The sequence below is a fragment of the Silene latifolia genome, chromosome 3 (genome assembly GCF_048544455.1).
Source record: "Silene latifolia isolate original U9 population chromosome 3, ASM4854445v1, whole genome shotgun sequence".
NCBI classification, from domain to species: domain Eukaryota; kingdom Viridiplantae; phylum Streptophyta; class Magnoliopsida; order Caryophyllales; family Caryophyllaceae; genus Silene; species Silene latifolia.
The window spans coordinates 74,212,812-74,284,900 of record NC_133528.1 but is presented as its reverse complement, the minus strand read 5'-3'; the positions used below and the strand labels follow the sequence as shown (position 1 = coordinate 74,284,900).

At 35.8% G+C, this 72,089-nt stretch overlaps 2 non-coding genes across 2 annotated transcripts; one reads left to right on the top strand and one right to left on the bottom strand.

Annotated features, from left to right (window-relative positions):
* The first annotated feature begins 15,832 nt into the window (after positions 1-15,832).
* On the top strand, positions 15,833-15,939 carry LOC141650340 (small nucleolar RNA R71). The gene has a single exon (XR_012546380.1). It is a non-coding gene; the product is annotated as a small nucleolar RNA R71 (small nucleolar RNA).
* A 27,001-nt stretch (positions 15,940-42,940) lies between these two features.
* On the bottom strand, positions 42,941-43,047 carry LOC141650715 (small nucleolar RNA R71). The gene has a single exon (XR_012546733.1). It is a non-coding gene; the product is annotated as a small nucleolar RNA R71 (small nucleolar RNA).
* Between the last annotated feature and the right edge of the window lie 29,042 nt (positions 43,048-72,089).

Sequence of the window (72,089 nt, the reverse complement as noted above, 5' to 3'; positions counted from 1 at the left end):
TAACAAGAATTGATATGGACAACTTACAAGATCAAACGGTTCATAAGTGAAAGAATTCAATATTTAAAGTAACAGTTGTTGTGACTGTAACACTTGCAGACTTTGAAAGCTTTTGCAAAATATTAAAAATCATTTTAAACTTGAAACCAATTTTTTAAACTTAAGAAAATTCTCAGGAAAGTCTTACTTTCAAAGTGAGGAGTGGTGCTCCTTTTATAGATAAGGAACGAGAGGATGTTAGCTAGGGTTTGTGGTCAAGTTATTTGGTTACAAGACAAGAGAAGTTGACCTTCCCAAACTAGCACCAAAAGGGCTTACTTCTAAGGAGCAAAAGAGAGAAAATAGAGTTTGTATTTAGCCTCAAAATAACCGTGGGTTTTCAGAAACAAGGAAGAAATGCCATTAGCAAGAGGACAATCCATTGATAAACAAGGAAAGAGCCAAACAAGGTTCATGGAAAGATAAAAAAAGGTTGTTTCATGAAAAGGGAAATCTTTTGAACTAGTCTTTACAAACTCTTTTTACCACACCACTTTTTCAAATATTTTAAGATGTCCAAACTGATTTGAGAGAGCCTATTTGTAAAATATTTGAGATGAAAAGTTTGCTTCAAGTGTGACGGGTCAAACTAGATAGTCAAGAATACCATTACTCGTTACAGGTAACGGTATGTCAGACTGTCACTGTTATAAGTATTATACTCTTCCAACTTGTACATAATATGACCGGTACAAAACCAAATGACTCTATGTCTTGGGTAGCAACTACTTGACGATCCTTGAATGATTAGAATAAGCAAATTGATCGATTAAGCCTGAAATAATAAACTAAGAAAACACAAGTTAAAATGGGTATGTCATCATCAATTAAGAGAACTCAACAATAACAATTATTGAGGTACAATTCTAAATACAAAACTAAAATGAGTACAATACAACATTCATATGTTCATGGATGAAATGGTAACTACCCTAGTTCCATTCATAACAATTTCATTCATGCTAGTCATCATACGATTATTCAATGTTAGGATTCTAAGGATTTACAAAACACTCGGATTGTGTTATGAACACATCCTCCTCTAAATACCCATTTAGAAAGGTGGTTTTGACATCCTTTTGCCATATTTGATAATCATGAAATGTGGCAATTTCTAACATGATTCACAAATTTTTATCAAATACTCATGATGTGGTAATTGGCTAGAATGCAATGTCAATGTCATAGATATTCAGTAAGGAATATGTTGGAGTCACACGACCAACTTCTTAGATCTTTACTTATTTGGGGTTTGTATCTATTTAAGTGTCTAACACCTTCTCTTTCGAACCTAGTTCTATCCTTAACGATTACGATAGGTACTTACTTCTTATTGCTTCCACTCACTTTAAGAATTTCTACTTGATGAAGACTTATCTTCATATAAATTTCTAGTTAATCCTTCACAAGGATGAACTCTATTGTGGTATTTGGTCAATCAAAATTTCTGACAAATCAATTTACCAATTTAACATTGTCATGTTCTTAACAACTTAAGTGCTTAATGACAAGTGTTTAGGTTGAGCAATAAGACTTTTTGAACCGTGGATGCTTAGCAGATATTATCAAAATATATTTTGACTAATCATTACCTCTAGTCATATTTCTTCACAAGAAATCATACATAGGCATGTTAGGAATTTTAAGATGCTAATCTTATATGACATAGAACAACTCCTATCGAGTTCTATGGAATGGAACTAGTCCATACCCTATTTAAACGGTTCATTTGAGGATTTAGAAAGAGATTATACTTGTTATTAGTAATAGTGGTTTAGCGGGGACTCGTGTTATAATCGAATGATATCGTATATGAGCAGGAGTGATGATAAAGAACAAAATAAAACAACGAAATAATAGGAAAAGAAACATTCATCGTTAAAATATGAAAACATTTTAGCATGTTTTTTCATTTATATAATGACCTCCACTCAATTATATAAATGATTCCGAGATCCAAATCCATATTAACTCGGGCACGGGGAAACCGATACATCCCTCATTAATATAACTCAGTGGGTTAACTCTTTAACCGATTCTACAATTAGAACTCTCGGTCAATGAAATTACGTTAAGTTCATCTTCTAGCCCCGGAACATAAGACTAGTCTTCATGTCAAGTTGAGTCCATCCAAATTTTGTGTGTAATAACTTGTTATTACCCCACTTACCCAATGAAAAATAAAAGTACCCCGGGAAACCGAATCTACCCCAAATGTCAAAGGGATTCATGGGTCCTACTATTTGGAAAGGCTAATCTCAATTTTAAATATGTGAGAGGTCTTGTCGATTTATTATCTATCACTTTTATGTGAACTATATTAGTGAACTAACGATAATTATAATCGACACGGTCGAAAAGACGATATATAAATAAAAATGCATGTGACGTTAATGGCGATTTGGCAATGCATGTAACATATAAAGGAAAAATGCAAAGCAATAAATAAATTTCCTAGTATGGCCTTTCCTAAAATAGAAAATCTAATAATCTATTAAAAATTCGGAAACCAACTCTTTTGGTCCCTAGAATCTTCATATGGCACATCATCAAAGAGAACTCCGTCTTGTCGAAACACCTTCTGAATGGCACCATCTTGAAGGAACTTCGGAATAACAAATATAATAAAATACATAGCTATTCCTATTATACATTCGTAATATGAAAAACTAATAAAAATAAAAGTGATAAAAGATCACATTAAATTACAACCGAATCGGTAATCTCTTACATTACGGGTAATACCGATTAAAACTAAGGCCATACTAATATAAAATTACATAATTCAAAATTACATAAATAAAATATGACATTCATCAATGAAATATGCAGCATTATTATATGATCTAACATGCCAAATTAAGTGCCAAATCGCCTTATTTAAACCTTATATCGTATATAATCCGGTTTTATGGAAATGCGTGATAATAACTTATTAAAATCACAAGTCAATACTTAAATCAAATTTAAGCCTAAGTTAATTATCCTAATCTTCTTAGGACTCAAAAATTAGTCTTTACTCAATTTTTGATAATAATTCAACTTGGTTTTCTATTATTGCTTATTAAACTTCTCTTAATCATAACAATTATGAAATAATTCCTAATAAATCATAAAAATTTGGAAAAATCGAAATCATATTTTTGTAAATACTGGAATATTATCAAGATTCTAAAACCTCAATAAAATTTGTCCACAAAATATATATAATTTATTTCATCAATAAATCATATAAATCATAACTTTTACCATTTAATTCAAAATTAAACATAAAAATTATGGAAAAATCAAAATTAAAATTTTGAATGTTCTTAAATCATTTCCAGAACCTGTAAATGGCAAAATTTCAATCAAAAATTTCGAATTAATTTTTATGACTAATAAAGTTGCCTTTTTATCGATTTTATCACATAAAAATCAATAAACATACCAAATCAATCAAAATTAATCATGCAACTTTATATCTGATGTTCATATCCTATATACAATATTAGGGAAAAATTTCGTGCCATAAAATTCATTTTAGCTATTTTTGCTAAAAATAGTCACTATATTTATATCATTTTAACCATTAAAATTATAAATCATGCATGATAAATCACATATATCTCAAATTTTATATACAATCTGTAAAATATTCATGTGACAACATATTAAAATTTGATGGCCTATTTCGAAGTTTAACTAGTTTTAGTCATTTAACCTCCATTTATAGCATTTTTATCACATAAAAATCATAAATCATGCAATATTAATCACATTAATACAAAATTTTACATACAATAAGTAACATATGCATGTGAGGCCATACTAAAATTTCAAGGTTAGAATCAATGTTTAACTATTTTTAGTAAAACAAAATGCCATTTTATGCATTAAAATGCAATTATTTCACTAAAAATCATTAAAATAAGCAATAATCATCCATAAATCATCAATATGACCTAAATATATTTTAGGACCATAATACATAATATGCAAAATAATTTCGTGGCATTATCACATAAATCACAAAATTTCTAATTTTAATTAAGTTACATTTAACTCGGAAAAACCAAACCAATTATGCATGCACGACCAACTGCTCTGATACCACTTAAAAGATTTCAAAAACCCCTATTAAACTTATTTAATAGATTTTATAAATTACTCTTAATTTATACTCATATGAATCTAGTGCATGCATAACAAAAATAACAAGATTAGGAGAAAACGGTTTTCTTACATTGATGAGATGGATTGATGGGCACTAGATTTGGACTCCTTCCTAATCTAGATCTTGAGCTAACTAACATAGGATGATCCTCCAAAACTCCATAGGTTCAATGATGTGAACACCTCCTCTTAGTTGCACCAAGACTACACCCAAATATACTACTAATAATGACTAGCTATTATGTAGTATTATTCCCTAAATTTTACTAATATTATTAATATTACTACTCTTAGTAATAGATGATTAATATTAGTATTTTGTGTGAGTTTTTGAGGTTTGCATGTAGAGAATAATCATGGAAAAAGAGTAGAAAAAACAAGCACAATGATGCTCTTATAAGAGCATTTTCACGGCACACACACCACACAAGTGGAGTATTTTTGTCTCTTAAATTATTCACATGCAAATGAGTAGAGTGTAGTAGTGAATGAAATGATTATGGTGACATAATAAGATGTCATCACATGACAATATCACATGATCTTATCTAAAAATTTGGACAAACCAAAAGAGTATAATATACTCCATATGGTCGGCCATCATGTGCTACTTTAGTCCATTTTTATTTTTGACATTTGTCCCACCGATGCTTATAAGTCATGTGATCAATTATCTTACATAATTAATTATTAATATAATCATTTAACAATTAAATATTATAATTAATCTTATAATATACTCCCAACACTTAAGTAGTATACTACCATTATATCAATATATAACAGGTCCCATAATTACTAGTTAGTTAAATTTACAACTCCTTGTAAAATAAATAACTTATTACCTCTACCTCAAAATATTTATAAAACCTCAACTAATTTAGTAACTTAACATTTAATTATTAAATTAAATCTTATTTAATCATATTACAATAATATCTACAATTCAACTCACATAAAGAGGGATTAATTAATCTGTATCAAATACAATTAATTAATTATCTATTTGGGTTTCATCCTTTAGGTGTGACCTTAAGGGATCAACTGACCACCACCGTCAAACGACATTAATGTCAAACTCTAGTCAGCCAATCATTATCGATTAATGTTGATCAGTTGATTTATATAAATGAATCATCCCTTTATGTATTCTTATCATGAGTTTCAATAATGTGATCGATCATGAAGCATGGCTCATGTAATCGGGGAGCTCTCATTGTTTTGTCAAGATTGAAAGTAATTGTCTCATCCCCTACTTCAAGTGTAAGCTCTCCATGTTTCACATCGATTACCGCTCCGGCGGTATGCAAGAAAGGTCTTCCTAAGATGAAAGGAATAGTGGAATCCTCCTCCATGTCTACAATCACAAAGTCTACAGGGATGAAGAATTCACCAATTCTTACGGGCACATCCTCCCATACCCCCTAAAGGTATATTTGTTTATCGATCCGCCATTTGAAGAGTGATGTTGGTGCATTTGAGCTCTCCCATTCCTAGCCTCTTACATACCGAGTATGGCATGACACTTACACTTGCTCCAAGATCACACAATGCTTTGTTGATCGTAGTGTCGCCAATGGTACATGGGATAGAAAAACTTCCTGGATCTTTGAGCTTTGGAGAGGAACTCCCTTGAAGAATAGCACTACTCACTTTGGTAAAGGCAATAGTCTCCAACTTTCGGATGGATTTCTTCTTGGTAAGAATATCTTTCTTGTACTTTGCATAAGCCGGAACATGATTGATCAATTCCGTGAATGGGATTGAGACTTCTAAGTTCTTCACAATTTCCATGAACTTTCCAAGTTGTTCATCAAGCTTAGGCTTAGCTTGACGACTTGGGAATGGAAGTCTAATCACAATAGGCTCCTTATCAACATTCTTAGCCTTTTCTTCATTCTTCTTTTTTGAAATTTCGTTGGTAGTGGGTTCTTCTTCCTTAGAGTTCTCCACAACTCCTTGCTTGCTACTAGCATCCACAATATCTTCATTAATTGGCCTCTTCGATCCCTCATATCTTGTACCGCTCCTCAAATGGATGGCACTAACCGTCTCATGTCTTGTGGGCGGGTTACCTTGAGGAGGTAATTGCCCCTTTTGTCTTTGGGAGCTAGAAGATGCTAATTGGGTCACTTGAGTCTCTAACATTTTGGTGTGGGCAAGTATGTTGTTGATGGTGATTTCTGTAGCTTGGCTATCTTTTTGCATTTGGGTGAAGAATTATTGTTGGTTCTTTTGCATTGGAGAACCGCTTTTTGAACATCAAAGCTTTGGTCATTGGATTGGTTGTAGGAAGATTGATTTTGATATCCTTGGCTTTGCTTGAAAAAGGGTCTTTAAGCTTGGTTTCTCTGTTGGGAAATGTGTCCTCAACAATAGTGCGATCACATGATTTAAATATCATTATTAAATCTCATTTTGAAGAATACAATTGGGAAGTAATTTTGTTACTGTCAACTGGTCAACATATATCGGTAATGATTGGCTGACTAGAGTTTGACATTACTCTCGTGCGACGGTGGTGATCAGTTGATCCCCTTAGGTCATACCTATAGGGAAATACTCTTAATTGATTATTTAATTAATCGTATACCGATACGAGTTAATTAAATTGCTTAAAATTGACGGATGATTTTGTGAGTATAATTTACGTATCAAACTGAAATGTAATTAAATGAGATACGGTCTGAGTAATCGAATTGTATCATTACTCGGATGAAATTATTGTTTAAAGAAACAATTAAATTTGAATGAATTATTATAAATACGATTTATAAATTGGTGAAATATTTTGGTACAAGTAATTACGAATTACTAGTCGATTTTGTAAATGACATATTTTATGAGTATGTTGATTTTTAATATGATAAAAATACATTGCATCGTAACATGTCATGTAACATGTTACATGTGACAAATTTGACAAATGACAAAATAAAATGGATTCTCCATTTTATACTTAAAACCGAAATATGGGTGAGTGTTTAGTAAATATTGTGTTATTTATTTTTAAATAAAAACACAATCATGACACTAGGTAGTAGGCTTGCATGCCTAGTCTCTTGTGAAGAGCAAAAACAAAAGGCATTGGGCATACTACCCAATGCCCCTTTTTCGGCCACCAACAAGAAAAGAGAGGAAAGCTCTTCTCTTGTACATCATTCATTCCTCCCATCTTTTTTTTCCTAGTGTAAGAAAATCCTTGAAAACTCTCTACAATTTATGATAATTCTAGAGAAATAAACTCACAAATATTACCACCTCTTGACCGAAATTTCAAGAGTGAAAATACAATTTATATTGTATTAATTTTATTGTAAAACCATTATTATTACTAGATCTAAATAGTATTGGTTTATTAAGATGTATTCCTTGGGTATATGCTTTTGGGAGGGATTCTACACTTGAATCCTTGTTCTTCCATTTGGAAAGCTCAAGAACAAAAAAAAAGGAGATTTCTTTTGTGCCCATTTGAACCGAAATTTCAATGTAAGGATATGATTTCTTCTCTTTTATTATATTGTTTGCATGCATAAAATCCATGTTTAATTTTATGACAAATTAATTTTGACATATAAGAGTATGTTAGTATGTATATGAATCTACATTTCCTTCAATCGGTATCATGAGCCACGGTTGTTTGCATGCAAATCGGTTAAAAGTTTTTCCGAGTTATAAGAATAACAAATAAAACTTGTAAAATTTGTGTTATTATGATATATCCCGAAATTAATCCATGCATGTTAATATTTCTGGTCCTAAAATGTTTTAGGATATTTTGGTTAATTTTTCGGATTTTTATTGTTCATAATTTACAATAATGGCATTTAAATGTGATTTTATGAGTAAAAATGTCATTTTTGGTCTAAAATTAGCTATACTTCGATTTTTTCATTGATTTTTGGATATGTTGTCACATATATTATTTTGAGATAACCTGTAAATTTTCATAATTTTTGGACTTGTTATGCTCGAAAAATGAATTTTTCATTATTAAATTCGGATTTAAGTGAAAAATAGGTTAATATGAGTTAAATTTCGAATCTGGTCATAGAAAATTAATATGTTGTCACATGCAATTTTACAAGATGTGTTTAAAATAATTGGCTATAAAGAAGTCTTTTTGCATGATTTATGAATTTTTGAAGAAAAATAGCATAAATAGTGACATTATTAGTGGAAAATTAATAAAACATAATCTATGACTTAGGAAAAACGTCTAATGTTGCATTTTATTATATTTTTCAGATCTAAAATTGAAAAGTTAATGAAAATATTTTTTCCATGTTTTTATGATTATTTTATTAACTTTTCAAAAAAAACCGCATCATTGTTTTTCCGGAAAAATTTCGAAATTTTTAACCTAAGATTTTGAACATTATGAGTGTCATGGAATTTTTCCAGAATGTTCATGAATTTAAATTTTGAATTTTGAATTTATTTAAAATTTTGTGATTTATTTGAAGTTTATGGCTTATTTTTGTAATTTTTAGTCCATTTATGAACAATTTTATAAAATATGGGTTAATTATTGTCAAATTATTAGTGAAGACTATATTTTGAGTCCTAAGAGGTTAGGGTAATTAACTTATGCATAAATATGAGTTTATGTATTTTTGTGATTATAAAATGTTGAAATCACGCAAATCCGCAAAAACCGAGTAATATACGATATTGGCTATTTAAAGGCGATTTAGCATAAAAATTGAGCATGTTCATACATATTATAATGCTGCATTTTCTTTATGATTGTCATAATTTTAATTTATGTAATTTTTGAATTATGTAATTTTACTTAGTATGGCCTTAGATTTTAATTGGTATTTCCCGAAATGTATGGGAATATCGATTCGGTTGTAATTTTTATTGTGATCTCGTATCACCGTTTTGTAATTTAATAGATTTATTTTACTTTATTTACAAATGTATAATAGGAAATTATGTAATTTGTTATGTAATTTTATTCCTTCCGGAGTTCCAAAAGACGGATTTCTTCAAGAATGGCGATACATAAAGACGGTGTTACCTCGAGATGTGTGCCACAACCGAAGTTCAAGGGACCAATGGAGTTGGTTTCCGAATATGTAATAGTTAAATAGTTTTTCTATTTTAGGAAGGCCATACTAGGATTTATTTATCTTTTTGCTTGCATTTTATTTTATGTCACATGCATCGCTAAATCGCCATAACTAAACATGCATTGTTTTATCGAGTTTATCGACCGTGTCAATTAGAATTATCGTAGTTCACCGCTTTAGTTCACTTAAAACGTGATAGATAATAAATTGACATGACCTCTCGCTAAAACAATCAATTGAGACATAGCCTTACCAAATAGTAGAAACCATGAAAACCTATTTCGCGAGGGAGTGCGCTCGGCCCCACCGGGGTACAAACCTTGTTACGTAGGGGAAGTGGGTGATGAATGTTAATCCACCGAATTCATGTTGATAAGGGATGTATCGGCCACACGGTGCCCAAGTTAACGTGGGTTTGGATCATGGACACATTTATTCGAAATTTGGATTGAACTCAACAAAAGTATTTGATAAGGGATGTATCGGCCCCACCGTGCCCTTGTCGATGTGTTTTGGGCTAAAGATTATTGTTAATGTAATATTATCGACCAAGAGTTCTAAAAGTAGAATCGATTAAAGAGTTAATCCACCGAGTTATATTGATAAGGGATGTATCGGCCCCACCGTGCCCAAGTTAATATGAATTTGGATCTTGGAATCATTTATCATAGTTGGGTAGAGGTCACTATGTAAATGCTATACTTGTTTTTCCAAGTATTAATAAAACGATAAATGTTAAGTTTTCCTCTATTCCGTTATTATTGTTCTATTTCTTTACCACAATTTATATACGATATCATTTTGATTTTTGATTCAAATCTCCTTAAAACATCGTAACTAAAGACAAATATGAAGTTGCTTCTAAAACCTCAAATGAACCATTGATAAGGATCTCTTGTAAAGAGTATAGATTAAAGTTATTCATTATCAAACAGGTTTTTGATTCATGACTAACACTTCTACTTACAATGGATTATTTTTCATGTACTTAAATGAATTAAGTACCTTGAAGCGATAAATTGTTTTGGTAATTAGTTTTGTCAAGAATTCGTAATTGACCAAAATAACGCAACCACTTCAATGAAAGTTTTAAGACTAAAACGAACAAATGAAGAGTGAATCTTCATGAATTCAATTTTGCTTCTCAAAGCAAAGACTCACTGAATTAAGTGGGAGCATTCTCTTAAACCGTTAAGATGAGGACGAGGTTCAAGAAGTAAGGATTATAATGGAATTGATACAAGGTAATGTTAAAAGTAAAGTTGTTGAGAATAGCGATACTAAACCTTTCAATCCCGACTGATAAAGTTTCCATTGTCTTAAATGTTGGACACGAGAAAGGAAACTACCCCAAATTGTTGAAGTATCAACAAGTTAGTTGTGGGACATCTAATGAAACCTTCTTCTTTAAATGTTTATTTGATTAAACATAAATTTTGCTAGTACTACTTCGTCAATATTAGAAACCGGTGGTGGTTTACATCGTTGTACTTGATACATAAGATGATTAGAATATGACGACTAGCAACAATAATGTCGAGAGATAGAATAATTGTGTACTCAATCTAGTTTTGGATTTAAAGTTATACTTAATTATGACTATTAAGTGCATAAACTCTAAATAAGAATATAAACTTGTTAAGATACAAAAGAGGTTTCACTTTTGTGACCCTATACACCACGATTTGATGTATGGCTAGCCCATTATCAAGGTGATTATATTCTAAACCAAACTAGAATAATAAATCATGAAGATGATGCAAGACTCAAAATTGGTAACACAAGATTAAACCTTAAAATTTTGGAATGATGAACGCAAAGAGTTATCGAGTACTCTTGAAACCATTAGATTGTTAATGGTATGTGCGTATCTTGTATTCAAAGCAAGATGTCTCGTGCCTTTTGGTTGAAAAGGAGATTGAGATTGTAAATCATTGATCCAAAATAGGTTGATCATTTTATTTTACCAACGATTTAAGTTGACACTAATATGTTCACTTAATAAGGTAAATAGAGAAATCTTTGAAGAGGTTCAAGAGTTCAAGAAATCACGATTTAGTCGTGATGGGATTATCAAAGTGAAGACTTTGATATAAGCCAATGGAAATGTGATCTAATATCACAAGTTAATCTCTCTTAGCACGCATTATGAAATAATGTGTGATTGGATAAGAAATCAAACGCTATTCGATATGGTTTGAACTTCAATCAAGTTACTTTGAGTTACTTGATCCTTTTGGGGATTTTATCATTTTGTCTAAAATTATTTTTCCACTAAATCGAATCATATGGGATATGAAATGGTAAGGGTACCATGGTTGTAAGTTTTTCACAAGAAACAAATGCTCATTTTTCCCTTGCAATTATCACGAGCACGACGGGTTTGCGGCTCATGAAGCTATCTTTCTAAAATACAAGTTTATTTTAGAAGACAGAGTGGGAGAAATTATTCAAGAGCCACAAAGAATGCCACAGAGAATGTTATGTCGCAAGAAACTGGTCTTTCTTGGCTACATGAGACGTTTTGTGTAAGACATTGTTTCTTCAAAACCTAGGAGGTTAAATTCGTCACTTGTTAAAGATGATGAATTCATGCTACTTTTAAGAAAGTAAAGAGCTTATAACTTACAAAAGAAATTGGTTGATTCAAGTGAAAGTTATGAACAAATGACTTACATAAGAGTGTTTAAATCACAACTCAATACAAGGCTTAGACCCATGAAAATCCGAAACAAAAGGGCTTGATTAGTGACAAAGGGTTTTGCACTAATAAAGAGATATTTCAAAGCAAGATTAGTTGCAAAGGGTTTTGCACTAATTGAAATGATTAAGTCTATTTGGATCTTCTTAGGGATTGTGTTTCATCATGAGGTTATGAAATACATAGCGAGTGAATCTAAAACCCACTTCTTCAATAGAAGGAATGTATTCAATACATGTCTTGAATTTAGTAGATTCTTGCAATCCTAAGATAATGTGAAACTTAAGAGAGGGTCTTAAGTAGGACATCAATGAGTTAGAATCAACATTTTGATCATGTGGTAAAACATTTCTCGATAAGTCGAGAAGTTGTGTTTATACATGGAGTTTAGTGGGAGTTACGGAAGTTTTAATTAGTCCGATATGTGGATGACATATTGATCATTGCGAATGATTTAAGACTTTTGGAGTATTATAATACATCTTGAATATCCGGATTTATGAAGATAAATCCACATGATATTAGCGTCAGTAAGAAGTCTTATGTTGATAAGATTCATGACTAGTTCAATTAAATTGAACATATTTGATTGATTTTATTTGCTTCCGCTGCCGAATCAATTAGAAAGAAATGATGTATAACACTTCATATGCTTTGAGTATGATGAATTGTTTTCAAAAATCGAATTTAAGTAATCTTTACCAAGTAAGCTATAAAGATTACCCTTAAGTGTTTGCAGAAGCATTAAGGAAGTAAAGCAAAGTGTTTATGATGCAATATTGTGTAAGGGTGTTACACAAGTGACAATTGACAATTGAGATTGCGCATGGTTTCCGACAAAACCATAATCAAAACACATTAGGATGGTTAAGATACCATTGTGGCAATGTTAATTAAGAAGTAGATTTTCTAGAATCGTTCTAGGCAATAAAGAACAATGAGAGATATTTATAACGGAAATTGAGTACACTTGCGATCATGAGATGTGCAAGAAGGATGAGTCCCGCACACTGTGAAAACAGTGGGAGCTATTCTTAGGCTAGAGGGCCTATGTCTTGATTGGATCTCGACACGTACTCAGAAAGTTTTGTAATGCAAATGTATACATTACAAAAGGAAAACGAGTATGTAGTGAGGTTAAGTAAGGTACAAGAAATTGATAAAACCTACTAACCAAAGCCTTCTCAAAGGCTAAACATGATGAGTCATGTCATTTCAATTGAATTGAAATGAACAACTACGTACAAGATCAAATTAGATTATAGAACATGAAATAGCAATCAGGCATTGACTATTCATATGTGATAATCGCATTTGTCGTTCGAGTTTTTCTTTAAAAACTCCTTTTATACTTTGTTACATCCAAACGGGTTGTAGTGACAATTGAACCCCGTTAAAGTGAACTCGGATTAACATTGTATTCGCCCATAGTCACTTGTATGAGGTGACGTCTCGAAGTGACTAGAGTGTGATGCGATTGATGGCAAGTTCAAGTGCCATAGAGTCATGTGAGATGACTAGTCGATCACATAGGCAGACTGTTAGGAACATTTTGTCGGGCCTTATGACCACTTATAGAGTTCTGGCAAATTTATATAGCCTGGTCGTGGCGAGAGCTACTATAGTATTCGAATGAGTCGATTCTTTTGACTAAAGACTATTCTCCTAAGATGGCACGATTTGATTAACTTTGATTTGTGTTACTACGACCTTCGTAAATGGGGTCAAATGGGCATATTTTGGGTTATGATGGCTGTGGCTAGTCGAAGGGAATGAGTGCAATAGGAATTGTCCACCCCTAGTCAGGGTTATAACAATATCTCAGGGCCACTCGAGGAGTAATGAACTGGAAATGCGTGGCCACGCTCGGAAGGTATCCAGAGTGGATAAATCCGGTCAATCAGTTATTCTCCAGATCGAGGAAACCACTCTCGATATGATCACTTGCAAGTACGACCTGAAAGACACCTTGCATTGAGTGGGAGATAGTAATAGGACAAGAGAATTGGTGACGCACACTTGTCGAGGACAAGTGGGAGATTGTTGGGAAATGTGTCCTCAACAATAGTGCGATCACATGATTTAAATATCATTATTAAATCTCATTTTGAAGAATACAATTGGGAAGTAATTTTGTTACTGTCAACTGGTCAACATATATCGGTAATGATTGGCTGACTAGAGTTTGACATTACTGTCGTGCGACGGTGGTGATCAGTTGATCCCCTTAGGTCATACCTATAGGGAAATACTCTTAATTGATTATTTAATTAATCGTATACCGATACGAGTTAATTAAATTGCTTAAAATTGACGGATGATTTTGTGAGTATAATTTACGTATCAAACTGAAATGTAATTAAATGAGATACGGTCTGAGTAATCGAATTGTATCATTACTCGGATGAAATTATTGTTTAAAGAAACAATTAAATTTGAATGAATTATTATAAATACGATTTATAAATTGGTGAAATATTTTGGTACAAGTAATTACGAATTACTAGTCGATTTTGTAAATGACATATTTTATGAGTATGTTGATTTTTAATATGATAAAAATACATTGCATCGTAACATGTCATGTAACATGTTACATGTGACAAATTTGACAAATGACAAAATAAAATGGATTCTCCATTTTATACTTAAAACCGAAATATGGGTGAGTGTTTAGTAAATATTGTGTTATTTATTTTTAAATAAAAACACAATCATGACACTAGGTAGTAGGCTTGCATGCCTAGTCTCTTGTGAAGAGCAAAAACAAAAGGCATTGGGCATACTACCCAATGCCCCTTTTTCGGCCACCAACAAGAAAAGAGAGGAAAGCTCTTCTCTTGTACATCATTCATTCCTCCCATCTTTTTTTTCCTAGTGTAAGAAAATCCTGGAAAACTCTCTACAATTTATGATAATTCTAGAGAAATAAACTCACAAATATTACCACCTCTTGACCGAAATTTCAAGAGTGAAAATACAATTTATATTGTATCAATTTTATTGTAAAACCATTATTATTACTAGATCTAAATAGTATTGGTTTATTAAGATGTATTCCTTGGGTATATGCTTTTGGGAGGGATTCTACACTTGAATCCTTGTTCTTCCATTTGGAAAGCTCAAGAACAAAAGAAAAGGAGATTTCTTTTGTGCCCATTTGAACCGAAATTTCAATGTAAGGATATGATTTCTTCTCTTTTATTATATTGTTTGCATGCATAAAATCCATGTTTAATTTTATGACAAATTAATTTTGACATATAAGAGTATGTTAGTATGTATATGAATCTACATTTCCTTCATTCTCATTGAAGGTGGAGTGTATATTGGATGAGGATTTTGAACATTTTGGCTCTTGTATGAGAGATTTGGATGGAATTTTGTGTTCTCATTATAGTAGTTGGAATAAGGGGTACGACTCTTGTATGCTTGGAAAGAATTTACTTATTCATTTGTTCCCCTACATTCGTTTTGATCATGTCCCAAGGTTCCACAACTTTCATATACTCCATTTGGGATTGAGGATGATGCCATCATAGCATTAACATGTTGTTTGGGTGATTTGGAAGCTTCATCAAGCTAAGCCATGGCCTTCTCAAACTTCAAGTTGATGGTGTCGATATGAGCACTTAGTTGAGCACCCAATTGTGTGAAGGAATCTACCCCATGCTTTCCTCCTCTACTGGCCTTTCGAGGCCTACTATATTGGGAATTATGAACTGCCATCTCTTCAATTTTGGCCCATGTTTGGTTGTCATCAACTTCGGTAAACCTCTCAATGGATCCCATATTAAGCACATTGCGTGAATCTTCATATAAGCCGTTCCAAAATTGTTGCACAAAGAACCACTCACTAAGTCCATGGTGTGAACTAGAACGACAAGTGTCCTTAAATCTCTCCCACGCTTCATATAAGGATTCCTCATCCCTTTGCTTGAACCCGGTTATTTGGGCTCTCAACATGTTAGTCTTCTTCGGAGGATAGAATTTCTTGTAGAAGGCAAGTGCTAACTTCTTCCATGAATAAATACCAAGGGTAGCCTTGTCTAGGCTCTTCAACCAGTGCTTTGCGGTACCGATCAAGGAAAAAGGAAACAATACTCATCGGATTTGGTCTTGAGTAACTCCGGTTTGAGAAATTGCATCACAATAATCACAAAAAATCTCCATATGTAAATGAGGATCTTCACTAGGCATCCCTCCAAATTGACTTCTCTCAACTAATTTTATGAATGCGGATTTGGCAATGAAATTACCGGTTAAATATGGTGATGTAGGGGTACTGTTTGGTAGGTTCTCCTCGGTTGGTATGGAATGTGATGAAAATTTAGGCATTGTAGGATGATTTTGTGGTTGGTTTGAAATTGGGTTATCCTCTCCTTCTCTTTTAAAAGGATTGACAAACTCAATGTTATTTGGTTGAATGTCCACAATTTCTTCAATACCTACAACCCTTGAAGTACCTCTAGCAACTCTTCTATTGTTGGTTAAGGCCCTTTCAATTTCGAAATCAATAAGTAATAAATTACCTTGTGATCTCCTAGTCATGCAAAATATCAAACAACTAAAAAAACAATTAGAACAACCTTGAGGAGATTGACTTCCCCAAAGTAAAGAAAGACACAACTAAAAACAATTAACGTAAATCAAATCAATTGAACACCGTCCCCGGCAACGGCGCCATTTTTGGTCGTGGTAAATCTCGTCATCAAAGTTACCAACCAAAACAATATTTCTAACTCTACAAACTACTCTTTAGTGGAGTGTTAAGTAAAGGTCTGATCCCAAGAGATGGGTATTGATTTAGGATTTCAATTGCAAGTAGTTTATGTATTAGGGTGTCACAAATTATTGATTAAGATGAGATGTAATCTAAACTAATAAACAAGATGAATGTAAAGCAATGAACACAAAGTAAAGCAATTAAAGGGGTTGTAAACAAATGATTAAAGGCACTAGGGTGTCATGGGTTCATAAGGGAATCATGGAAATAGATCATACAAACATGTTCTCAAATAGATGCAAGCAACTTATTGTTGTGATGGAATCGAGTTAGTGTATATCTTATAATTCCTATGAAGATTTAGGTTCCGGAGCCGAGTCGATCAAGACTTTACAACACCTAAAAGTCTACTTAGTCTCTTCCTATTCAACTCTATGCGTGGTCTAACAAGGCTCGACTTGGCTTATATCTTACAAGCCTCATTGAAAAGATAAGAGATGGGTAAAATATACAAGGATTCATAGTCTCGCATTTCATCAAACATAACATGTGCATAGGTTGAAATCACAACAAGCAAGGAAGTGATTATGAAAGCATATTAGATTAAGCATAGATTAATTCCCATGATTGTTTCCCTTAATTCCCCATTAACCCTAGCTAAAAGACTACTCGCTCATGATTAGGTTTAACATGTTAATAAGGTTGTCAATCATACTAACAAAACAAAACATGATGAATAAATTATGTGATTAACAATAATTAAGCAAAGGTAAAAAGGGATTATACCTACTTGAGATGATCCAAATAATAATGCAAAGAATAATAGAAGTAAACTTGATGATTGATGGAAGGTTGTCAATCCTCCAATAAACCCTAAATAATCTTCTAATTACCCAACTAAACTAAGAACAATTGAGAGAATTAAGGAAAGATTAAGATGTGATTAATATTGAAATGTGTATTACAACTTTGATTAGGACTAAATTAAGGGAATGATTATGATAAGATAATTCTAAGCTAGTACAATAGGGTATTTATACTAAAATTAAGTCCAAGGATAGGTTACAAAGGGCTTAAATGACGATTAAGACCCTAAGAGAAGCTTGATAATTTGCAACTCCCGGGGGACATGCGGGGATTGAGTAGCAACTCCACAAGGACATGCGCGGATTGAGATGAAGCATGCTTAGTCCTGTGAGGTGATCCGCTCGGCCTGACTGTCGAGACGCTCGGATCCTAGCTCTGGGACGCTCGTCCTGAGCTCATGAAGCTCAGATCCTGGGACAGGGTTCTTCTCTTGTTCTTGGCTCCCTTACAATCCGTGGGGACTGTCTTAGGAACGCACGGATCATTCATCATTGCCCATTTAACTTAATTTATTTGCTTAGGCTTCTAGTGTCGGTCTCCTCTTAGATGCTTGGTTATTAGATGCGATCCATTTAGCTCCATTTTACTCCATAAATGCAAGGCTAGCAATCCTCTCCTACCAAGGACACAAAACCTCAAAGAATATGAAAAATAGGAAACTAAAGATAAGAAATGACCCTAATAGGTTCTAGAAAGCATGGGAACGAGGCTAATTCGAGACTAAATGTGCTCAAATATGAGTCACACCAGACTTGTAAGATATAAACCAACTCAAGGCTTGTTAGACCATACATATAGTTGATTAGGAAGGACTAAGTCGATTCTAGGTATTGTACAGTCTTGACCGACTCGGCTCCGGGACCTAAACCTTCTTAGTACTCATATATGTTATCTCACTATAGGGAAAACCAATTCGACTTATAGCTGTTGTAAAGTCTTGACCGACTCGGCTCCGAGACCTAAGTTTACCTTAGAAATTGTAAGAGATACACTAAATTGATTACAACAATAATAATTGCTTGCATCTATATGATTCATTTATGCTATTTCACCATGAATCCCCTATGATTCCATGATTCCCTAGTATTGTTTATCATTTGTTTACACTCTTGCTTCCATTTACTTATCTTGTTTATGTTTCCTTGTTGTAGCTTAGAGCACAACTTCAATCCAATCCAATTGTGACACTAGCATAAATTGAGATAGATAGACTTAAAACCCAAAGTACACCGTCCCGTGGATCGACCTCGACTTAACCACTAACTAGTTGTTTGTTGAGATTATAAATGTGTTTGATTGAGTGAACAACGACTCTCTTACCATCAAAATGGCGCTGTTGCTGGGGACGGTGTTTTGTAATTAAGTTCTTGTTTGTTTGTCTATTTTAATTTTGCTTTAACCTTGAGGAACTTGTTCCTCAAGGTCGTTCTTACCGTTTTATTTTAGTTTCCGTGCTTGTAGTTGTTTCCTTGTCTTAGCTATGATCATGGCTCAAGGCTTGACATATGGAGTGTATAGTGGATCTTTTGAGTATGACTATGGGTATGGGGAGTTTCAGGAGCAAGTCAACACAAACGTACCTTACAACTCATACAATGAAAATCCTAACTACTACCCCAAATTTTCCCACCAAAATCCCCCCATCCAATATCCACAACAACCACCCACCCAAGACTCACTTTAAAACCGATTCCAAATGCCACAATATGACCACTTTCACACCCACACACAACAAGAAGATGAGCCAAACTTTGACATTCAAAATATGGTTCTCCAAATGATAGGAGACCAACAAAATTTCTTCACACAAATGCTAGAAGAGAGCCAAAATAGAAACAATGTTCTTCAAAGCATTGTTACCCAAGGTGAGGAGTTGGCAATTCAAATTTCCCAATTGAAGGCAACCCTACCAACCACTCCTCACGAATTCTTAAGCATTGACCATGAATGTGAATTTGAGGTAATGACCTTGGATGAAGAAGATATGAAGTGGGAAGAGACAATCTCCTTGAGCTCTTGTGAGTATGAAAGTGTGGTATTTGATGAAGAAGATATGAGGTTGAGTAAGCCAAATACTCTTAGCCTTTGCGAGTATGAAGGTGTGACTTTTGTTGTGAACATTGAGATGGTGGAGGAAGAGTTATTGAGGAGAAGTAAAGCCCCTATTTATGATTCATATGGAGAAAGAAATGATGACGCATCTATGGAAGAAGATGATGAGGGAGAGATGGACTCAAATGATGAATGGAGTTATGGGATTAGCTTGCTTAAGGAACCCATACTTGAGAAGTTTGAAGATTATTTCAATGAAGAGGAAGAATGCCTCTTCCTTATTGAACATGAGGACCTACTCACACCCACTATGGAGCCCATGATAGTTGGAGATGACATTACAGACCTTCTCATGAAAGTCAAATCGTCATACAAGAATCACTTTGTGGAGAAGCTCAAAGACAAAGCTAAGAAAGAGCTTACTTGTGGGAACTTATCACCCATAATCCCATCTTCCGAGCTACCCCATCATCAATGCCATGAAATTTCACCCTTTATCCTTGAAGGGTCGATTAATCCAAGTACTTTTGTCATCAACTTTGGAAGAAATAGAAGTAACCAAAAAACCCCCTATGACAAAAATCTCAAAATTGCTAGTTGTAAGAACCGGGAAAGCCATCATGACAAAGCAAAGGAGAAGGGGAAGAAGTTCAAAGGGAAATCACTCGTGGATTGGCCCTACTCTATTTTGCAATGGTTCAAGACTTATTCATGCTTACTTGAGGACCATTCACCAACTTTTGACCAACTTTTGAGAGCATTAAGCTCCATGGATAGTAGAATTTGCTACTTCAACTTAGTTTGGTGGAGTTCTATCTCAAACTACCATTTGTAATATATTCTTTTCATACTTTGTATTGTATCATAATAGTTGCATTTTATATGTATCTTTTAGGCCTTTACATGAGAGATGTGAGGGAGAGTTCTTATCTACTCTTTAAGCCATTTTCAGGAATGACACGATGATAGGAAGGGATCACAAAGGGTGCAAGGGAAACGGCTTAGCTTAAAGCCTTAGAATTCGACAAAGACCAGAGCAGGACGCCCGTCCCTTTTAGAGGACGCTCGGCCCGAGCTCGGTTCTAAAGCAAGAAATTTAACTGGCTGGTAATCCGCGTGATTCTTCCCCAGGACGCCCGACCCATACCTTGAGATGCTCGAGCCGACATCGAGACGCCCGGATCACAGGAAGAAAAATGCAAGGCTCTATTACTGGACGCCCGAACCCGACTCCAGCCCGCTCGTCTCAGCTTATTTTGTGGATAAATCCCCCCCCCCCCCCAACCATCCCTATTCCCTTATCTTATCAACATTACAACCAAATCTCATCATCCTCCTTACAATCTCCATCATAAAAACCCCATCACAAAATCATCAATCCAAGGTTTTTGATCAAAGTCCCTACCAACCACGTCAAGCAAGAATGTTTCTAAGGAGCAAAAGCAAGAAGACCGCCGAGGCCGTACCCAAGTGCCAAAAAGGTGCCACTTCAACCGCCTCACAAGAGGCAAGGGGCCAAGAAAATGAGATGATTCCGGATGTTGCACAACTTGAGCATTTTTCGGAAGTATATTTCGTCAAAGATGAACACCGTTAACGATTTGAGCAATTGCTAAGTAAGGCTTATGAACCTACTCAATTCATCGATCTTGATGTGTTAGAAATACTTGGTATAAGGCATCAAACGGAGTTTTTCTTCAATGGTTTGGGTCTTGAGAAGATGTTATATGCCCATGAGGACACTTACTTGAGCCTCGCACTAGAGCTTTTGTGTAGCCTCCGTGTTGTCACTAATCGACGAAAGGATGTCGGTATGAAATTCTGTCTTCGCAATAGGGACCATAGGATAACCCTAGACCATTTTGCGAGCATCTTTGGTCTTGAGGTACCAAAGAGTGACACTGACAAGCCCTCCGACCTTATTGTCAACCACCTTTGGAGGGCTATTTCCGGGAGAGAATTTAGTTCTTATAAACAATGCTATACTTTTTCTATCCAACATCCGGTGATTAGGATTAGCGAGCGATTCGTGGCCGGAACTATACTCGGAAGACTAGAACAAGACAAGTGCACCCTTCCCGACTTGACTTTTCTAGAGTCTTACTTGAATGTGCAAGGGACAAGACCCTACAACTTCAACACACCCCTTGAGATGATCATAAGACTTAACGACTTTGCAAAGGGGAATTCTCCAATCAAAACCTTTGTGATGGGAGGCCTAATAACAAATTTAGCCAACGAACTTTGCCCCGGGTTTAACTTTGATGGGAGATATACTAAGCTCAAAGGGAGCACTTTGATTGATGAACATGCTATATTTTACCACCACCGGTAGTATAACTACAATGATGCCGGGAGTGTAGAATGGCTCACTAGGGGATGCACATCACTTGTACTCATGGGGTGGAACATACCACCCACCGAGCCTCGCTTGAGCCGGTACTCACCAAGGCCAAGCTACCTCCTTCCCATTGATATCCTTGACCACCTACCACCGCGTGAAGAAGTGCCCCACCGACCCTGTGAGTTGCCGGAATGGGGTGATGCACCACCATATTTTGTACCCATTCCACCCTACCCCACACCATATGTACCATTCGCTCCTCAAGATTCGGAAGCCCCATCCATGAGTGAATTGATGACACTCATGCAAAATGTTGATCTTAGAGTGCACGATGGGAGGGTTGACAACTACTTGGCCCAATACCCCTCCTACTACAACATGGCCCAAAAAGGATACATCAATCCTAGAGGCCCTCATCAGTCTTGGGCTCAACCACATCTCTTGTTCCATAACTATGGCAACCAAGAGGGGAACTTTGGCGCCTAAAAGGGGATTCTATAGCCAAGGAGGAGGTTATGACCATGGAGGATAGAGCGGACATGGAGGCCACAATGATGATAATGATGATGAGTGAGATGGCTAGATGCGCTTAGCCACACCACCTCCATTTGTATGATTCCTCTTCTCTCTCTATCTCTCTCTCTCTCTCTCTCTCTCTCTCTCTCTCTCTCTCTTATGTATAGTTGCATTTCATTACATTTTATATTAGCTTGCATTTAGTTTACATCTCTCTTGCATTTGTAAAATATTTCATATTGCATTTACATTAGTTAATTAATATAGTATAGTTTGCATTGTAATATATCTCACATGATTCATGTAGTTAGTTGCATATAGCCTTGAGTTCATGTATAGTCACTAATGACCTAACCTCATTTCTCCTACACTAGAAATAGTGCTTAAATCTGTTAGGGGAGGTTTGATCATAGGTGACCATAGTTTACTAGAAAACATGCGTCATATAGTGTAGTGTAGATTGCCTTCATTTATTATATATGTCATATATAATTGCATTTAATTAGAGCATGCATGCATTCATTCATATCATTTCATTTCATTTGTACTTGAATTTCCATAAAACTCGAAAAATCCAAAAACATGTATTTTCTTTTATTCCTACTCCTACATATACATTGAGGACAATGTCCAAAATAAAGTGGGGGATGGGAATTTATATTCCAAAAATACATAAAAAAATTGAAAAATTTCGAAAAAATCTCAAAAATATGTTCTTTAATTTCATAAAAACAAAATCCATAAAAATTTGAAAATTTCAAAAACCAAAAACATTTTATTTAATTTATTAGTGTAAAATTGTATATACTTGTGTTTTTGTTCTCTTCTCACATAGATACGACACTTCATTTGAGGCATTGGCAAGGGAATGTGAAGACCGCTTGGTATGATCGTTCTAATCCCTACTTCCCTTCCATTTCTTTTCATTATCCATATGAGGAGGATGGGCTTACATGTCAAGGAGGATGTAGTGTATTTTGTTGTTGCGGTTTGTGTATCTATGTGTTGTTAGGAGTTGCATCTAGATTATATGGCATTTTAGTTGATAGAAGCATATGCATTGGGTTGTATATATGATAGTTGCATCATGGCATGTAGTTGCATGGTTAGAAAATTTTGTGAAAATGCCTATTTGGAAAGCTTGACAAGTGTATATAAGGCCCTTGTAGATAATTTTTATCCTTGAAACTTTGTTTGCTAGAACACCCTCAAGACACCCAAGGATGTGTCATACTAGTATCTTTTGACCCATGGACTAAGGCCTAGTCAAGAGTACCTTGTGGTGTGATAACTCCTTGGCTACCGTTTATTCCAAGGTGACCTTTGAAGCCATGCAACCGTTCTTACACTTCTATCATCATATTTTGTCAAGAAAAAGGGAATGGGCACAAAAATGTCAAATTGAGTTCAAGTTATCAATGTCAAAAGTTTGCAATTGCATCAAATGAAATGAGGAGCAAAAATAGACTCCTATGCTTTAATAGAAGTACCCTTGCTACAAATGGGGTTACTTTGAAAAATGTTCAAAAATGCAAAATTGAAATTGCCAAGTATCAAAATGTCAAACATAAAAAATGGCAAGAAATGTCCTTCGATGTCAACATGTTACAAAAATCAGGGGAAAAATAAACCCAAATGCAAACTACCATAATGAAACTCATACACTTTTAATCTCTTTTATCCATTGATGATCCTAATTTTGTTGCTTGGTGGAGAGGGGACGACCCTTCTTCTTGTCTAGGCAAGAGGGGGAATTCCGCGATCCTACAGTGTTTTCTAACACCATAGGGGCTTGGCTCTTGACAAAAGCATTTAGCAATTGGGTCAAAGGTAACCTAGTTTAACACAACTTGGAGGTGACTTGTTTGTATCTTCTTGGACTTAGTAACTAGGAGAACCAATATCTATGATGGAGTTTGTGCCCTTAAATTTCTTCCCTTGTAGATGATTTCCGCCACTTAGATGAGGAAAGTGGCTATTCTTTTGTAGATACATCCTTTTACTTGTTTTGTATGCTTAATGCTTGGATGCATCGCCATTTTGGCAAGCCCCACCTTACCTTGCAAGAAGGCATCTTACCTCATAGATGTCTTGTTGTGAGTTGAAGGGACGGAGTGAGACCCGCTAATTGTCTCACATCGGCTATATTATTAACATAGTTTAAATAAGGGTCTATTTCTAGTCACCTCTTTAATCGGGACGATAAAAGGTTCGGTTTGTGGATATTTGATGTGACTCCTATTTACGTACATTTAGTCCCCTAACTAGCCTAGTTCCTATGCTTTTTAGTATGTATTAGGGTCTTTTCTTGTCTTTAGCCTCCTTCTATGCATATTCTATGAGGTTTGGTGTTCTTTGAAGGAGAAGAGCACTAATCATGCCCTAATAGAGTGAAGCCGAGCTAAATTGATAACATATAATGATCAAGCACCGAAGAGGGAGCTAATACCTAAGGCCCAAGTCAATAAAGCAAAGAAATGGGCAATGACAGGCGACTCCCACGACCCCTCAATGATCCCCATGGATCTTGAGGCAGTTACGAGAAGAGAAGGCTAAGCTGGCCCATGATCCGGGCGTCCCGAGCTCAAGTCGGGCGTGCAAAGACCAGGACGAGCAGATTCCCTTACAGCACGAGCATGCCTCAAGAGCAGGTCGTGGGATTCCTCCTGGGACCTGCAAGGCTCTAATCTTCTTTTAAAGGGTCTAATCGTCATTTAAGCCCTTAGTTAACCTAACCCTTCTACTACTATATATACCCCTCTTGTATTTAGAGGGAGGATAAGCCCTCTTAGGGGAGGAAAAGCCTCTTTAGATTAGATTAAGCTCTCATTAGGAGTAGATTAGAATAGATTAATCTTAATCATTCCACAAATTTCACTTTAACCCTTCCTTAATTATTGTTCAAGATTTCTTATTGGGTAATTGAAGATTATTCGGTCATTATATGGAGAATTTACAACTCTTCATCCATCAACCAAGTTCTCTTCTATTATTCTTTCCTTTCCATTTGTTCATCTTAAGATTGGTATAATTCCTTTACTCTTTACTTTATTGCTTATTGCTTTGCTCTTCTATCATGTTTATACTTGTTAAGATGATTGACACCATTGTTAGCATGTTTTCCATGATAATGAGTGAGTAGTTTCCTAACTAGGGATTAGTGGGGGATTAGGGGAGTTAATCATGGGGAAGATTTACGCTTAATGAGTTCATATGAATGCTTGCTTATTGTTTTCCAACTTATGCACATGTCATGTTTGATGAAATGCTTGATTGACAACCTAACATGTTTCTCTTATCCTTTCAACAAGACTTGTAAGACATAAACCAACTCAAGGCGTGTTAGACCATGCATATAGTTGATTATGAAGGACTAAATCGATTGTAGGTGTTGTACAGTCTTGACCGACTAGGCTCCGGGACCCAAACCTTCTTAGGACTCATTTATGTTATCTCACTATAAGGATAACCAAGTCGACTTGTAGGTGTTGTAAAGTCTTGACCGACTCGGCTCCGAGACCTAAGTTTACCCTAGAAATTGTAAGAGATATACTAAATTGATTCCAACAATAATAATTGCTTGCATCTACATGATTCATTTATGCTATTTCACCATGAATCCCTTATGATCCCATGATTCCCTAATATTGTTTATCATTTGTTTACACCCATGTTTCCATTTACTTGTCTTGTTTATGTTTCCTCGTTGTAGCTTAGAACACAACTTCAACCCAGACCAATTTTGACACCAGCATAAATTGAGATAGATAGACTTAGAACCCAAAGCACACCGTCCCGTGGATCGACCACAACTTAACCACTAACTAGTTGTTTGTTGAGATTATAAATGTGTTTGATTGAGTGAACAACAACTCGCTCACCATCAACTACTCACTCATGATCATGGTAAACGTGCTAATAAGGGTGTCAATCATATTAACAAGGCTAAACATGGTGAATGAGTAAAGTAATAAACAATAATTAAGCAAAGGATAAAAGAGATTGTACCAACTTAGGATGATCCAAATAATAAGCAAAGAATAATAGAAGAAAACTTGATGAATGATGAAGAGTTGTCCATTCTTCAATAAACCCAAATAGTCTTCAAATTACCCAACTAGATCTAAGAACACTTTAATGATTAAAGAAAGATTAAGATTTGATTAAGATTGAATTGTGTAATACAATATAATTAACCCTACTAATACTCTACAATGGGGTATTTATACTAAGTACAAGTATTACGGTAACTAAGGGCTTAAATAACGATTAAGTCCCTAAGATGAAGATTAACGCCTTAAAAGTCCCTAAGGAGCCCCACGACCTGTCCATGTTGGACGCTCATGCTGCATAGGGAAATGCCCGTCCTGCGTGGGGACGCTCTGGCTGAGCTCGGGACGCCCGGTCTGCTCGGGCTGAGCTCGGGATGCCCGGATCATGGGTCAGCTTGGCTTCCTCTTCTCTTGACTGCCTCAAGATCCGTGGGGATCATTGAGGAGCCTTGGGGGTCCTTCATAATTGCCCAAATACTTGTTCTATCAACATAGGCCTTTAGTATCGGTTTCCTCATTGTTGCTTGGTCGTTAGATACAATCTATTTAGCTCCAAATTGCTTCATATATGCAAGGTTAGCATTCCTCTCCTACCAAGGACAAAAAAACTGTTGGAGTAGTGTCCTCCACAATGAGTGCATTTACATAATAAATCTCGTAAAAGGAATATCAGGGATTTATTTATTTATTGTCAGCTGGTCATCGTTAATCGGTAATGATTGGCTGACTAGAGTTTGACATTACTGTCGTGTGACGGCGGTGATCAGCTGATCCCTTTAGGTCACACCTATAGGATGACGCCCAAATAGTATAAATTAATTGTTTGTATGAGATACGAGATAATTAATTCCTTGTATTATTTGACTCTTAGTTAGTCACATAAATGTATTATTTGATGACGGGTTACGAACTCGGGACAAAGAGATTTATTATTTAATTATGAGATATTTAAATAATAAATGATTAGAATTTATTAATTAATTTTTAATTAATTAATTTTATACGATATGTGTATATGTTTTGAGGTAAAATCAATTAGCTATTAAATTTTACAAGAGGTTGTAAAATTAGCTAAATGAGTTAATATTGACACATTGTATGTTGATAAAATGGTCTTATGATTACTTAATGGTTAAGTAGTTATTGGTAGTTAATTTATATTATTTAAGTGTTAAATAATTAAATTAATATTTAATTATGTAAGATAATTAAATATAAGACTTATAAGCATTTGTGGGGCAAATGTCGAAAACCGAAATGGACCAAATACAGTCCAATTGTTCCGGTTTTTTAGAGGACTACATGTGTCCATTAAGTGGCACATTCCACTTCCTTTTGTTCCCCATAATTGGCTATAAATACCCAACTATTCACCTCATTTTATTAGTTGGAAAAATTAGAAGAAAACTTGGTCACTTGAAGGTGCCAAAACCGGTTCCTCTACATCACTTGGAGACCATTTTTTTCTTCTTATTTTGCTCATCATTTTCATCTTAAAACACATATAAAAACTAACTAATAATATTGTCAAAGTAATAATATTAATTAGTACATCAAATATACAATTACAAGGTTACTACTATTATTAACTAGTTATTAATTTTAGTAGTATTTTTGGGTTAATCTTGGGTGCCACCAAAGGAGATTACCTATATTGGTAATTGGTGTTCTTGGAGGATCATCTAAAGTTGAATAGCTCAAGAACTATAAAGGTAGGAGACCTTTGTAGTGCCCATATTTGCCTTATAGCAATGTAAGGAACTTTTGTCTTAAGATGGTTTAATACCATCTTTTATACTTTTTTTTTTTTGCATGCATGTAGATTTAGACCATTTTAAATTAATTTGTAATTTTAATATCATAAGATGAGTATTAATATGGTCTAAATAACTAACAAGTGGTATCAGAGCATTGTTAAATACATGCATGTTATCTTAAGACGATTTTAGTAATTTATGAGATAAATTAATAAAATTGATATTATGTTACTAAAACTCGTTTTAACACATAATATAGTCTTGCATGTAAATAATCTGGTCTTAGAATGATATCGGACGAAAATTTGATTTTTGTTAAATTTTTCCACTTTTTATAACTTAAATTGGCATAAAATTGAGTAAAAATGCATTAAAATTAATTAAGAGTTAATTAAAATTAATTGCATGTTAATTTTATGCATATTTATTTATAAATAACCACATGCATGTTCTATTTATGAGAAAAATAGAAACTTTAAATTAATGTAATTAATTTAGGTTGTTTATTAATTTTTATTTGATAAAAATGGGTAAATAATGGTTATTTTGTAAATAATTATTGATTTAATTTTGGAGCTCGAAATTTTTGATTTTTTAGCTCCTGGAAATTGTTCCAAAATGTATAAAATTTTATTTTAAGTCATTTCAATTTTTATGGTTTGATTTAGAATTAAATCGTAAAAATTATCGCTTTACCGATTAAATTGTGAAATCTTTTTAAATAAATTTTAAAAACAAAAATTTTCACTTGCATGGCATTTTTGGTGTAAGACCAGAATGTTCATGGTTTTGAAATTTATTTTTCCAAGAAGTTTTATATTAAATGGAATTTTTGTATGATAATTGTGAATTATTATATCATTTTTTGTCACAATTATGTTTTAATTCCCATATAAATTCAAGATAATTGTTGAGAATAATTATTTTGATATTAGACCAGATTAGTATGATGAGTAAGTCTTAAAAGTGTTTTAAGAATTGATTATGAATTTTTATTGGTAAAAATTCCGTCAAGGCAAGCTCAAATGATCGTTGTTGGTAAGTTAGACGATTTGGCATGTTATTTTCCATAATGCATTTTATTATTCATTTAGATGAATTTGTTTTTTTTAGAATTATTGTTATGTAATTTTTTTTCCTAATATGGCCATAGGTAGAAATTGGTATTTCCCGAAATGTAAGGGAATATCGACTTGTTTTGTAATTAATTGCGATTTTGCATCGCCTAATTTGTAATTAATTAATAGTTTTATTTTAATTTTATTACAAATTGTATAATAGGGTATTGTTATGTAATTTAATTATTAGTAATTAGATGAAGCTTCTAAAGACGGAGTTTTCATGAAGACGGTGTTTTCGGAAAGGCGTTCCGAAATCCTAAAGAAGGAGGCCTATTTATGAAGACTCAAGGGACCATGGAGTTGGTTTCCGAAGTGTAATAATTTTAGTTAATTAGATTAACTAGGTGGCCATATTAGGACTTGTTTGTTTTAATTCTTTTATGCATTCATGCCAAATCGTCACTACATGTTTTCTTTTTGTTGTTATCGATTTAATCGTCTAGCATTCACTAATTTTGTTCACTTAAAAGTGATAGACAATTAAATTGATAAGATCTCTCACATTTGTTTAAAATTGAGTTTAAGCCTTACCAAATAATAGCACCTATGAATCCCTTCTTCATTAGAGGTAGGTTCGGATCACCGAGGTACACTCTTTTTACGTTGGGTAAGTAGGGTAATAAAAGTTATTACGCGTGAAAATTGGTTGGACTCAACGGGATAAATATGGGTTGAATCGGTCCACCGTGCCCATATTTATTCTGGGGCTAAAAGATAGATTTTAAGAAAATCACCAACCAAGAGTTCTAGTAGTAGAATCAATCAAAGTTGTTGACTCACCAAATTTATATAAATATGGGTTGAATCGGTCCACCATGCCCGTGTTTATATAAAATTGATCTTGGAATCATTTATATAATTCAGTGGGAGATCATTATATAAATGGGAACTTGTTAAATAGTTTCACAAGTTAAATATTTCTAGACGATAAATGTTAATCTTTCCTTTATTTCCTTTGTAGTAATCACGATGACTTCTACTAGTGAAACCGCCACCATAGCTAGAGATTCATGGCTACGTTCTTTTATGGACAAATATGTATTAAAAGCCGACGGTAGTAATTTTAAAGATTGGGAAGAACAACTTCGATTAGCTGTCGCAGGTGATGGCAAATTACGCTACCTTGTCGATCCCTCTCCCCCTTCGCCTAGTACTAGGCCCACTGCCGATGTAAGGGAGGCTTTTTCAAATTATCAAAAAGAATCATTTGCAATAAAAAATGTTTTGATTTTTTCAATGGATCCTGCTTTACAAAGGCAATGTGTCAAGTTTCGTGATGCACATGAAGTATTCTCGAGGCTTTCCACTATGTTTTCTCAAGCCCCGAGAATAATTCAGTATGAGACCGCTGTTCGTTTCTTTGAGGCTAACCTCAAAGATGGTCAACCTGTAAGTTCACACGTACTTAAAATGATTGAGTACGTGGAAACTTTAGAGGGGTTGGGATGCAAGATCCCCGACGAACTTGTGGTGGACCGAGTGCTCCACTCTCTCTCGAACGTCAAGGGATTTACCCAATTTAGGGTAAATTACAATATGACAAACATGAGAAAGAGTTTACATGAGCTCCATTCTCTGCTTGTGCAAGCAGAGAAAGACATGGGATTGAGTGGGAGTACGAGGAAAGATGTGCTTGCGATTAACGTGAAGGGGAAGAAGCAGTTTAAGAGGAACGCAGGTAAGAAGCCCGTTCAGGTGGAGGGCAAAGGTAAAGCAATTGCGAATTGCTCTACCAAGCAAAAACCTATAAAGGGTAATCCTCTTAAAGATACTTGTAATTATTGTAATAACAAGGGACATTGGAGACGTAATTGTACAAAGTACCTAGATGACATAAAAGTTGCCATTGTGAAGCCGACATGTAATTTCTCAACCGAATCTTTTATGATAGACATAAATTATGCTTCAAATACAACTTGGGTATTAGATACTGGTTGTGGTTCTTACTTGTGTAATCATTTGCAGGGCCTAAAAAGCATAAGAAAGCTAAACAAGGGTGATGTCGATCTCCGAATGGGAAACGGGTCTAAAGTAGCTGCCGTCTCTGTAGGAACTTATGTACTTAGTTTAGCTTCGGGGTTGGAGTTACATCTTAATAATTGTTATTTTGTACCAACGCTATCTAGAAATATAATATCCGTATCTGTGTTAGACACAGAAGGGTTTTCTTTTGTAATTAAAGACAAGTGTTGTACTTTTTCCCTTAATGGGATTGTATATAGCCAGGCTATTTCAATCAATGGAATTTATATTCTAGATACTTGCAACGATGTTTATCATTTAGATAATAAAATACTCAAAACAGGTGATCCTGATCTATCTTATTTATGGCATTGTCGCTTAGGACACATCAACGAGAAGCGCATTAAAAGACTAGTGTCGACTGGTGTAATTAAACCTTTTGATTTCGAATCATTTGGTACATGCGAATCTTGTCTTCTTGGCAAGATGACTCGTTCACCTTTTCTAGGAAAAGGATCTCGAGCTAGTGAGTTATTGGGTTTAATACACACTGATGTGTGTGGGTCCAATGACAAATCAACTGCTAGAGGTAATAATATGACTATTTCATTACTTTTACCGATGACATGAGTAGATATGGGTATATCTACTTAATGAGGTATAAAAGTGAAGCTTTTGATAAGTTCAAAGAGTTTCAGAATGAAGTAGAAAACCAATTAAATAAGAAGATTAAAGCATTACGATCAGATCGTGGTGGGGAATATTTAAGCAATGACTTTAAAGATCACCTTATAAACTGCGGTATTGTATCTTAGTTAACTCCTCCTGGCACACCACAATTAAATGGTGTGGCTGAAAGGAGGAATCGAACTTTATTAGATATGGTTCGATCGATGATGAGTCAAACAGAGTTACCTAAGTCATTCGGGGTTTTGCCATTTTATCTCATTGTACAATCACTTAATAAAAGTCCCACTAAAGCAACTGACACAACTCCATATGAGATATGGAAAGGGAAAGTCCCGAATCTGCGATACATGAAAATATGGGGTTGTGATGCTTATGTTAAGAGCAAGTCTGACGATAAGCTTGCACCTCGTTCTGAAAAGTGTATTTTTGTAGGCTACCCTAAGGAAACTTGTGGATATTACTTCTACAATAGTAACGAGAACAAAGTGTTTGTGGCTCGTGAAGCTGTCTTTCTACAAAAAGAGTTTATTTCTAGAAGACAGAGTGGTCGAAAATTTGAACTTGATGAAGTTCAAGAGCCACAAACTGATGTGACACTGCAGGAAGATGTTCCTTCTACGTCTGAATCAATTATTGTTCCTTCTGAACCTAGGAGGTCAGAAAGGGTTAGTCGCCAGCCTGATAGATACCTTAGTATTATCGAGGAAGATGGTGACTATGAGGTTTTACTTTTAGAAAGTGATGAACCCAAGACCTATAAAGCAGCTATTATGAGTTCTGACTCTAAGCTATGGCTCGAGGCCATGCAATCCGAAATGGATTCCATGTACGATAATCAGGTATGGGACCTGGTTGACTTACCTAAAGATGTTCGACCTCTTCAGTGTAAGTGGATATTCAAGATTAAAATCGGCATGGATGGACATAAAGATGTCTACAAAGCTAGATTGGTTGCAAAAGGTTTCACTCAGGTTCATGGTTTACACTATGATGAAACTTTTGCACCAGTTGCTATGCTTAGATCTGTTCGGATAATGTTAGCGATTGCTGCATTTCATGATTATGAGATATGGCAAATGGATGTCAAAACCGCTTTCTGAACGGGTTTTACGGAAGAGGAAGTGTTCATGACACAACCTGAGGGTTTTGTGGATCCTAAAAATCCTAACAAAGTATTCAAACTTAAGAGATCCATTTATGGTCTTAAGCAAGCGTCAAGGAGTTGGAATCATCGTTTTGATCATGTTATCAAATAGAATGGTTTTTCTCGAAGTGTTGAGGAACCATGTTTATACATGAAGTTTAGTGGGAGTAAAGTTGTTTTCTTACTTCTTTATGTGGACGACATATTACTCATTGGGAATGATGTTGATATGCTTGCTTCTGTTAAGAAGTGGTTGGGAAATCACTTCCAAATGAAAGATTTGGGAGAAGCTCAGCGCATCTTGGGTATCCGGATCTATAGAGATAGACCCAAAAGGATATTAGCATTGAGTCAAGAAGCATATATCGATAAGATTCTTGACCGATTCAATATGAAAAACTCCAAGAGAGGTTTTCTACCTATGGGTAGTGGGATCACTTTGAGTAAGTCACAGTGTCCTACTGAGCCTAAGGATATTGAACGCATGAAATCGATTCCCTATGCTTCCGCTGTTGGATCGATCATGTATGCTATGATGTGTTCTCGTCCTGACATCTCGTATGCTTTGAGTATGACGAGTCGTTTTCAGAAAACTCCAGGTGAGAGTCACTGGATAGCCGTCAAGAATATTCTGAAGTACTTGAGAAGGACTAAAGATTCATTCTCAGTGTTTGGAGGAGAATCTGAATTACGTATAAGAGGTTATACGGATGCCGGTTTCCAAACCGATAGGGATGATTTGAAATCCCAGTGGTTTTGTCTTTTTGCCGAACGGAGGGGCGGTTTGCTTTGGAGAAGTTTCAAAGAGTCTGTGGATTGCTGATTCTACAACGGAAGCCGAGTACATTGCGACCTCGAAGCCGCAAAGGAAGTTTGTTTGGATTAGGCAATTTTTAGAGGGACCGAAAGTAGTTCCGACCGAGGATCCTATCACTTTCTATTGTGATAAAAGTGGGGCTATTTTTCAAGCAAAAGAGCCCAAGTCTAGTAACAAGTCTAGACATGTACTTAGGAAATTTCATGTAATTAGAGATTTAATCGAAAGGAAAGAAATTACAGTTTGTAAGGTTGGGACAACTGACAACATCGCTGATCCTTTAACCAAGCCATTGTCTCAAGCTAAACATGATAGTCATGTAGTTTCGATGGGGTTGAGACGAATGCTAGAACTGTTGTAAATTATATGATATGTAATAATCAAAATATTGTATTTATTATTTCATATATGATAAGTTGCACTTATCGTTATATTCAGTTTTATGTCTGAATTTATATACTTTGTTTTCTCCAAATAGGTTGTAAAGACAACGTCGAACCCTATTAAGTGAACTGGATTAACATTGTATTTTGTCCCTAGTTACTTAATGAGGTGACGTCTCGGAGTGACTAGATTGTAAGGCGATAGATGACAGTTCGATCATGTCATATGGTCATAGTGATGACTGGTCGATTACATAGGCATATTGTGAGACAATTTGTCGGACAGTGACCGTTTATAGAGTCCTTTTGTTGCTAGGTCGTGGCGAGGATTTCAATTTATTCCTTCGAGTCAATTCTTTAGACTGGTGACTATTTGTCTGAGTTGGTACGGTTTTCCGGTGACTTTGGTTTTTGTTCTAGGTCGCACCGTAAAAGGAGGCCGATGAGCATTTACTTTGTCATTGTGATCTCAGATCGAATGAAGAAAATAGGTCAACATGATTGTCCTTTTAAGTCATATTTTATCTCAAGGCCACTCGAGGAGAGATGACTGTGAATGCGTGGCCACGCTCGGATGAGATTTATAGTAGATTATCCGGTCAGACAGTCATTCTCCTGATCGAGGAAACCACTTTATGATATGATCACGTGCAAGAACGACCTGAAAGACATCTTGCAGTGAGTGGGAGATATTATTGGACAAGAGAATTGGTAACGCACACTTGTGTAAGACAAGTGGGAGATTGTTGGAGTAGTGTCCTCCACAATGAGTGCGTTTACATAATAAATCTCGTAAAAGGAATATCAGGGATTTATTTATTTATTGTCAGCTGGTCATCGTTAATCGGTAATGATTGGCTGACTAGAGTTTGACATTACTGTCGTGTGACGGCGGTGATCAGCTGATCCCTTTAGGTCACACCTATAGGATGACGCCCAAATAGTATAAATTAATTGTTTGTATGAGATACGAGATAATTAATTCCTTGTATTATTTGACTCTTAGTTAGTCACATAAATGTATTATTTGATGACGGGTTACGAACTCGGGACAAAGAGATTTATTATTTAATTATGAGATATTTAAATAATAAATGATTAGAATTTATTAATTAATTGTTAATTAATTAATTTTATACGATATGTGTATATGTTTTGAGGTAAAATCAATTAGCTATTAAATTTTACAAGAGGTTGTAAAATTAGCTAAATGGGTTAATATTGACACATTGTATGTTGATAAAATGGTCTTATGATTACTTAATGGTTAAGTAGTTATTGGTAGTTAATTTATATTATTTAAGTGTTAAATAATTAAATTAATATTTAATTATATAAGATAATTAAATATAAGACTTATAAGCATTTGTAGGGCAAATGTCGAAAACCGAAATGGACCAAATACAGTCCAATTGTTCCGGTTTTTTAGAGGACTACATGTGTCCATTAAGTGGCACATTCCACTTCCTTTTGTTCCCCATAATTGGCTATAAATACCCAACTATTCACCTCATTTTATTAGTTGGAAAAATTAGAAGAAAACTTGGTCACTTGAAGGTGCCAAAACCGGTTCCTCTACATCACTTGGAGACCATTTTTTTCTTCTTATTTTGCTCATCATTTTCATCTTAAAACACATATAAAAACTAACTAATAATATTGTCAAAGTAATAATATTAATTAGTACATCAAATATACAATTACAAGGTTACTACTATTATTAACTAGTTATTAATTTTAGTAGTATTTTTGGGTTAATCTTGGGTGCCACCAAAGGAGATTACCTATATTGGTAATTGGTGTTCTTGGAGGATCATCTAAAGTTGAATAGCTCAAGAACTATAAAGGTAGGAGACCTTTGTAGTGCCCATATTTGCCTTATAGCAATGTAAGGAACTTTTGTCTTAAGATGGTTTAATACCATCTTTTATACTTTTTTTTTTGCATGCATGTAGATTTAGACCATTTTAAATTAATTTGTAATTTTAATATCATAAGATGAGTATTAATATGGTCTAAATAACTAACAAAAACCTCAAAGAATATGCAAAGTAGGAAGCTAAAGATAAGAAACGGCCCTACTACATGCAAGAAAGCATAGGAACGAGGCAAGTTCGGGGACTGAAAGTGTGCAAATATGAGTCACATGAAATATTCCCAAACTGAACCTTTGCTCGTCCCGAGTAAAGAGGTGACTAAAACTATGACCTTTATTAATACTACTAGCCGATGTGAGACAATTAGCGGGTCTCACTCCACTCCTTCAACTCACAACAAGACACCTATGAGGTAAGATGCCTTCTTACAAGGCAAGGTGGGGGCTTGCCAAAATGGCGATGCATCCTAACATTTAAGCACACAAGTTCAAGTAAAAGATGCATCTATAAAAGGAATAGCCACTTTCCTCATCTAAGTGGAAGAAATCATCTAAAAGCGAAGCAATCTAAGGATACACATTCCATTGTAGGTATTATTTCTCCAAGTTACTAAGCCTAAAAGGATACCAACAAATCACCTTGTAGATACCCAGTATCTGTTGAGTCTCCAACAAACACCCGATGATTATCGAACTACAACATGCTTAGGAATCGCAGCGTTTGATCGACAGTTTGTGTACAACTATACGTCGGAAAACTTAAACGGTTTCGAAAACAAAACATTTCAAAACTTTTCAAAAGTACCTAGAGTGTTTAATGCATGATGACGGGGTCGCAATGACACTAATTAGAGTCAAAACCGACACCGGACCAAAAACCGACTCAAAATTTAAATCCCGGTTCCAACAACGAGTCAAACCGAGTCAAACCGAGTCAAACACAAAAAACAAACTTTTCAAATGCTTCCATGTTAAGGTTTCCCGTAATATTAAATGGTCAAGTAAAAATCAAGTTCTTCCAAATCTTAGGATAGAACAAATCATGATTACACTTGTGTGATAGCGACAAGACACCTCGAAGACGTGTGAGATGGCTCGCGCCTCTTTGAGCAGCCCATGCGGCCACGTCGCACAAAACACACACAACCACCCATTTTCCTATAAATACCCCTCAAATGCCACCATTTGAGAGTTACGCGAGTGTCCGCCCCCTCATTTCTCCCTTAAAATTCTAGACTCGACTTCTTAAGTCATCAACCGACACGTGTTTACGACCTACCGATCGTAAACATAAGCCTTACACATTGTTTGGCACCGTCATCGTGCATTAAATCACTTGACCGACCATCTCGACCACTACACTATCACTAAACTTAAAAAACACTCTTTTACTTATTAAAACGGTTTTCAAACCGAGTTTTCCAGCCAAACAAGTTGATACACTTTCGTCGGTTTCTCGTCTCAAGCCTAGCATGTAAGTATGAGGGTGTAAAAAATCTTCTTTTATCATGTTTTCATTTGTTTCATGACTATAACATGCTAAATCATGCATAACATGGTCCAAACATGGGTTAAATTGTTGGAATATGTGTCCTCCGACAATAATGCGATCACAACTGTCAATCATGATGATCACATGTTTAAATCTCATTTTAAGGAATACACGTGGGAAGTAATATTTTACTGTCAACTGGTCCACACATATCGGTAATGATTGGCTGACTAGAGTTTGACATTACTGTCGTGCGACGGTGGTGATCAGTTGATCCCCTTAGGTCATACCTAAAGGGTAACACTCTTAATTGATTATTTAATTGATCGTATGACGATACGAGTTAATTAAATTACTTAAAATTGACGGACGATTTTGGAAGTAATATTTACGTATCTCGTTATAATTTGATTAAATAAGATACGGTCGAAGTAATCGAATTGTTTTATTACTTAGATGAAATTATTGTTTACGGAAACAATTGAAACAGAATGAATTGATTATTATAAATACAGAATGTTGTAATTTATGACTCGGGAATTCATTTCGGTACAAGTAATTATGAATTACTAGGTTAACTTTATAAGTGACATATTTTATTTATATGTTGATTTTTAATTGTTAAAAATACATTTTATATACCTAATGTCATGAAACATGTTACATGTGACAAATTGACAAAATAATGTGTAAAATGGATTTTCCATTTTACACCATATGTGCCGAAATAAGGAGGGAGTATTAGGCTTATTTTTGTGCTAATTATGTTTAGTGGAAGCCATAATTATAAGACCTAATGCATATCCTTACATGCCTATAATTCTTGGGAAGATTTGAAGCTCATGCATTGGCCATTACCCACCCCTCCTACCCGGTTTTCCTTGTAGAAAAGACCAAAGGGTTTTCTCTATAATTTACCTAATATACTACATCATAAGTTAGTGTATTATTCATTCATTCATCATCTAAAAATATATAGTTTTAGAGAGATAAATTACTTCTTCTTCTCCCTTTTCTTAAACCGAAAATTAAGAGACCAAAAACAATATTTTGGGTCAATTTTATTCAAAATTAATATTGTTCTAGTATCAATAATATTAATTTTATTAAGAGGTTATCTTGGGTATTATTCCTTGGGAGGGATTCTATACTTGAATCCTTTGTTCATCCATATTAGGAGAGCTCAAGAACAAGTGAGTAGGAGAACTCACTTGTGCCCAATAATCCGAAATTTCCAATGTAAGAATGATGATTTCTTCACTATATTTACTTATGTTTGCATGCATAAGATCTAATTAATTTTATGACTAAATTAAATGGAACATATAAGAATATGTCGAATATTATGAGATATAGATTTCTAACAAGCGGTATCATGAGCCTTAGGTGGTTTGCATGCAAATCGGTTATAGTTTTTCCGAGTTATACGATTAACATATAAAACTTATAAATTTGTGTTTATTATAATATATCACGAAATCAATTATGCATGTTAAAGTTTCTGATCCTAAAATGTATTTAGGATATTTTGGTTAATTTATGGATTTTTATTGTTCCATTTATATAATAATGGCATTAAAAATGTGATTTTATGATAAAAATGTCATTTTTGGACTAAAATTAGCTAAACTTCGCTTTTTCCAGTGGTTTTTGGATATGATTTCACATATATTATTTTTAGATGACCTGTAAATTTTCAAAATTTTTGGAGTTCTTATGCTCGAAATATGGATTTTTCATGATAAAATCGAATTTAAATGATTAAATAGGTTAATATGAGAAATATTTCGAATCTGGTCATAGAAATTTTGTATGTTGTCACATACAATTTTACAAGATGTGTGTAAAATAATAGGCTATAATGACGTCTTTATGCATAATTTATGAATTTTTGATGAAAAATAGCATAAATAGTGACTTTAATTAGTGAATAATTGCTAAAACGTACTTCATGACTAAGGAAAAACTTCACATGTTTCATTTTATCATATATTTCAGATCTAAAATTGAAAAGTTGATAAATATAATTTTTCTCATGTTTTTATGATTATAATTGATAAATCCGATAAACCGCAACATTGTTTTTCCCGATAATTTTCGAAATTTTTTAACCTTAGTTTTTGAACATTATGAGTGTCATGGTATTTTTCCATAATGTTCATGAGTTTAAAATTTTGAATTTTGAATTTATTTGAAATTTTTGTGATTTATATGGAGTTTATGGCATTTTATTGTAATTTTGAGTCCATTAATGAACAATTTTAAGAAATATAAGTTAATTATTGTCAATATGTTAGTGGAGACTAATTTTGAGTCCTAAGTTGGTTAGGGTAATTAACTTGTGCATAAATATGATTTTATGTAATTTATTGTGATTTTAAAAGGTTGAATCACGCAAATCCGTAAAAACCGTTTAATATACGATATTGGCTCCTTAAAGGCGATTTAGCATAAAATTGGGCATGTTCATACATATTATAATGCTGCATTTTATTTATGATTGTCATAATTTTATTTTATATAATTTTTGAATTATGTAATTTTACTTAGTATGGCCTTAGTTTTTTAATTGATATTGCCCGAAATGTATGGGAATATCGATTCGGTTGTAATTTATTGTGATCTCGTATCACCGTTTTGTAATTTAATAGATTTATTTTATTTTAATTACAAATGTATAATAGGAAATTATGTAATTTGTTATTGATGTGACCATAATTAGCGCACATTTAGTCCCCGAATTAGCCTCATTCCCATGCTTTTTAGTGCATATTTGGGTCATTTACTATCTTTAGTTCTTTGTTTTGCATATTCTTTGAGATTTTGATCCCTTGGTAGGAAAGGAGTAAGAATCTTGCATTTTCGTGGCAAAACGAGGCTAAATTGATCGAATCCAATGACCAAGCATCAAGGAGAGACAAGATTAGAAGGCCTTTGTACATATGATAGTAGATGAGCAATGTTGAGAAAGGATCCTTGAGTCCCCAAGGAAATCCCCAAGGAATTTATGAAGAAAAGGGAAGAAAAGAAGAAGGAATTGTGCTGAACTACAATCCGAGCGGATTGTCTCCAATCCGCCCGTCTCCTCACAGCAAAATCCGAGCGGTTTCCTCCAAAGACGCTCGGATTGCACCGCCACAATCCGCCCAGATTCCCTTGAATCCGCCCGGATTCAATCGCCAGAATCCGCCCGTCCCGACCCTAATCCGCACGGATTCCTTCACAGCCGATTTCCTCTTCTCCAAGCAACAAAGAAAGAAGCCCTTCCTTCGAAAAATACCGGCTCCTCCTTGCTCAATCTAAAAAGTGTAATTACTAGTTTAGCCCTTAGTTAACCCTAATGCATCCTCCCTAATTTTCACTATAAATACCCCATTAGTCTAATTAGAGGAGCATATTCTTCTTATCAATAATTAGTGTAGTTAATATCAATCAAATCTCTCTTTAATATTGTAATCAAGTATTAATCAAGTTTTAATCCAAGTTCTAGTTCTTTAATCTCTCTCTTATTCATCCTTTATTTTGGGTAATTGAAGATTATTTGGGTTATTATTGGGAGATTGACAACCTCTCAATCAAACATCAAGTACTTCTATTATTCTTGCTTTGTTATTGGAATCATTAGTAGGTATAATCTCTTAATCCCTTTTTAATTATTGCTAATTACTTTTATTTGTTCATCATGTTTCACTTTGTTAGTATGATTGACAACCTTGCTAGCATGTTCAATATGATGATGAGTGAGTAGTCTCTTAGCTAGGGTTAATGGGTGATTAGGGTAAACCAACATGGGGAATGATTCATGCTTAAATTAATATGCTTTCATGGTTTATTTGCTTGCTTGTTTTGATCTCAACTCATGCACATTTTATGTTTGATGAAATGCTAAGCCTATGAATCCTTGCATTTACCACCATCACCTATCTTTTCAATGAGACTTGTAAGACATAACCCAACTCGAGTCTCATTAGACCATGCATGTTGTTGAGTAGGGAAGACTGAGTCGACTTGTAGGTGTTGTACAATCTAATCGATTCGGCTCCGGGACCCAAACTTTCCTAGGATTGTAAGATATAACCCAACTCAATCCATCACAACAATAATTGCTTGCTTATAATTTGAGAACATGTTTGTATGATCATATCCCATGATTCCCCTATGATCCCATGACACCCTAGTGCCTTTTTATCAATTGTTTACAACCCTTTTTATTTCATCTTGCTAGTTTATTTTCATTGCTATTTTAGTTAGTGACCTTCTACATCAACCCAAATTGTGACACCCCAAAGACACCACTAGTTTCAATCGAAATCTCATCTCAATTCCCGTCCCTTGGGATCCGACCTTTACTTGCCTCTTTACTAATTGTAGAGTTGTTTTGTGAAGTTATAAATTGTGTTTTGTTCGACCGTGACCCAACGACCACATCTTTAATTGTGAACACGAAACGGACCCGATCAAAAATGGCGCCGTTGCCGGGGACGGTGTTTGTTTGATTTAGATTTCTATTTATTGTTATTAGTTGTGTCTTTGCCTTGGGGAAGTAAATCTCCTCAAGGTTTGTTCTAATTGTTTTCAAGTTGTTTGATATTTTGCATGTCTAGAAGGTCACAAGGTGACTTGTTACCTCTTGATCGTGAAATTGAAAGAACCTTAACAAACAATAGGAGACTTGTTAGGAGGAATTTGAGAGGTATTAGTGAAGTTATTCAACCAACTATTGAGTTCATCAGCCCTTTTGCAATAGAAGGAGAGGAGAACCCATTACACAATACCCCACAAAATCAACCTACAATGCCTAAGTTTTCATCACACTCCGTACCCACCGAGGAGAACCTACCCAATGGTACTCCTACACCACAACATCTAACCGGAAATTTTATTGCCAAATCCCCCTTTCATCCAATTAGTTGAAAGGAGCCAATTTGGGGGGGATGCCTAGTGAAGACCCTCATTCTCATATGGAAACCTTTTGCGACTATTGTGATGCGATTTCTCAAACCGGTGTGACTCAAGACCAAATTAGATGGGTCTTATTTCCTTTTTCTCTAATCGGCACCGCGAAGCAATGGTTGAAGGGCCTTGATAAGGCCACTCTCGGAATTGATTCTTGGAAGAAGTTGGCTCTAGCTTTCTACAAAAAATTCTACCCACCGGAAAAGACTAACATGCTAAGAGCTCAAATTACGGGTTTTAAGCAAAGGCATGAAGAATCTTTGTATGAAGCTTGGGAGCGGTTCAAGGGAAGTTGTCGCTCATGTCCTCACCATGGAATTAGCGAATGGTTCTTGGTACAACAATTTTGGAATGGTTTATATGAAGATTCAAGGAACATTCTCAACATGGGATCAAATGGAATGTTCACCGAAGTTGATGACAATCAAACATGGAACAAGATTGAGGAAATGGCGGTCCATAACTCACAATATAGTAGACCTCGCAAAGCTACTAGAGGAGGAAAGCATGAAGTGGACTCCGTTACTCAATTGGGTGCTCAACTTAGTGCTCACATTGACACAATCAATTTGAAGTTTGAAAAAGCTATGGCTAGACTTGAAGAAGTCTCAAAATCACCAAAGCATCATGTTAATGCCATGACGGCATCCTCATCAATCCCAAGTGGGATATGTGAGAATTGTGGTACTTTAGGTCATGATCAAAGTGAGTGTAGGGGAAAAAATGAACAAGTAAATGCTTTCCAAGCATACAAGAGTGGCACCCCTTACTCCAATTTTTACAATGAGAATACCAAATTCCATCCAAATCTCTCATACAAAAGCCAAAATGTCCAAAACCCTCAAACAACATACACTCCACCACCCATGAGAAACCAAAATCAAAGACCCTTTTACAATCAAAACCAAGGTTACCAAAACCAAAATCCATACAACCAACAAAGTGACCAAGGTTTTGATGTCCAAAAAGCGGTCCTCATAATGCAAAAGAATCAACAAGAATTTTTCACTCAAATGCAAAAAGATAGCCAAGCAAAGGAAACCACAATCAACAACATCCTAGCTCACACCAAGATGTTGGAAACCCAATTGACTCAACTAGCATCTTCAAGCTTACAAAGACAAAAGGGGCAATTACCACCTCAAAGTAATCCCCCGAGACATGAAACGGTTAGTGCCATTCACTTGAGAAGTGGTACAGGTATGAAGCACCGAAGAAGCAAGTTGAGGATGAAGTTGTGGAAGCTAGTGATAAGGAAGAAATTGTGCAAAACGCCAAAGATGGAGAATCATCAAAAGAAGAAAGTTCAAAGAAAAATGAAGACAAGGTCAAGGAGAAGGAGCCCATTGTGATTAGACTTCCTTTTCCAAGTCGCCAAGCCAAGCCCAAATTTGATGATCAACTTGGGAAGTTTATGGAAATTGTGAAGAACTTGGAAGTCTCGATTCCTTTCACGGAATTAATCAATCACGTGCCGGCCTATGCGAAATACATGAAAGATATCCTCACAAAGAAGAAGTCGATCCGGAAGCTTGAGACTATCGCCTTCACTAAGGTGAGTAGTGCAATACTTCAAGGGAGTTCACCTCCAAAACTAAAGGATCCGGGAAGCTTCTCAATACCGTGTACCATTGGCGACACAACGATCAACAAAGCCTTATGTGATCTAGGGGCTAGTGTGAGTGTCATGCCGTACTCGGTGAGTAAAAGGTTGGGGATGGGAGAGCTTAAATGCACCAACATCACGCTCCAAATGGTCGATAGATCGACGAAGACACCATTAGGGATATGGGAAGATGTCCCCGTGCGAATTGGGAAGTTTTTCATCCCGGTGGACTTTGTCATTGTTGATATGGAGGAAGATTCCAACATTCCGATCATTCTAGGAAGACCTTTCCTACACACCGCGGGTGCGGTGATTGATGTGAAACATGGTGAGCTCACTCTAGAAGTGGGAGATGAAAGCATAACCTTTAATCTTGACAAGACTATGAGAGCTCCTCATTTGCATGAACCGTGTTTCATGATTGATCATTATAGCCGAAAGGATGAAAGGAATAAATCGGAACTCCAATGGAAGAAGAAAATTGAAGATGCTCCATTCAAAGAGCAAGTGAATTGTGACCAGGAAAGCTTGCAAAGCTCATCAAAATCAACCAAAGAAGAAGAGGATGGCCTCATTGGCCAAGAGAAGAACTTGGGAGAGTTGTCTCCATCAAAACAAGAAATTTTCAACGATCAACTTAATGAAGTTTGTGGTCTTTGGGACGACGAATTTGAAGGGATTTTTAATCCCTACATTGGTAATGCCATCGATCAAGATCAACAACAAGGGCAAAGGACTATTGAAGACCTCTACCATGATAATGAACAAGCTTTTGATTATTTCTTCAAGGTGTTGAGCAACATCAACAACACCTTGAACATGCCCCCTTGACATCTCATCAAGAATGAGAGTTTGGTGGAGTCCTCCCTAAACCACCACTTGTAAATATTTCTAACTCCCTAACTCGCATTTTAATTCTTGTATTACATTTTTTGTCATCTTTTGATTTATTCTATTTACTTTGATCAAGATAATTGTCATGTTTGAGAGAAGTGAGAGAGGGACTAACAATTTCAATTGATGTGTAGTGCTTTACCTTAGTGTGGGGATGACATTTGCCTAGGCTATCCTTGCCTAGTAATGCCCCCACAATGAAGAACACAAGACATGAAGAAGAATGGAAGAATGACAAGGGAAATGCATTGTACACGGATGGAACTGAATCCGGGTACAAAGGGGTCGAATCCGAGCGGATTCAGGAGAATCCGTCCGTCTCAAGAAAATCCGAGCGTACTACAGCAAAGACGCCCGTCCTGAACTGAGCTGAAATTTTGAAAATTTTTGACTGTGACTGAATCCGGGCGTCCTGAGCAGCAATCCGCCCGTCTTGAAGAATCCGTCCGTCCTGGAAAGAAGACGCCCGTCTTCTCTGCTAAGGAAAACAGGAAAAATTCCTGGACTGAAATCCGTCCGTCTTCTGGAGAATCCGCCCGTCCCGTATCAACCAAATCCGAGCGTCTTCTCTCGAATACGCCCGTCTTTAGGCGAGTTTTTCCAACCCAGAAAAGGCAGAATCCGCCCGTCTTGGGCTGAATCCGCCCGTCTTGCCCCTGCAGCTTGAATTTTTTGAGCTTTATAAAACTCCACCCACCTTCATTCATGCATTCATTCATAACACTACTTCAAAACATCAAAACCCTCATCCTCTTCATCACAAAAACAAAATCCCTCAACTACATTCACCAAAATCAAATCAAACCATCCTTCTAACAACAAATTAATCACTCCTCCTTTATCAAAAATCAAAACCAAGCACAAATCTTCAACCTTTGAGTCGATTTTTGAATTCATAAAGGCAAAGCCTTTCACCTCTAAATCGATTTGGGTACACTACAAATTGAAGATTTTTCATTCTTTTCTTGGTTAATTCATCAATGGCAAGGACTAAGGGAGCAACAAAGGCAACAAAGGCACCAAAGACACTTTCACAAAGGCAAAAGGCTCTTCAAGCAAAGAAAGCATTGGCTATGGTGGTAGCAACACCAAACTTGGAAGTGCAACAACAACAACAACCTTCTATGGGAGCACCAACATCTTCTACTCCGGAAATCGATCAACTCTTGCATTATCCGGAGGTAACTTTTATTTCCGAAACCCATAGAAATACTTTTGCCAAGTTTGCTAGGAAATCAATTCAATCCACCAAATTTATTTGTGAAGACACCTTGGGAAAGTTAGGTGTCCTTGAGCAAACTAGAGCCTTTTTCATAGCCATGGGGTTGAAGAAATTGTTTGAAACAAAGGAATTGACATACCCCTCCCTTACCTTGGAATTTTTGAGTTCTTTGAAAGTCACCAAAGTTGAGAGTAGGGAGAATCTCGAGTTTCGTCTAGCTAATGTTAGTAGACGCATTTCCTTTAGAGAATTGGGTGAAATTTTGGGTCTTAGTGATGAACCGAGTTATTTTAAGAGTTATGGAAAGTATGACCCCGACCCTCTTTGGGAGGCTATTTCCGGGAGGAAATTTGAGGACTTTCATGCGAGTCGTGCTCTTTTAGTCCACCATCCGGGCATAAGAGTATGGCACAAGGTCATGGGAAACACCATTATTGCAAGGAAAGATACCAACCATTTCACCAAACTTGATTTTATTCTTCTTGAATCGGCTTTGAACATTGGAAGAGTACATACCAAGCCTTACAATTCTTTGAGGCTCTTGGTAGATAGATGGCTCAACGTTGATTGTGGGAAGAAGGGCACTACCGTTATTGTCAATGGCGGCCTAGTCACTATCCTAACCAAGTACTTTGATCCTAACTTCAATAAGGATAACAAGTACAAAGCAAAGGAGGGTGGTCATCTTGTTGATATGCATACTATGATAAACAAGTACAAGTGGGTTGCCCATAACCCCCTTGACACTAAGTATGGATGGCTCACTAGTGAAGCTAGATCGTTCACTTTGCCTTCAAAGATTTGTCGTCTAAGTGTCCACCGGACCAATTATCTACTTCCCCTTTCTAAAGAGGCCGAGTATATTATTCAACAACAAAAGGGTGAACTTGAAATGCCCTCCTATTCCATTGTCATACCACCTTACCCCTTTGAGTATCAAGAGTTCAAGCCGGAAGGAGTTGAAGCTAGAAATGATTATTTGACTCTTCTCATGCAAGCAATGCACAAGCAAGCCTTTGAGGATCGGAAAAATACTTACTTGGCTCAATATCCACCCCTTCTACACTTAGCTAGGCAAGGACTACTTGATCCATCATGTCCTTTGCCTAGTTGGGCGGATAGAGAAGTCCTATTTCCGGGTGCATCTAGGGTCGTTTCGGGTGACAATGAGGTTGTTGGTAATGAAGAAGTTGATGATAACATTGGTGAAGAAGCAAGTGAAGAAGGAGGAGAGGATGGTGAAGAAGATGATGAGCAAGATAAGGAAGAAAGTGACGAAGCAAATGAAGAGGGAAGTGGCAATGTGACCACTTCTAATGAGGAAAGTGATGATGGTGATGACATGATGGAAGATTAGCAAGCCTTGGAGACTCCTACCCTCTCATGGTTTGTCTATATCTCTCTTTGTTTTAATTATTTTTCTTGATCATTGTTGGAATAGTCCTAGCACCATAGAGGACTCACACCTCGGTACCATTGAGGTGTTCTCATTTTATTGTTCGCATTTTCAAAATCCAAAATGACAAACTAGTTTCATGCATTGCATAGTGTGTGCATGAACTACACCCATCCTTGAACATTAGCAATAGTGTCTCACTCGGTTTCGGGAAGTTAATGTATACACAACGGGAGGTAATCTAAATTATCCTCTCCGTCATAACAAAAACCATGCATCATGTAGTGTAGCTTAGTGTAGATTGCATTTAGTATAGAAATCATGCATCATCTTTGCATAATTTCCATCATTTTGGCCATTGAGGACAATGCCCATATTAGTGTGGGGATGGGAATTCTAACATTTAACTCTTATTCAAAAATCCAAAAAAAATTGAAAAATTTCGAAAATCATAAAAACTTGAAAAATTGAAAACCCAAAAACATGTTTATTTCCTTTTCTACAAATTGTCTTGTATATATTGTGTTTGTTCTATCTTTGTTCACATTGATCGACTACGCCACATCCGAGACAGGAGGATATTGAAGACCGCATGGTATGATCTTTCCAATCTCCTTTTTCCTCTTTATGTTAATGACTATGTGGCTTTATTTTGATTGATGCGGTAAAACAATGTGAACTTAGGACTTGCATTTAGTTTACATGTCATATTAGTTGATAGAATCACTTGCATTAGGATGTTTATATTAGTTGCATCATAGCATGTAGTTGCATATTAGAAAAGTTTTGAAAAATGCCTAATTTGGAACTTTGACAAGAGAAACTAAGCCATTACAAATACTTGTTCAACTTAAGACTTTGTCTACTAGAATGGTTGTAAAACACCCTAGATAGTGTCATACTAGTGTCTTTTGACCCATGACCCAAGGCCTAGTCAAGGGTTTGCATGTGAGTCACCTATCCAACCCCGTGATGCGATGTGGACTTGGTTAACTTGTCTAGGTGACCTTGTTTGACCTTGTGGTAAGGCAACCCAAAAATATTTTCTATCAATAAGCTTGAAGTGCTCATTTCAAGGAATTTTGTCATGTGGAAGTAATTTAATGCCAAGGAAACCTCAAATGTTATGAATTGTTGAATGTTGAGAAATTTTAAGTTGTTTTGATGGAGGCGTACCACTTCGATGTGCTTTGGTGCGGGATCCATTGAATTGGGCCCCATACGGTTGTGAATTCGGCCGCCGAGAGACAGAGTGACTATCACCCCGAAAAGCTATTGTCTAGAGGTTAACCGGTTGCCTAATAAGCGATTGGCGAAAGCAAAGGACACTAGCCCGGAAGGGACAAACCCCATCTTAAATTTTTGAAATGTGAAAGTTGAAACGAGGTCAATTTTTGAATACTAGTCATATCCACCCGTTGTGTAAAAAGATTTGAGCATTTCATTCCCAAAAAGCCTTTTTGTCAAGCCACTTGGTCGAGCTTGGGACGATCCATGACCTTTACTTTTGTAGAGAATTCGAGACTTGTCATGTCATATGCTACTAGCATCATAGGGATCATCATTCCACCACCATCCGATCGCTCTTGACGAAAGCATTTGGAAATTGAGGACGAAAGTAGTCTAGTTTAACACCATTTGGAGGTGATTTAGTACCATCCTCTTAGCCTTAGTAATTTGTTGAACTAGTATTTGTGAAGGATTACATGCTCTTAAATTTGTTCCTCTTTAGTGCCTCCGCCGCTTGATGAGGAAGTGGCTATTCCTTTTGTAGATGCATCCATTATGTGATTTTGCGTGCTTAATGTTTGGATGTGTCGCCATTTTGGCAAGACCCACCTTGCCTTGCAAGAAGGCATCCTACCTCATGGTTGTCTTGTTGTGAGTTGAAGGGGCGGAGTGAGACCCGCTAATTGTCTCATATCGGCTATATTATTAGGATAGGTTAGTATTGGTCCTAGTCTTTGTCACCTCTTTACTCGGGACGAGCAAAGGTTCGGTTTGGGGATATTTGATGTGACCATAATTAGCGCACATATAGTCCCCGAATTAGCCTCGTTCCCATGCTTTTTAGTGCATATTTGGGTCATTTACTATCTTTAGTTCTTTGTTTTGCATATTCTTTGAGATTTTGATCCCTTGGTAGGAAAGGAGTAAGAATCTTGCATTTTCGTGGCAAAACGAGGCTAAATTGATCGAATCCAATGACCAATCATCAAGGAGAGACAAGATTAGAAGGCCTTTGTACATATGATAGTAGATGAGCAATGTTGAGAAAGGATCCTTGAGTCCCCAAGGAAATCCCCAAGGAATTTATGAAGAAAAAGGAAGAAAAGAAGAAGGAATTGTGCTGAACTACAATCCGAGCGGATTGTCTCCAATCCGCCCGTCTCCTCACAGCACAATCCGAGCGGTTTCCTCCAAAGACGCTCGGATTGCACCGCCACAATCCGCCCGGATTCCATCGCCAGAATCCGCCCGTCCCGACCCTAATCCGCACGGATTCCTTCACAGCCGATTTCCTCTTCTCCAAGCAACAAAGAAAGAAGCCCTTCCTTCGAAAAATACCGGCTCCTCCTTTCTCAATCTAAAATGTGTAATTACTAGTTTAGCCCTTAGTTAACCCTAATGCATCCTCCCTAATTTTCACTAAAAATACCCCATTAGTCTAATTAGAGGAGCATGTTCTTCTTATCAATAATTAGTGTAGTTAATATCAATCAAATCTCTCTTTAATATTGTAATCAAGTATTAATCAAGTTTTAATCCAAGTTCTAGTTCTTTAATCTCTCTCTTATTCATCCTTTATTTTGGGTAATTGAAGATTATTTGGGTTATTATTGGGAGATTGACAACCTCTCAATCAAACATCAAGTACTTCTATTATTCTTGCTTTGTTATTGGAATCATTAGTAGGTATAATCTCTTAATCCCTTTTTAATTATTGCTAATTACTTTTATTTGTTCATCATGTTTCACTTTGTTAGTATGATTGACAACCTTGCTAGCATGTTCAATATGATGATGAGTGAGTAGTCTCTTAGCTAGGGTTTTGATCTCAACTCATGCACATTTTATGTTTGATGAAATGCTAAGCCTATGAATCCTTGCATTTACCACCATCACCTATCTTTTCAATGAGACTTGTAAGACATAACCCAACTCGAGTCTCATTAGACCATGCATGTTGTTGAGTAGGGAAGACTAAGTCGACTTGTAGGTGTTGTACAATCTAATCGATTCGGCTCCGGGACCCAAACTTTCCTAGGATTGTAAGATATAACCCAACTCAATCCATCACAACAATAATTGCTTGCTTATAATTTGAGAACATGTTTGTATGATCATATCCCATGATTCCCCTATGATCCCATGACACCCTAGTGCCTTTTTATCAATTGTTTACAACCCTTTTTATTTCATCTTGCTAGTTTATTTTCATTGCTATTTTAGTTAGTGACCTTCTACATCAACCCAAATTGTGACACCCCAAAGACACCACTAGTTTCAATCAAAATCTCATCTCAATTCCCGTCCCTTGGGATCCGACCTTTACTTGCCTCTTTACTAATTGTAGAGTTGTTTTGTGAAGTTATAAATTGTGTTTTGATTCGACCGTGACCCAACGACCACATCTTTAATTGTGAACACGAAACGGACCCGATCAGTTATGTAATTTAATTATTCCGGAGGCTATTAAAGACGGTGCCACTCAAGAAGGCGATCCATTAAAGACGGTGTTACCTCGAGATGCGTGCCAAAACCGAAGTTCAAGGGATCGATGGAGTTCGTTTCCAAATTTGTAATAGTTTATTAGATTTTCTATTCTAGGAAGGCCATACTAGGATTTAATTTATGATTTGCATTTTATTTATATGTCGCATGCATCGCTAAATCGCCATAACTAAAACATGCATTATCATTTTAATCGAGTATATCGACCGTGTTAATTACAATTATCGTAGTTCACCGCTTTAGTTCACTTAAAATGTGATAGATAATAAATTGACATGACCTCTCGCTAAAAATAAACAATTGAGACTTAGCCTTACCAAAAAGTAGAAACCATGAAAACCTATTTCGCGAGGGAGTGCACTCGGCCACCCCGGGGTACAAACCTTGTTACGTAGGGGAAGTGGGTGATAAATGTCTATCCACCGAATTCATGTTGATGAGGGTTTCATCGGCTACCCCGTGCCCAAGTTAATGTGAATTTGGATCATGGACAAATTTATTTGAAATTTGGATTGACCTCAACGGAAGTATTCGTGACCGTAGTCGCATGTGTTCCGGGCTATAGATAAATATTAGAGTAATTTTATCGACCGAGAGTTCTAAAAGTAGAATCGATTAAAGAGTTAGTCCACCGAGTTATATTGATAAGGGTTTCATCGGCTACCCCGTGCCCAAGTTAATATGAATTTGGATCTCGGAATCATTTATCATAGTTGGGTAGAGGTCGCTATGTAAATGCTTTACTTGTTATTTACATGTATTAATAAAACGATAAATGTTAAGTTTTCCACTATTCCGTTATGATATTGTTCTATTTCTTTACCACAATCCATATACGATATCATTTCTATTTTAGTTCAAATCTCCATTAAAACATCGTAACTAAAGACAAAATTTGAATTTTTCTTCTAAAAACCTCGTATTATCCATTGTAAGGATCTCTTGTGAAGAGTATATATAAAAGTTATTCGTGATCAAAAGGGTTTTTGATTCTTAACTAACATATCTACTTACAATGAATTGTTTCTCATATGCTTAATTGACTTAAGTATTTTGAAACGTTCCATCATTTTGGTGACTAGATTTGTTAGAAATCGTAATTGACCAAAATACCGCAACCACTTCAATGAAAGTTTTAAGACTAAACAAACGAATGAAGAGTAGTCTTCATGAATTTCATTTTTGCTTCTCTTAGCAAAGACTCATTGAAATGAGTGGGAGCATTCTCTTAAACCGTTAAGAAAAGGGTGAGGTTCAAAGAAGTAAAATTAGAATGGAATTGATACAAGGTAATGTTAAAAAGTAAAGTTATTGAGAATAACGATACTAAACCTATCAATCCCGACCGATAAAGTTTCCATTGTCTTAATTGTTGGACGCTAGAAAGGAAACTACCCCAAATTATTGAAGAATCAACAAGTTAGTTGTGGGACATCTAATGGGACCTTCGTCTTTAAATGTTTATTTGATTGACATAAATTTTGCTAATACTACTTCGTCAATATTAGAAACCGATGGTGGTTTTCATCATTGTATTTGATACATAGGATGATTAGAATATGACGACTAGCAACAATGATGTTGAGAGATAGAGTCATTGTGTACTCAATCTAGTTTTTGAGTTTAAAGTTGTACTTAATTGTGACTATTAAGTGCATAAACTCTAAATAAGAATATAAACTTGTTAAGATACAAAAAAGATTTCACTTTTGTGACCCTATACACCATAATTTGATGTATGGCTAGCCCATTATCAAGGTGATTATATTCTAAACCAAACTAGAATGATATATCATGAAGATAATGCAAGACTCAAATTGGTAACCCAAGATTAAACCTTAGATTCTGGAATGATGAACGCAAAGAGTTATCGAGTACTCTTGAAACCATTAGATCTTATGGTATATGCGTATCTTGTATTCAAAGCAAGATGTCTCGTGCCTTTTGGTTGAAAAGGAGATCGAGGTTGTAAATCATTGATCCAAAATAGGTTGATCATTTTCTTTTACCAACAATTTAGGTTGACATTAACGTGTTCACTTAATAAGGTAAATAGAAAAATCTTTGAAGAAGTTCAAAGAGTTCCAAGAATCACGATTTAGTCGTGATGGGATTATCAAAGTGAAGACTTTGATATAAGCCAAATGAAATGTGATATAGTATCACAAGTTAATCTCTCTTAACACACATTATGGAATAATGTGTGGTTGAATAAAAAATCAAACGCTATTCGATATGGTTTGGACTTCAATCAAGTTACTTTGAGTTACTTGATCCTTTTGGGGATTTTATCATTTTGTCTAAATTACTTTTCCACTAAATCTAAAACGAATCATATGAGATATGAAATGGTAGGGTACCAGGTTTGTAAGTTTTCAAAAGAAACAAATGCTCATTTTTCCTTATTATAATCACGAGTACAACGGTTTTGTGGCTCGTGAAGCTGTCTTTCTAGAATACAAGTTTATTTCTAGAAGACAGAGTGGGAGAAGTTATTCAAAAGCCACCAAGAGCCACAAAGAATGTTATGTCACAAGAAACTGGTCTTTCTTGGCTACATGAGACGATTTGTGTAAGACGTTGTACGTTTTGTTTAAGACGTTGTTTCTTCAAAACCTATGAGGTTAAAGCCATCACTTGTTGAAGATGATGAATTAGTGTTACTTTTAAGAAAGTAAAGAGCTTACAACTTACAAATAAATTGTTTGATTCAAGTTAATTACTTCTGGAAAGTAATGAACATATGACTTACATGAGAGTGTTTAAGTCACAACTCAATACAAGGCTTAGAGCCATGAAAATCCAAAATAAATTCCAAGTGAATTGTTAGATATCAAAGCTTGATTAGTGGCAAAGTGTTTTGCACTATTTGGATCTTCTTAGGGATTGTGTTTCATCATGATGATATACATATAGAAAGTGAATCTAAAACCCACTTCTTCAATTAGAAGGAATGTATTCAATACATGTCTTGAGTTTTGTAGATTCTTGCAATCCTAAGATAATGTGAAACTTAAGAGTGGGTCTTGAGTAGGACATCAATGAGTTGGAATCAATGATTTGATCATGGTATCAAAAAAAAAAATCCCGATAAGTCGAGAAGTTGTATTTATACATGAAGTTTAGTGGGAGTTACGAAACTTTAGTAGTCTTATATATGGATGACATATTGATCATTGCGAATGATTTAAGACTTTGGAGAAATATAGTACATCTTTAATATCCGGATTTATGGAGATAAATCTACATGATATTAATGTCAAATAAGGAGTCTTATGTTGATAAGATTCATGACTAGTTCAATCAAGTTGAACATATTTGATTGATTTCATTTGCTTCCGCTGCCGAATCAATTAAATAGGAAATGATGTATAACACTTCATATACTTTGAGTATGATGAATTGTTTCAAATCGAATTTAAGTAATAATTACCAAGTAAGCCATAAATATTACCCTTAAGTGCTTGCAGAAGCATTAAGGATGTAAAACAAAGTGCTTTTGATGCAATTTTGTGTAAGGGTGTTACACAAATGACAATTGACAATTGAGATTGCGCATGGTTTCCGACAAAACTATAATGAAAACACATTAGGATGGTTAAGATACCATTGTGGCTATGTTATTTAAGAAATAGATTTTCTAGAATCGTTCTAGGCAATTAAGAACAATGAGAGATATTTACAACGGAAATTGAGTACACTTGCAATCATGAGATGTGCAAGAAGGATGAGTCCCGCACACTGTGAAAACAGTGGGAGCTATTCTAAGACTAGAGGGCCTATGTCTAGATTGGATCTAGACACGTGCTCAGAAAGTTTTGTAATGCAAATGTATACATTACAAAGGAAAACGAGTATGTAGTAAGGTTGAGTTAGGTACAAGAAGTTGATAAAACCTACTAACCAAAGCCTTCTCATAGGCTTAACATGATGAGTCATGTCATATGTCATTTCAATTGCTTTGAGATGAACAACTACATATAAGATAAAAATGGATTATAAAGATATGAAGTAGTAATCAGGTATTGACTTTTCATATGTGATAATCACATTTGTCGTTCGAGTTTTTAAATCTGAAAACTCCTTTTATACTTTGTTACATCCAAACGGGTTGTAGAGACAATTGAACCACGTTAAAGTGAACACGGATTAGCATTGTATTCGCCCATAGTTACTTACATGAGCTGACGTCTCGAAGTAACTAGAATGTGATGCGATTGATGGCAAGTTCAAGTGCCATGGAGTCATGTGTGATGACTAGTCGATCACATAGGCAGACTGTTAGGAACACCTTGTCGGGCCTTATGACCGCTTATAGAGTTCTGGCAAATTTATATAGCCTGGTCGTGGCGAGAGCTACTATAATATTCTAATGAGTCGATTCATTTGACTAAAGACTGTTCGCCTAAGATGGCACGGTTTCAGATTAACTTTGATTTGTGTTACTACGACCTTCGTAAATGGGGTCAAATGGGCATATTTAGGGTTATGATGGTTGTGGCTAACCGAAGGGAATAAGTGCGATAGGAATTGTCCACCCCTAGTCAGAGTTATAACAATATCTCAGGTCCACTCGAGGAGTAATGAACTGGAAATGCGTGGCCACGCTCGGATGATATCTATGGTAGATAAATCCGGTCAATCAGTTATTCTCCAGATCGAGGAAACCACTCTCGATATGATCACTTGCAAGTACGACCTGAAAGACACATTGCATTAAGTGGGAGATAGTAATAGGACAAGATAATTGGTGACGCACACTTGTCGAGGACAAGTGGGAGATTGTTGGAATATGTGTCCTCCGACAATAATGCGATCACAACTGTCGATCATGATGATCACATGTTTAAATCTCATTTTAAAGAATACACGTGGGAAGTAATATTTTACTGGTCAACGGTCCACACATATCGGTAATGATTGGTGACTAGAGTTTGACATTACTTAGTGCGACGGTGGTGATCGATTGATCCCCTCGAGTCATACCTAAAGGGTAACACTCTTAATTGATTATTTAATTGATCGTATGACGATACGGGTTAATTAAATTACTTAAAATTGACGGACGATTTTGGAAGTAATATTTACGTATCTCGTTATAATTTGATTAAATAAGATACGGTCTAAGTAATCGAATTGTTTTATTACTTAGATGAAATTATTGTTTACTTTAAACAATTGAAACAGAATGAATTGATTATTATAAATACAGAATGTTGTAATTTATGACTCGGGAATTCATTTCGGTACAAGTAATTATGAATTACTAGGTTAACTTTATAAGTGACATATTTTATTTATATGTTGATTTTTAATTGTTAAAAATACATTTTATATACCTAATGTCATGAAACATGTTACATGTGACAAATTGACAAAATAATGTGTAAAATGGATTTTCCATTTTACACCATATGTGCCGAAATAAGGAGGGAGTATTAGGCTTATTTTTGTGCTAATTATGTTTAGTGGAAGGCATAATTATAAGACCTAATGCATAGCCTTACATGCCTATAATTCTTGGGAAGATTTGAAGCTCATGCATTGGCCATTACCCACCCCTCCTACCCGGTTTTCCTTGTAGAAAAGACCAAAGGGTTTTCTCTATAATTTACCTAATATACTACATCATAAGTTAGTGTATTATTCATTCATTCATCATCTAAAAATATAGAGTTTTAGAGAGATAAATTACTTCTTCTTCTCCCTTCTCTTAAACCGAAAATTAAGAGACGAAAAACAATATTTTGGGTCAATTTTATTCAAAATTAATATTGTTCTAGTATCAATAATATTAACTTTATTAAGAGGTTATCTTGGGTATTATTCCTTGGGAGGGATTCTATACTTGAATCCTTTGTTCATCCATATTAGGAGAGCTCAAGAACAAGTGAGTAGGAGAACTCACTTGTGCCCAATAATCCGAAATTTCCATTGTAAGAATGATGATTTCTTCACTATATTTACTTATGTTTGCATGCATAAGATCTAATTAATTTTATGACTAAATTAAATGGAACATATAAGAATATGTCGAGTATTATGAGATATAGATTTCTAACATAAATGAGCCAAAACTGGATTTTTGGTCGAGGCAGAGGCTACTTATGTAGCGCATAGGCTCGCGCCTAAAGCCCCCTGCTCAACCTAAATCCAACCATGTTTGGTCTCTTCTTCCCTTTATTTTCATTTCATATTTGTACTCGGTTTTTACCATTTCAACTATTTCAAATCATTTTTATGACATGTTTTTAACAATAAAATATTTTTCACCCTTGGTTCCTAATACCATGACGGTTTAATCCGTGTTTCGGTGGTAATATTTGGTTAATTACATTTTAAAAGGTATTTTAAAGCCTTTTATTTCATTTCTTTACATTTTGAAGGGTATTTTAAAGCCTTTCTCATTTCTTTACATTTTCAAAACAAATGTATTAGTCACCAACACAAAGTCATCCTTGGTTCTACATACCATGTCGGATTTTAACCCGAGTACGATGATGAATGTTGACTAATTGTAAACAAATGAACTTAAAACAATTAGTTCATAATCATTTTCAAAACTATTCATGTCAAGCTTGCAAAACCGAACCTGACATCGAGTATTGTCAAAACAATGACGACTATTCAAGTCTCGTTCTTCAAATTAGCACAAAAGCGGCCTAAACGGCCTTTTCAAATCAAGACGGGTTTAAACACCCATTTTTCAATACATTTTAGGAACTATTTCAATGGTCAGAAGACGTTTTCCATCTTCTCTTGACCCGCGCCTAAACGGGCCACTTATTTTTCCATTTTCAAACCAGGGCAGACCCGTTTGCATCGTCAACAGGCTCGCGCCTCTTATGGCTGCCTGATGCAGAATCTGTTCCTATTCCATCATTTGTCCAGGACGATCCCGACTTTGGTTAACCTGAATACAAAATGGATCAGATGACGAATCTGCTCATTTTATCTCACATTTGCAAAATGCCTTATTAAAACAAATGGATCACGTTATGCACCACAAACCTAATTTGGTAAATGGATGCTTAATTTCCGTCTTGCATGCAAATCAACATTAAATCCAACTCGACATCTGAAGAGTCTATCGATCCGAAATACTCAAGAGGGGGCGGGTGAATTGAGGATTTAAAACTTTTTGAAAGCTTTTTCGATTGTATGATTGTAATTAATTATTTAAAGTTTATTGATTAAACTTTAACTAATCAACTAATGAATGTAGAACGAAGACGTACCTGGATCCTCCTCTACTCCTTACTTTCATTGGTCCACATAAATCCATGTGTACTAATTCCAAGGCTTGATTTGTGCTTACTACTCTTTTCGGTTTGAACGATGATCTTACTTGTTTGCACCTTGCACACGTGTCACACATCTTTTCTTGGTCGAACATGATCTTAGGTAACCCTTCAACCAAGTCCCACTTCTTGAGTTTGTTCAAGTTTAGTGAGCTGATGTGGCCAAAGCGTTTATGCCATAAACAGGGATCATCAAGTGTAACTTTCATGCATGAAAAAGAGTTAGTAGGCACAGCATCATCTAAATCTACCATATATACGTTCCTTTTCCTGTGGCCTTCAAGAATAACATTGCTAGTTCCTTCAATTATAATGCGACAACTATCAGTATGGAAAACAACTTTGTTACCTTTGTCGCATAGTTGAGATATGCTAACCAAATTATGCTTTAGACCATCCACAAGATAGACATCACTGATCGCGTGAGACTTAGAAATTCCGATTTTGCCAACGCCGATTACTTTTCCCTTTTTGTTGTCCCCGAACGTCACTTTTCCTCCGTTGAAGGGCTTGAGTGAAAGAAACAGATTCTTATCTCCAGTCATGTGTCTGGAACATCCACTATCAAGATACCATTGATTGTTTTCTTTCACTACTTCCTGCAGAAGGGATTAGATACAGTTTTTAGGTACCCAAGCTAAGTTGGGTCCCTTATGATTAGTTACTCTATATACTAAATCCTTTCGAACCCAAACTTGTCTAATGACTGTTTTTCTAACTCTTGGATTATTTTGCATGGGAGGAGTTCTAGGTTTAGGGTTTTCCTTCGGTCTGGGAATTCCTCTAGGTCTATCATGACTGTTACCCTTGTGAATAGGTTTACTAGGTTGAGGTTGACCAGGGTTTTGTGAAGTGCTAGGTTTCTTGGTGTAGTCAAAGGCCATGTCATAGAACCAACGAAACTTATTGTTCCTTTCTTCGTTAGGTTCATTTATGGGGGTTTCATCATTCTCATCAACTGTGTCAACAGTTTTAGTATGGTCGGCATTTTTTCGTATATCATGAGTCTTTTTGACACAATTGATTTGGATGTGACCTGTATGACCACAGTAATTGCAAATCAAATATTCAGGAAGATCAGCATACTTCCTTTTTCTGAAATCAAAGTCCGAAGGTGTTGATTTGCATTTAGAGTGATCTCTACGGCTGTAGCACTCATGTCCTAACCCCATCTTCATATTATTGTCAGATTGTTCGGTTAGGAAGTTTAGGACTTTTGTGCTACCTTCCCACTTATCATGAACCTTTCTAGCATGTAGAAGTAGGTCTTTTAGGGTTTTAATTTCCTCCTGACATTTCGTGTGATCTACATCATTGTCTTTCTTAAAGTTATCTCGAAAGTCTTGGAATCGTTTGTTAAGAAGGAATACAACATCGGAATGTTGTTTCTTAACATTGATCATGTCGGTATTAGATTCCTTTAATTGCTTTGAAAGTGAATCTATCTCTTTCTTTTGGTCTAAGATCACTGCTTCATCAGATGTGACCTTAGTTTCCAAAAGTTCTTTGGCTTTTCTAAGTTCTAAAGTTATAGCTTCATTAGCTATAACTTTGGCTTGAAGGTGCTTAATGTTAAGCTTTAGGTCTGAAGTTATAGCTTCATTAGCTATAACTTTGGACTCTAATTCCTTCTTTTCAGCCATAGTAGAATCTAACGTTGTTGTTTTCTCAGCTATAACCTTAGATTTTAACTTCTTAGCTTTGGCCTTCAGAGTATGATTCTCTTCTGCAATTTCGAGAATCTTTTCCTTTAGATCTTTTAGCTCCAAGTCCTATTCGTGACACTTATCCAGAGATTGTTCAAAGAATTCAATTAAAGCACTTTTAGACAATTTCTTAACGCGTTTTTTAAGCTCAAGATAACTTACCTCTTCATCGTCATCTTCATCTGATTCTCCAAGAAAGCAATAGTTTGAGTGTGAGTTTGTGCTTTCATCGTCGCTGTCGGAGATTAGGTCAAGACTAACGCTGCTGAGACAAAGGTTTGCTACTTCGTCGTCTTCAGATTCCTCGTCATCTTCTGAGTCAAGGTCTCCCCAACACAAAGCCATCATAACCTGTTTGAATTCTCTCTTTGTCTTCTCACATTTTGTCTTGTCCTTGATCTTCTCCCATGTTGGACAATCCTTGATCATGTGACCAGATTCTCCACACTTGAAGCAACCTCTGTTTATAAAAGATGACTTTGATTCAGTAACCTTTTTGTTGGATAACTTGTTATTGTTGTTGTAGGATGATTTTGTTTGTTTGTTTCGAAATATCTTATTTTTGAAACGGCGTGCAAACAGAACAGTTTCATCCTCTAGTTCTGAGTCAACTTCTTCGCTCTTTAAGGCCATACTCTTATTACGGCTTGGTTCAACGTCATCTTTGTTAAGAGTAATTTCATGGGCCATGAGCGCACCGATGAGTTCTTGATAGGATAGGTTTTCAAGATCTCGTGATTCCTCCATTGCAGTGACTTTAGCACGCCACTTCTTAGTCAGGCTCTTGAGAACCTTTCTAGCAATGTCCTCAGTACTGAATTTCCTACCTAGGTTTTTCAGTTCGTTTATGATGCTTGAAAACCTTGCGGACATACTATCTAAGGACTCATTAGGCTCCATAATGAATAGCTCATATTTTTGCATAAGCAAATCTATTCGGTGCTTCCTAACAATGGAAGTACCTTCATAAGCTAGTTCAAGCCCATCCCATATCTCCTTGGCCGTAGAGCACGAAGAAAATCGATCAAACTCTGTAGAAGTCATCCCGTTTTGCAGGAGACTTATTGCTTTGGAGTTCTTTTCGGCTTTCTTGTAGTCGGCCTCGACATAGTCCTCTTCTTTCTTTTCATAGGTAGTTCCTTCCTCGGATCCTAAGAGAATTTTGTGTGGTCCATTTTGGATAATCCTCCAGCACTCCCAATCGTGACCTTTCACATAGTGAGTCATCATGTTTTTCCACAATCCATAATTCTTCCCATCAAAGACGGGACACTTGAGATATTTGGAATCTATTTATCACGTGATAGGCAAAAATGAATATAAAACGATAGGATAAATAAAAACAAGATAGATCAGCCTCTTTGCGGTTAGGCAATCAAGAGCACGAGGCTCTGATACCAATTGAAGAGTCTATCGATCCGAAATACTCAAGAGGGGGGTGAATTGAGGATTTAAAACTTTTTGAAAGCTTTTTCGATTGTATGATTGTAATTGATTATTTAAAGTTTATTGATTAAACTTTAACTAATCAACTAATGAATGTAGAACGAAATAAACAAGCGAACGAAAGAGAGGAGAAACGCGGTTTTTGAAGTAGTTCAGTTTCACAAGTCGAAACCTAAGTCCACTATTCTCGATTAATAAATTTAGTACCTTTATACGGACTACAAATTTACTAACCCAACTCGTACAACTAACTCTAGCTGTAACTCAATGAGTACCGTTAAATACTCGAGTGACTAACTTACGCTAATAAGAAAGCACTAATGATTCTTGCAAAGGTTCACGTTAATGAACAGGTAAGAAATCAAATAAGCACTATTATCTTATAACGATAACAATAAGAACGAATGCACAAGTTTATAAATCACACGACTGATACTGTCGTTTCGTACCAAAAATAAAATACCTAAGTACTACTAACAGAAGTCAGCGGTAAGTAGAGTCGATCTCCACAGGGAGGCGGTGTACTATCTATTTGTCGATTTATCTGTCTAATGTCACTGATGGGGTTGAATTGATTGTGTTGACTAAACTAAAAAGGCTAAAGAAGAGAAATGAATAAGAGAATTAACAGTAAGAGGAAGGAAGTATGCTAGGAGTCGGTCTACCGTGGCAGCTATCAGATCTTATACTATCATGAATACTAAAGCGATTAGACTATTGATAAGAAGAGCTATGGTCGTCACCTTTCGGTCCTTAAACCGCCCTAGAGCGTAAACAGCTTAACTTTCGCCCTCACTGCAATACCCTATTGTAATTAAGCAAGCCTTCCCTTCCAATCTTTCGATCCAGGTCGGGGTTAACTAGATTTATGGTCTCCTGCATGCATTCATTCGACCGGATAACAGGTAAATTGCCTAATACAATTCCTATCGCAAGTTTGACCTATTCAAGTCAGTTAAAACATCGCTACCACGGCTTTCCTAATCCTAACATACTAGGGGGAATTAGCTAGACATGGAGTAAATAAGAACAATAAATAAAGAGGGAGAAGGAATAATAAACATTAAATAAAAAAGAGAAAGGAGAGAAGAAATTACTGATATAAATGATCCGGAAATGAAAGAACAAAAGTAACAGGGAAAGTGACAGAAGAAAGTAACGTATATTGATCCCTGGATAAAAAGAGATACATAAACTGACGACCTCACTCCTATTTATAAGAAATTAGGAGTTTAATTAACCTAATGACGGAAAATAACTAAAAAGCCCAGCCCGTCAGCAAAATCCACTCGATCGAGTAACTAAATCACTCGATCGAGCAAAGGCATAAAAGGAACTGGTCGATCGAAAGGACAAATAGTCGATCGAGTACTTATTCATCCTAAACCACTCGATCGAGAAGAATTGGCTCTCGATCGAGCAAATGGGCTCTCGATCGAATAGAAATAGTTCTCGATCGAGCACTTCTCAGCGCGTAATTCCTGCTTCGCGCACTGAACTTCAAACGGCTGCCATTTCTTCGTTACTTGGGCAAATAGGGCGTGGTTGGTGGAGTTGGAAAGCTAAGAGAATAAGCTTTCACCTCCAACTGGAATCACCTTAATAGCTGTTGTAGAACTCGAGATATGGCTCTTACAAGCAGGAACTAGCAAATTGAAGCACTCTCTTGGCTCGCCTAACTTCCTTACTCCAATGCGCATCTCAAAATAGCTTCATTCCCGCTCCAAATTCACTCTTCCTCCAAATGCATGCTAAAAGGATGGTAAAAGGCTTGATTTCACTACTTTTGGGTTCATTCCTGCAAATAAGACAAAACAAACCAAAGTAGCATATTCGGGGCATTTCGTAGCATAAAACCACGATAAAAGCATAGAAATACGTGCATAAAATAGGCTAAAAAGACTATATAAAATGCACGTATCAAATCTCCCCAAACCAAACCTTTACTCGTCCTCGAGTAAACTAAAATGCAACTAAAGGAACGGAAAAGATAACTCAGAGCTAGCTACAAATGCCCACTTAAGCCAATTTAATGCAGACAAACTAACACTTATAGCAAAACAGTCAAATGCAAACGAGTTATAAGATGTTTATAATAGAGCTGAACCGTCGACCTTGCAAGACCTTTAATAGTGGACTCTCACGGGTCACTCTTCTCTCATGAAGCAAAGGGTAAGCATATATATGTAAGAGAGAAAGAAAAATAGTCGCTCACCTAAACTACGACCCACATAAACATGCATGCAACTAATATGATAGACAAATCTAGCTACCTTACACACATTCCAACCAACAAGGTCCTGTCACAGCCGAGGGCTTACAAAAATATGGTAAAGTGAGGCAATGGGTAAGAAAAGGCAAAACATGTTATGGGAATGTGAAGGTATAGGTGATCAAGCTAGTACCTAAACAGAACCATATGAGACATATCCATTTCCAACTCAATTATAGAATAAAGCACAATGCCCTTCATTTGGCATAAAACTCACCAAACCAAACTACAAACACTCCTCAAATGATATAAGATAGAACATAGGAGCAGAAACCGTCAACCATTTTTTTTTTCATTTTTCTTTTCTTTCTTTATTTTTTTCGGTTTCTTCTTCTTTTCGAATTATTTCTTTTTTTTTCTCGATTTCCTTTTTTTTCAACTTCTCTTTTTTCTTCTTTTTTTCTTTTTTTTTTTTCTTTTTCACGTCTTTTTTTTTCTTCATCCTCCTTTTCTTCAATAAATTACCAACTCCAAATCAATATGATATGAGCCAAGATTTGATACAATAAACAGTATACCGCAGAACAATCTAAACTAGCTTGACAAGGCAGGCTAAATTTGGAATGTAGTTAAAGGTCAACAGGCAAATTTGGCTAATGTGGAGTTTATGGGTAAAAATGAAAGAAAAGGGAAATGTAAGCACCTCCCTGCATGTGACACCAACCACTAACCCGAATGTATGACGGCAAAAAGCAATTGAATTTCATATTCGTGCAAAAATAATGATACATGTTATGCAAGGAGTAACTACTCACAATCCTACATGAAACTGGTCATAAATGACACCAGTTTATACGGCTCTAAATCTTAGAAATTATAAGTAGGTTGCCAAAATTTCAGGTCAAGTCTATTCATTCAGCTAAATTAAACATTAACTCGTAGATATGCAATAAGACAAAGCTAATAAGATAACAGTCTAATGCAAGGCTTAAGCAAACAGACAATTGCAGTGCAATTTCATCATAGAAATCTACCGTTCCGACTCAACCTATATGCAAAAATAAACGTGAATTTTTTTGAATTTTAACAATTTTTCAATTTTTATTGAATTTTTGAATTTTATGAAAATAAACAACAATGCATACTGAAATTGAACGTGATAGCAGAAATGCAATAAAAACAAGATGCAGACACAGATATGGATGCATAACCTCCCCAAACCAAACTGTACAATGCCCCCATTGTACCAAAACATGGAAAGGGAATGCAAACTGAAGGAGAAGGAGAGTGAAAGCGGAAAAACTCACAAAATAGCGCGAATAAGGGGACCTCCCCAAACCGACCATGAAATGGGAGGTTGCTAAGGTCCGGATAACCGTCTCAGGAAGCTAATCCAAGTCAATAACACTCGATCAAGAGGGATAGTAGCTGATCGAGTAACATGGGCGTCTAAAACTGCTCGATCGACTGGAATAGTGGTCGATCGAGTGGTTCTCTAATCTGCAGGTGGTCGATCGAGTGGAGGAAATTCTCGATCGAATGGATTTGGCAGCAAAAGTGCTCGATCGAGTACAACAAGTACTCGATCGAGTGATCCTCAGCGTATTCCTGCAAAATGCAATGAAAAACAGCCCGCAACTGACAAAAACAAGCATACTGAGATAGTCTATGGTATAAAAACCATTTATTACAACTGAAATGAATTAAAATGCAAAAATAAAATCGTCGGGTTGCCTCCCGGGTAGCGCTAGCTTCAGTCAGGTCCCAGCTCGACCTTCTTTTCTTCGAGCCTTTATGGTTAATTACAATCAAAACAGCTCAAAGCGCGCAACAACCTGTCAAATAGCTGCGCATGTGCTACCCAAAAAAGTAAGTAGCACCAAAGTGGAATAGCAAAGTAGGAAATAAAGATATGTAAACATTTAAGTCTAACAAATTTCCTATGGACGCTCCTAAATTTATCCACAAAATATAGGAGCGCGGGAGCAATTTTCAATAAAGTAGGGCTCCATTTCAGATTAACGATTTTGTGATGATAAGGATGGTGAAAAATCATTAAATTGTACGACCTACTAGGAAGGGGTAAAGCATTGGGATGCGCAAAAAAAAGTCAATCGAGGCAATTTACTACTAAAACAAACAATAAATAAATTATCGTTTACTACCTCGTGTCGGTCACTCTCAATGACGGAATCATCGACAAAGGAAGATATTACCTCTTCCGTGCTAGGAGCAATTACCGACTCACCGCCTCTTTGACACCTTCTTAGTGGAATTCGTCCCGTAAATCGCAGCCTCAAGTGCATCCAACTCGGCTTTGAATAGGGAAGATTCACCGTATCCATTATCGTCATCGAAATCGTCATCAAAATCAAACCCAAATGACGAACCAAAACTCCCAATGGCCAAAATACTCGATCGAGTAGAATCTTCATTCGATCGAGCAGTTTCCTCCTGATCTCCACTCGATCGAGTAGAATGTTCACTCGATCGAGCACTTTCTCCTGGAAAATCACTCGATCGACCAATAATTGTCACTCGATCGAGTGATTCCTCCTGTACAGCGCTGAAATCCTCGTGTGAGGCAATGAAATGTGATAGAAACTCGTCGTCCGAGTCATAAAAGTCATCCTCAGCATTGGGCAACACGGTTTCCTCATGGGAAAAACCGCTCTCAGCAAGGTATACCTCTTCTGGTTGCCAATTATCCGACTCAGCTGTTAACTGAGCAATTTTAGACTCCAGCTCAATGATTTGAGCATCCGCACGTCTATCACTCTCTCGCCTCACTCGGTCATAACTTTGGATTTGAGATGCAAGTATCTCCATTAAAGACCTCGATTCTGCAACCTCTTCTTCTTGCATCTCACCGCTAACCGAGCAATGTCGGTTCGAGCTTTTCAAGTCGCGAAGAAGTGCGTCTATCATGATCTTGCCTCACTCGGTCACGATCTTGCAATTGAGATGCAAGTGTCTCGCAATAAGGATTTCAGCTCCGCAAATTCTTCTTCTTGTATATCGGGAGGATCTTGTTGCGATGGCCATTGATAGGGTGGATGTGGCGGCACAACTACAGCCGCATTGTGCTCGTGAGAACCACATCTCCCGCAGTGAGATCACCTACTTCCCATATAATGGGACATCGGTGATGGGTCAAAGGTACTCAAGCCTTCCCTTTGACTGTCTTTCACCTAGAACTGTCTAGGTAGTACCTGTAAGGCCTATCAAAACAGCACTCAAGGAAAAAGATTAAAACGGCCTCAAGGGAAAAATCCCTTGAGGCTAAAAACAGATAAAACTAAACAAATAAATAAATAGATTGCCTCCCCGGCAACGGCGCCAAAATTTGATACTGTCGTTTCGTACCAAAAATAAAATACCTAAGTACTACTAACAGAAGTCAGCGGTAAGTAGGGTCGATCTCCACAGGGAGGCGGTGTACTATCTATTTGTCGATTTATCTGTCTAATGTCACTGATGGGGTTGAATTGATTGTGTTGACTAAACTAAAAAGACTAAAGAAGAGAAATGAATAAGAGAATTAACAGTAAGAGGAAGGAAGTATGCTAGGAGTCGGTCTACCGTGGCAGCTATCAGATCTTATACTATCATGAATACTAAAGCGATTAGACTATTGATAAGAAGAGCTATGGTCGTCACCTTTCGGTCCTTAAACCGCCCTAGAGCGTAAACAGCTTAACTTTCGCCCTCACTGCAATACCCTATTGTAATTAAGCAAGCCTTCCCTTCCAATCTTTCGATCCAGGTCGGGGTTAACTAGATTTATGGTCTCCTGCATGCATTCATTCGACCGGATAACAGTTAAATTGCCTAATACAATTCCTATCGCAAGTTTGACCTATTCAAGTCAGTTAAAACATCGCTACCACGGCTTTCCTAATCCTAACATACTAGGGGGAATTAGCTAGACATGGAGTAAATAAGAACAATAAATAAAGAGGGAGAAGGAATAATAAACATTAAATAAAAAAGAGAAAGGAGAGAAGAAATTACTGATATAAATGATCCGGAAATGAAAGAACAAAAGTAACAGGGAAAGTGACAGAAGAAAGTAACGTATATTGATCCCTGGATAAAAAGAGATACATAAACTGACGACCTCACTCCTATTTATAAGAAATTAGGAGTTTAATTAACCTAATGACGGAAAATAACTAAAAAGCCCAGCCCGTCAGCAAAATCCACTCGATCGAGTAACTAAATCACTCGATCGAGCAAAGGCATAAAAGGAACTGGTCGATCGAAAGGACAAATAGTCGATCGAGTACTTATTCATCCTAAACCACTCGATCGAGAAGAATTGGCTCTCGATCGAGCAAATGGGCTCTCGATCGAATAGAAATAGTTCTCGATCGAGCACTTCTCAGCGCGTAATTCCTGCTTCGCGCACTGAACTTCAAACGGCTGCCATTTCTTCGTTACTTGGGCAAATAGGGCGTGGTTGGTGGAGTTGGAAAGCTAAGAGAATAAGCTTTCACCTCCAACTGGAATCACCTTAATAGCTGTTGTAGAACTCGAGATATGGCTCTTACAAGCAGGAACTAGCAAATTGAAGCACTCTCTTGGCTCGCCTAACTTCCTTACTCCAATGCGCATCTCAAAATAGCTTCATTCCCGCTCCAAATTCACTCTTCCTCCAAATGCATGCTAAAAGGATGGTAAAAGGCTTGATTTCACTACTTTTGGGTTCATTCCTGCAAATAAGACAAAACAAACCAAAGTAGCATATTCGGGGCATTTCGTAGCATAAAACCACGATAAAAGCATAGAAATACGTGCATAAAATAGGCTAAAAAGACTATATAAAATGCACGTATCAACGACCTTTTTCAAAAAATATCAAAACGGTTTTTACTCTAAAACACGGTTTTTGCTTTTTGAAAATATATGAAAGTTATGCTCAAAGGTCTTAACTTTTAATGATGTAAAGTATGGAGTATTTATAGTAAAAGAGGAGCAAGGGTTTCGGTTTGTTAAAACTAAGTGCCGTGGAAGTCTTGTAAAGAAAGAAAGAATTAGGTTAAATCTTTCCTTAATTCTTTTCCAAGACTTGCCTTAATAAATAATATCTTCCTATCTTAACAACTCACCAATATCTTGGAGATTAGGAAAGATAATATAAGGAGATAAAGAAATCTCTAACAAATATTATCCTAATACTTTAACCCTTATTCAAGCAAAGGTTTATTGCACAAGAAAGAAATTACTATTCACGTTTTACTATTCACAGCACTATTCACGCGGCACTATTCACGCAACACTATTCATCCCTAATATTTTTATAAGATAGAAAGGAATAAATCAAATAATAAAGAGATAACAAATCTCTAATCAAATATTATTTTAAAGATTTACTCAATCTTTTCCTTCTATCTTTGCAAAAATAATATCTTATAAGTTAGGAAAGAATAAATCAAAATAATATAAAAGAGATATTAAATCTCTAATCACATATTATAAAGATTTACACAAAACCCTAACTTGTACAAAGAGTAACCGTTTATGAGAAACAAACGACTCATAAGCCCAATCCTCTTTCACGAAAAACCTAGGTAAGATAAATTAGGTTTAGGGTTTTTAGAGTATGTAGAAACTAGAAACCCTAATTAGCAAGATGCCTCAACTCATAAGTTGATTCAATCATAATTACTAATTTTAAGTTAATAGTAAAACCATACTCAATATAAAAATAAACTCCTTTGTAAAATAAATACTTTTACTAAAACATTCAAAACGGTTTTCCAAAAACAATTTAAAAACTATTTTGTCGTGTGTTTTATAAACTTCACATCTCAATGTTATAGTAGAAGAGCTATAACATTGAGCTCTTATATAAGTAATGTTTTAGCTGCGAGGCTATAACTTTACCAATGTAAGAAGTCCATTCTTACGTTATCATTACGAGATACTCACCTACGCTATTCTAATCTTTGTTAGGAGATCTTCGAGTGTAGGCTACTTCATTATTCAAAATTGATCAACCTTTAATTGAGCTTCATCTTCTCATGAATGCTTGAACAATTCTTCCATTATCTTGTAATATCTTGATCCTTGATTGAGGGCTTGAGCATAATATAAACGCATCATACTTCCATCACAATTCCTTAATGCTTGCGATTAGTTAGTCCAATCTAAAAGACTAAACAAACAATTACGCGCAACGAGTATATAAAATATAAAGCACTCTTGACATCATCAAAACATAAACATATATTCTATATGGTTCAACAAATTCCCCCTTTTTGATGATGGCAAGTCTCCTAAAATTGTGACTAAGTATGTAGTTCCCCCTCAATATAATATCGTCATCTTTATAGATAAAGATCAACGCAAGATCAAAACAATTATTTACAAGACCAAAACTTTAAGGACTTTAAGAGATAATAGGTCTTGACAAGGAGCAAGCTTAGGCAAATACTAAATCATGGTCATTTCTTCCCTCTCTTGACATCATCGAAAAGACGAGAACAGACATAAAACGACTAGAATGATATCAACCGAGGCAAGAAATATATATTAATCAAAGCACATATTATAGTATAAGAATGATTTCAACATAAGCAAGCTCTATAAAGTGTGTAATACAAACCAAGATGATTCTAGATTTTTGTAAGAGAGAATGAAAATAGTCACTCCCTTAACTACGACCTACAGAAGCATGCATGCAATCTAACATGATAGATATCTCTAGCTACCGTACATATACACTCCAACCAATCGAGGTCCAAAACACATGCCGAGGACTTACATATGAATGTGAGGTGAGGTAATTGGGTAAGAAAGGGCAAAATAATTTGGATATGTGGAGGTAAAAGCCAAGCTAGCACCGAACACAACCAAAAGTAACAAAATTCCACTATTCAACCCAACTTGCAAAATGATGCACAATGCCAAGTATGGCACAACTCACTCACATCAACAAGTACTTCTCCTCAAGTAATATGGAAATAAATAAGAATAGGAGTAATAAGAGACTTCTGCTTTTTCTTTTATAATAACATTTTTCTCCTTTTTTTCGTATTTTTTTTTCTTCCTTCCAATATTCATCACAACACCAACCAAATTGACCACAACAAGACTTCCAAATATATCAATAAGACTAGCTTGACAAGGGTAGGCCATATTGAATGTAGTTGAATAAATAAGTCAAAACAAGACAAATTTGGCTAATGTGAGGTTAGTAGGTAAAACTTAAAGGAAGGGTTGCCTCTCCACATGTGTCACCACCACAAACCCGAGTGTATACAGGTAATAAGAGACAAATTTCATGCTTATGCAATTTGATGTTACATGCCATGTAAGGAGTACTACTCACATCCTAAATGAAACCAATCATGAATGTCATTGGTTTATGAAGCTCTAAACCTTAGAATGTATATGTGATTAACAAGAGTTATGGTTTGTATACAACACAAAATATAATAGACTAGCAAACGGAATATTGTCATAAAATAATAGAATACTATATAAGAATGTACTTGCAACGGAAAATACGAACACAGTCATACAATCTCGTCTTAACTAGTCAATCATACGGTTAGGAAATAATTATGATAGTTTAGGTGCCACCGATTAAACCAATTTCCAACCGTAAAGTCTCAAAATGTTCTCTAGCTAACGATTTTGTCAAAATGTCTGCCCATTGTTTTTCCGTACCACAAAATTCAAGTTTTATATTCCCCTTCTCAACATGGTCTCGAATAAAATGGTGTCTTATTTCAATATCTTTGGTACGTGAATGTTGTGCGGGATTTTTAGAAATTATTATCGCACTAGTATTATCACATAAAATAGGAATACATCCTACATCAACACCATAATC